The sequence below is a fragment of the Scatophagus argus genome, chromosome 6, assembly GCF_020382885.2.
Source record: "Scatophagus argus isolate fScaArg1 chromosome 6, fScaArg1.pri, whole genome shotgun sequence".
In the NCBI taxonomy this organism is placed as follows: domain Eukaryota; kingdom Metazoa; phylum Chordata; class Actinopteri; family Scatophagidae; genus Scatophagus; species Scatophagus argus.
This window is the reverse complement of record NC_058498.1, coordinates 2645299-2716426: the sequence shown is the minus strand read 5'-3', so window position 1 is coordinate 2716426 and position 71128 is coordinate 2645299. Positions and strand designations below refer to the sequence as shown.

Here is a 71128-nt window from a genome sequence, read left to right as displayed (position 1 = left end):
GTAACCCTTTGATATTTCTATCTAAATCCAAGCATAGCAAAGACCATCTGCGATACTACTTTTACTCTGTAAGACATATGACTTACAGTGAAAGATTGTTTCGCCTTTTGTGAGTTTTGTGGCAATATGGGGAAAAGAAGAAAATATTTTGATTGTTTTTTTTACCAATTTTAAAATAAATCCCAAATTTTCTCAACCATTTACACCATTTGCTGGGGACTGAAGGCAAAACTGAACACAAATATTTTAGCCTCTTTTTGCTCTTGTTTTAGTTTCATGTTGAGTCTTGCCCAACCTGTGGTCTGGGCCCCCTTTCAAGGTGCACCAAAGATCCTCAGATGTACAAGGCTTTGTGTGCTTTGAGGCTGTCGAATTTTCACATGTTCACTAAAATCATAAAACCACACAATAACAATTTAAAATTGGCTATGTATTTGTATTTTCTCCAAGGAAAAACAGGTTGGGAGTCTCTGTGTTAGATGACAGCAAAGATGTCCTCAATCATTCATTTATATTACAACTGCTAACTGCTCTCAGACCATGTGGCTGTTTGTTTACAGTCTGGCTAATTTTAGCAAAACAGATTTCAGTTGCTACTCACATAAAAGAGGTCACATGCAGGGAAAGCAAATACATCATTTGTTAAATTTGAAGGTGTTGTTCCATTAAGGATAATTTACTACAGTTTCATGTTTAACTGCTGAGGTTTTAAATAGACAGAAAATTCTACCATCACGACAGTTCACGTTGGAAACGAACTGAGCCAAAGCCAAAGTCTCGCTGTGAGCAGTTTTCACTTCAGCTACTTCCCACTGCAGATGTAGTCCTGATGGGGCTGTTTGGGGTAAAACAGACCACTGGGGCTCTGCCAGTTTCAGCGAGTCCAGCCCAGTCTCAAACAGCCTATTTAATATTGAAATGTAATTTAAACACTTGCTGTGCAAGATGTAAATTGATATTCTCTAAAAAGTCAGATACTGTGGAAAGTGCCCGCAGTTATATCCACATGTTGTTACTGCCAAACGGAGTGCAAAGAACAATAATGCAATGGTACCATTTTTAGTGGCATTCATGCCCAGAAATAGCAGCTTGTGCTCCGAGCCAACACTCAGCTGACCTGTGCTCCAGTGGGTAAAACGCTCCAGAAGACAAATATTATCCCAAGACACAAAACTGATCTAAATACAGATTTCCACCATTAGTCACAGAAATAAGGTTATAAAAAAAGATGTTTTACAAGTTTGTTTTGTTTGTTTGTTATAAGGCCCTCAGGCTCAACACAAGGATGTTTTCATATTTGTCACTAAAATCAGATGTTATTGACACACACATTATTTCTCAATAACAGTAACATTTATTACATGGCATAAAAGCATCATTACTGCGTTTTGGTTGTGAAGTAGCAAAGAGTTCAGACTTCTGATTGTATGTTTTGTCAGTGTGTGGTATAATCATGAAGTTACACTGACACCTAGTGGAGTCATTTGTAAAAACTGCATTTGAACCCCTTGTCATCTTGACATCTTTTTAACCTTTAACTGGGATTATGACAGAGACAAAAAAGAGAAATTTAAAACGTATTCTTTTGCTATTATAAAATTCACTAATACTTGGGATTTACTTTTGTACAATAATGTTATATAACAGTTTACTGAATTACATTGCTCCTTTGTTTTACCTTTCCTTGTATTCATTGTATTTAATGGTAGAGATGAGGGAGGTAGACAACCCTAAATGAGCCACAGACTTTGTCCAACACTGAGCAAACTGTTGTTTTTAATTCTTTTTGTATTTTCTAATGTACTTCGGTGGGCAGCAGGGACTTTTGCTCAGCTCTCATCAAAATCAAATCATCAGCATCAAAATCATCATTTTCATGACACCTTACAAAAAAAGCTTTGTATCACATGGATTGCGCTTTGTAATATGCTTGACAGTAGTGCAGAGGCACAGTGACATGGGTGGTACTGAACTGAATGCCTGACTGTGAGTTTGTTCCTCAGCACTGGGGGGCAGCAAAAGCCTGTGGAAAAGCCTGTACATCCAGTGCATCGATTGTCCTCTCTGAACTCTGCTTTGAGGACTAACAGGACCCATGAATGATGAAGAGTCAGGAGGGGACGGCAAGAAAATAAAGGTGGCTGCTAAAGTGGAAGATGTTCTTTTCCATTTAGTTTCTATTATGCCTTATAAGGACTAAACATCTTCAGCATAGATATATGATAAATACATTTATAATACAGCTTTAACTGGTCAAGATGGCTGTGAATGACTTAACTTTGGGGAAATGTTCATGAATCGAATGTATCAGAAGAAGAAATGTACATAAATACAGAGGACATGTACTCCATGTCCTAAATGTCAGTTTGACAGAGTCAGTGTACTCGTGAGAGGACGCATTTTGAGTTCATCCAAAGTAAGACTGAGCCATAATCATCTTCATCACATATGGCTGTTCTGAACCCTGCGACCCTGCGACCCTGCGAGTTTAAAATAGGTGCCGAGAACACACATTGTTCTGTATGTTTCCTTAAGGATGAGGCGCGACCCCCTTGGTGGCCATTAATACGAGGGCAGATCTGGAGTAGATGACCCAATGTGCACATTCCTCACCATCTCCCCCAGGACTGGACATGGACCATGCATCACCCTGACACAGACGCACCTCAGCCTCAGACACATACTGCACAAAAACAAAGTTTCTTTTATGTTGTGGCAAGAGAGAAGAGATCAACCAGCAGCATGTGAAAGAAGCGCAGTGAGAGAGCAGATAGAAAGAAGCAGAGGATTCATAAACAGACGAGCTGGCAAGAACAGAGAAAGAGGAGGAATCACAGCGGCAGCAGCACATTACACTCCAAGCGTGGGAAATCTCCTGGTGTGAGTCCCTTGTGAAAAAGGAAAACTGTGCTATCTAGTGACTCTCAGCTCCTCAGGGTTCACATCCTCTGTCCATCCTCTCAGGATCAGGCCTGGAAAAAATGAGAAGGCTTCACAAGCTGGAAATCTGCTGCATCTTTCATTTTCCATTTTGATGTATCATCGCACTTTGCTGTGTGTATTTCAGTGAGGAGTAGCAGTTTTACTTTCTGTATGATTGAATATTCTTGCAGCGAAGGCTCTGGAAAGTGTCAAGACTGTGTGCAGGGTCAGGAATCCCACTTAAACGAATGTTTTATTTCAAATGTTTCCAACTCCCCTTGACTGAGGCCTTAAGCCTGACTTACAGTTTAAACATTGATAGAATGTAGCTGTTAAGTATATTTATTCATGTTCTGTGATTGTACAGCTGAGGTTCTTTATTTAAATGTTTGCATTTTATGCTACTTTAATACTTCTACTGTGTTCCAGTTGAGAACAAAAAGTTGCACTTTTTATTTGCAATAAATGTTTAGAATACGATGCACTGTGAAAGATTAAACCAGTCACTTGAGATCCAACAACTATCCAACATTCAATTGGAGAAAAACCTCCAAAAAGTGTGCAGCAGAACTTAATTTTTCCTCATCTCACAACTCCTTAATTCATCTAAAGAACCTTTGGTGGAGACGCAACCCCTGGAGCTGAATATTTTTGCCTTGTTAGATTACTGCATTTGCTTTTTAAGCGAGGGATCTGAGTGCGTCATCCACCATGTCTACCAGCACAAACACAAGTAGAATAAGTCTTTTCAAGCTTGTAATGAGGCAATGAGCACTTTATGTAGAGTGAAGTAATTTAAAATCTACACAAATAGATAAGTGATCATTAGACAAAGAATAAATCAGCACATAAGTAACAGTAAAGATAATGGAGGGACAAGTGATTAAAGAGGGAAACAGATGAACGTCTCTGCTACAGTCCTGCTAAAACGTTCTGTCACACACTCTTGTTTAAAAAATGTCATGTGGCCGCCCACTGTATCAACATGAGGTAATTGAGCTTATTTTGGATGGAACTGCAGCAGAGTGTTGCAGCATATAAATCCTCTGTGAGCACATACAGGTTGTTTTCATATTTTTCGCCCGGGCCGACCTGTACACTTTGTCAAAGTTCTTCCCAGAGCACACGCTCGGAGCTGTGGAGGCTCCACACTTATTTCAGAGGGGAGTGAATTCACATCTTTTTTCTTGTGATCCCAGTCTCGATCGCATGTGTTTTACCAGAATGCCAATGTTGACATATTTCTGTTGTAGACGCTTCAGTAATTAAGGCCAGATGTTTGCACAATAACAAAGCAGGCCTTCCAATACACCTCTCCATTCAGAGAGGCTTCAAGTAGAACAAAAAGCTCATTCATTCCCTGACTCATGCTGGACTGTGAACTGATCATATTTTGAGAATTTACTGCTCCGAGCTTCATTTCTTCATTCTCTCTGGATCGGAAGCCAACTATTGAAATTAAAAGTTGATTCAGGTCGGCTGGTCACCGCTTTAAAATGGAAATTTTCAAAGCGGGATTAAGCAGCTCTTATTCTGACAGAGTTTATGTGAGGCTAAAACCATAATTGCAACAAATTTATCATTTGTTAGTCTCAAAAAATGCATGATTATGTAATGTGTTAAAGATCAGCAGGCTGGAAGGACAGCAGCTTATACAACATCAGTGAGGACAGAGTGGTTGAAGCTCATTGATGAAGACAGAACAGCAGATGGCTGTTACATGTCTGAACTACAGCTTAAAGCCAGTTGCTTTGGGATTTATGCTTTTATGTGCATCTTCGTCATGTTTTTTGTGTATACGTTGCATTCTGCTATAAATACATTAATGTTGTCTGGATTTTGTCTCTATGTTAATTTTTCAATTTTTTACTTTTGACATCCACCTTCCTATTAAATAAAATCTGGCCTCTGGCTATGTCTAATAATCAAATTAACTATATTCATACCCTTTAATTGAGCAGCGATCAGGTTTGGCAGGTTATAGCTTGCTAATGCCATCTAATTTAAACACTTCTGTATACAATAATACTTTTGTTTCCATATTTTCCAGTCTTCGACAATAGTGTGCTTTCAGCTCAGCCCAGTATAACTAGAAATGCAAGTGCACGCAGTAGTAGGAAGAGTGTGAAGGTTCATTTTGTGTGTGGGCACGTCTCCGTTTCATGCAGAAAATGTTTTGCAGAATCATCTTCTAACTAAGCCCTGCGATTGACTGGCGACCAGTCCAGGTTGAACCCTGCCTCTCGCCCGTAGTCAGCTGGGATAGGCTCCAGCTCCCCCGCGACCCTGACGGATAAGCGGTATAGAAAATGGATGGATGGATGGATCTTCTAACTGTGTTCTTGTCTAGAAATCCAGAAATCCAGCCCTTTAAGGAAGCTCTTCCCAGTTTGGTGTGGGTGAACCTGCACAAACCCATCCAATACCTTTGAAACTGAGACACCATCTGCAAGTCTGGCGCTGCTGCTGCTTCAGTGTTGGACCTCACTGATAGTCTTGTGGCTGAACTGGAACAAACACCTGTAGGCAAGTCCCAAAATCTGAAAGCCATCCCAGAGGAGTGAAGGCTGCTATCAGCTATTTGAATGTAATGTTCAGGTGTTCACACTGGTCATGTGTTCCTTATTCAAATTGGAGACTTCAGGACATTTAGATCCATGACACCAATGGACTCTGATGAGTTTCCCCTCCCCACTGGTTAAGAAACAAACATACTGTAGATGCTGCAGTAATGCACATCATGCAACACAGAGAGCTGAAACAGTCACCAGTTCAAACTTCCTCTTGAAGCGCTCCTCAGTTCATTAACCCTTCTTCAGTGTGAACAAGACAAACAAAATGTACGTGAGCTCCATAGGCAACAGGCCATTAAGGCTTTCCACCATGTGACCAAACACTCACTGGCTGCACGCAGAGCAACACCAGCCAAGCAATCACCTCAAACTGTTGCTATTTTCTATGTCTTGGCTTTGCTTCACTGTCATGTTTGGTTTGGCCTTTTGCTATATTGCCAATTTAAGGCTATTTGGTCTGATTTGTGTCCAGATCTCTGAAAACCAAACACACTTAGTGATTATCACAAGCCGTTTAATTCAGGCATGTAGTCTGTTGTTCTAAAGCTGAAGTTTATCTGATCTGATGTGGAAGTTTCTTAGCTGTCAAAATACACAGAAACGACATCACTGGACACAGCGTTTCTCATGCATTTCTGTTCCAACTCACGTATATTCATGTGTTTCATGTAGCTGTAGTTCTCAAACAAAACCTCTGTTGCCACGGCAACAGCCAGAATGAACTCTAAACTGTAAATTTATGAAAGCACATGTAAGGAGTATTGGGTGTGTATGTCTAAATTATGTTTTCTCTTCGTTTAGCTGGCGTGATCTGTGTTACATAAAAAGCAGCCCAGCAAGCAAAATCCATGGTTAGCATTTAGCGCTGACCTGCCCAATGGAAATTCTATTTTATCATTTTCATTTATTTCTCTAAGGCAGGAATGATAAGCAATACATCATTATTTATCCTCTGAATTTCTTCCCCCCCTCAGTGTTCAGGCCACGATTCCGTAACAGACAAATCCATGATAATTCAAGAGAAAACAGCCTTTGTAGCTCTTCCCTGCCCCCCGTAAGCTTCAGATTCTCAGGAAAAGCCTTTGCAAATAAACAACTTAGCGAAAACAATTAATGGTGCTGTGGGAAAAGCAGTTTAATTTCCTCTCGCGGGCCTGTGGACAGAGCGCTGAGAAACTGGACACCTCCTTAGTCGCCCTGCCACATGCCTGAGGTGCGGTACGGCCGCCTCAGCAAAAGAGCGATAACATGGCTGTGTAGTGGATCTGAAATTTTATTACTAATAAAATAGAAAGTACAAGACGATGATGTTGAAAATCTCCTCTCCTGTCATGCCCTTGATGCATTCTGTCAGTGATGACTTTGGTGAGCTCCTTCCTTGTCATCACACAGGCATGTCTGCTGTATAAAACCCTGAGCACAGACGAGTACCGCAGTTATCTCAGGGTGTGGAACAGTTATGTCATATCCTGTGCACTGAGAGATTAACTGAAACACTCAAGTGTTCTTTGTTTCCATAGGCTCCCCAACATCTGTTTTGGGGTGATTCTTGTTTTTCTCTTTCCAACAGAAATTCTGAAACCAGAATTATTCACAGGATGGACACGATACCAACAGACACTTTGTCATTTCTGGGCCAGTGTTTGTTGTGCTGTTGTATTTGAATACATCAGATTTCACAGTGTTATGTTATTGTGGCGGGCGGCACGGTGGTGCAGTGGTTAGCACTGTCGCCTCATAGCAAGAGGGTTCCAGGTTCAAATCCCGGTCTGGGCCCTTCTATGTGGAGTTTGCATGTTCTCCCTGTGCCTGCGCGGGTTTTCTCCGGGTACTCCGGCTTCCTCCCACAATACCAAAAACATGCACATTAGGTTAATTGGCTACTCTAAATTGCCCCTAGGTGTGAGTGTGAGAGTGTGTGGTTGTCTGTCTTTGAGTGTTGGCCCTGCGATTGACTGGCGACCAGTCCAGGGTGAACCCCGCCTCTCACCCGTAGTCAGCTGGGATAGGCTCCAGCTCCCCCGCGACCCTGACGGATAAGCGGTATAGAAAATGGATGGATGGATGTCATTGTGGCCACTTTACCCACTATGCTCCTACCTACTCACCAGGGTTACAAAGTGCAGAAATGAGTGACAGACGGGTCGAGACAGGGACAGGGACAGAGACAGAGACACCCCAAGTCCAACCATCAGAGGGTAAAATAGTTACACAATGTTGTTTTAAAATGAGAATTAAATAAATTTCTATACATCAAGGCTTTTAGGACAGCTTCTTGAAGCCTGCAGAGGAAGCAGATTGCACAACACTGACTGCAGCTTATTACTGGCAAGATTTCGTACACTAAATGTGTTTTGCCGACAGGAGCTTATAAGGAAAAGATTATGTCCAAGATGTGTGGGCCAAACCTCCCACCCTGGAGCATCAGGCATTCCGAGGATTCTGAGGACTGATCCGGGTTCGGGAAAGGAAATGGCAACAATAAGAACCGCGTCTGTGTTTACCACACAACCCCCTGCTGACATCACTGAAGCTCTTTTTCCTTTGATTCACACACAGAGATGCACACACACACACACACACACACACACACACACACACCCTTACTTTACCCTGTTTGTCTCAGAGCTCCCAATGTTGACCTTTAACCAGTAGGAAGTGAATGAAATGTCAGCAGAACTGTCTGCAATCTCTATAATCAGAGCCAAGAAGTCAAAACAATACTCAGAGATTAGTCCAGAACTGGCACTCGCTGGTATTTCTGGAATAATGTCAGGCCGAGATTACACTCGCCTTCCTGTTTGGCCAAAAAACATCTGGCAGCCATGAAGCCTTATTTTCCTCCCTGGAAGACAGCAATTATGGCAAATACCACACTCAGATGAAGAAAAATGACGACAGCATAATAGAATCATAATGGCTGTGATGCAATAATGTTAAAATGGAGCGATAAGTACTCGCTCATCTGAGTTCAAAGGGCAAACTGATGGGCAATGCTGGTGAAGAAACACCAGGTGTTTGTGTGAACAACAAAAGACATCCCACATGATCAGACCCAACAACCAGTTCCAAATAGGTGTATTCAGTCGACTCTGGCTGCATGACATCTGTTATGGCTCTGGATATTAAAGCAGTTTTCGTGAGCATTTATATTCAGCAACAAAAGCTCTTATATGCTCTTTTATCAAGTCCCTTAATTACAGTGTTCAGGTTCAGTGGCTGAGAAACTGAATCCAGTAGGAAAAAAACTTGCAGACAAGTCCAGCACAGCTACTAAAAATACTGCATAATTGATACTTAGTGCATATCAGATAATTGTCACATTGTTAATAGGAGTCACCTGCCTTTCCACACAGTCAGTGGCCATGACCTTGGAAAAACAGTGTCATATGTGTTGTCTTGTCTGACCTTTTCAGAGGGCCATTACATCTATAAACTGAGCATGAAGCGTCTGTCAGCGTGGTAAACAAAGCGCCTGGATGCCAACTGGTGCCAGTTTATTTGAACAGCAGTGCAGCTACTGCTGTTGGCCTGAGTACACATCCACTCAAACGAGTGTCCCTCCCTGAACTTTGGCTTCCAGGAAATTCTGTAATGAAAGCAAACCTCGTGTGCAGCCTTGTCTGCTCACCTCGTCCGTGCAGGCGATAATGGAGCTGTATTGTCATGAATACACAAAAATACAGCGTTGTTTAAGGCCTCCAGGTGATCTGTTTAACACCACATTCAAGAAGAGAGAGAAGAGAGTCAGCTTTATTGACAGTGTATATATTTTTACATACACACACTGAATTCGTCTTCTGCATTTGACCCATTCTTAGTTGAACACACACATGCAACACCCTGCAAATTACATGCAGTGAAACACACACAGGAGCAGTGGGCAGCATCAAGCACCCGGGGAGCATATTGGGGGTTAAGTGCCTTGCTCAAGGGCACATCAGCCAGCTAATGGGGAGCATTTTTCGCATTAATCACTCCACCACACCCCAATTTCTCCTGCCCGTCCGGTGGGGGAATCGAACCGGTGACCCTCCGATCTCCAACCTCTAGGCCACGGCTGAGCCTCAGTCAGTTAATTGTGCGTTGTGCTTTTGGCTTGAAATCTGAAAGGCGATATAAAGACAACATCTGCTGTTGCTGCACTGTGACTCAGAGCTCCAGTTCTAATGAGGTTAAGAAATCTTTCGGATCATCTTTTGTTATGATGTTTATTCATAATTATTTGATCGTTTTTTTCTCCCACATCTTTCTTAGTCACTGACTATGACTTGTCCATGACGTCAAACAGAGCCGAGGGAGAATGCAGTTTCTAAGTGTTCAAGGTTTCTGGGTTAAATAAAAACGAAGAAGAAAGAGAGCAAACACACCTGTACCAGGTTCTGTTATGGGTCCTGGAATAAAAACCCTGACAGAGACAGCCTGGTGTTTCAGTCAATTTCAATAAGTGCTGCTCTTATGTAACTAGCAGGCCTCCATTGTCTGGCTGCAAAGAGGGCGTTAATAACACCAGTTGGAGACTGGTTTGAGATCAGTGTTTTCTGAATGCATCGCTGTGCCAACAAACCGATCCCTTTTAATAGCCAGGTCTCCCTCCTCAGCTGTCTGAGCGTTCTTTGGAAGGAGGACTGTTTATTTATTTGTTAGTAGTAGTGCTAAACTGTGTGAAATCAGAATTTTCCAGGGCTGATCTGGTTCATGCGTCTGGATCTTCAGACAGACACTGAGGAGTGTTTACTTTCAATGTTCTATACTCTTTGCATCAGTCAGTTACCCAAATGAAAGACGTCCACTAAAATTACTCAGTGAATTATGTGCAAAATAATATCAGTATAGTTATGCTGCGTTAAACTGAAATCACTAAAGTTGTTAAAGGTTTACTTAATACATTCTTAAATACAATGAAAACTATGCTTTCCTTTAGGTGTCCAAATTATAGTCCAGGTGCAGGCTGTCATATGTGTATCATATTTACATTAACATGTAAATATACAACAATATTAACATATTGTGCTTTTGCGTATTCCAGAATCTTAATTAAAAATAGTTTCTTTGTTAAAGGGAATTGTTTTTATTAAAATAAAGTCTAATTTTGCTCTTTCTTATGGCATTTGTCTAACGCTCATCAGATTTTGGAGGGATGGCAGCTGCTGTGTGGTTGTTCCAGTTTTAGTACCAGAGTTAAATCACGAGGATGTAGTGGATATACGAACGTCTGCATCCTGATTCCTGCACGTGGTTTGCTTTGCAACAAAAGATGTGACGAAGGTCGGGGAGATTCAACAGACAACAGTAACAGTAACACACAGCACTTCAGCACACAGAGCCGTGAACACAACACAAGGATGCAGCACTGCAGGTCACAACCGCCTTTTGACGCATGAACATATGTTTTAGTGAACAAGGAATATACCTCCAACACACTGTCCCGCAACAACGTGGTACAAAGCTATAGAAAACATACCGGACTGATTAAAGAAATGCCAGTTGATGTACTTACCCAAGCTGGTTGTCTGGCAGTGGGCGAAGGACACGAGTAAGATGGAATAAGCAGGCGAAGTACATCAGCTCTCACAGAGTAATTAGACACGGGTGACAGGGGTGAAGAATCCGAACGCGCTACAATGACTTCAAAAGTCTCAGGAGTCGGCATGTGATGAAGACGTGGGACAGCAGGACGGACGACAGTCGACATCACAAATCACAAAGCAGCATATCAAACTGAAATTCTTAAACCCTGTGGGGAAAAGAAGTTGTGGCATTTCTTTTCTGTGGAAATATTTAGCTAATTGCATCAGCTAAGTCTGAACTTTGTCCTACATGACGTGAAGTGGACAAACGCTGACAACTCAGAGTCTCCTGGGTTCAAAAAAATATGAAAGTATTGAGCAGCCCACAGAATTTTTATTAAATACATACACACTTAAGAAGAATCGCCGTCCAGTAATTTCTGCCACAGATTAGAGTTTTGATCACCACAGAAAATGAAAGGAAATTTCTCACTTTTATCTTCGTTAAGACAACAATAGACTCAGCTTAAAAACTGAGCGGCGAAAAGCAACACCTGCTTTTCTTGTTTTATGTGATTAGCCGTCACATGACCTGAGTCAGCATTACATCAAGCCCATGTTTCTGACGTTCACTGCAGATACGTCCGTGAATGTAAATGTTTTGGTGAGCTTGGCTGTGAGCCTCCTGCCTTGTGTGAGTATAAAGTGAAATAAATGAAAGAGCATTCAGCTCATCAGTCCTTGTCCTTCAGCTCTTTTCTAACACTTCGGGTGTTTCAGCAGAATCATCTACGAGAGAAGTCTGTCGCCACGTTTCCTCCTCTCAGCGTCGGTGGGGAGGGTTAGGGTTAGGGTTAGTTATTCAGTGAATTTCCAACTGAATGAAAAACACATGATGTGTTTGGAGGCTGGCTTTCAATATTTTTAAATAAGAAATAAATGAATCAGTTGTCATCACAATGTGATCCTAAGACCTTGGACGGCTTGCTAAAGCTAAATGATGAGAGTTGTCACTCTGAAATGCTGACACATGGATTTATTTGAAATGAATGAGAATGCGTTCACGTGGTTCTTCCAAACAGACAATGAACACATCAAAGTTAAAAACACCATATCAACTGCGTGCTTTGACAAGGCTGTTAAAAATTTAATAGCAGGTTGATATTTGTTTGAGTATCGACAAGCAAACTTTTCATTTCTTCTAAAACTAAACACCAAGAGTCCGTCCTCAGCCGTGGAACAGCAGCCGTGGTTCATGTTTGACTCCAGCAGTCCTGTGGATAATAACTGAGTCCTCTCAAAGGCAAATGTCACATGATGTTGTTAAAAACCACTCAGAGGCAGGAGATCAGAAGCAACGTGCGACCATGGACAGACACTGTACAGATTAAATCAGATTTAAGCCTGAACCCCCCCCCCCACCCACCCTTGTTTCTGGTCAATAATGTGCTGACAAAACAAATAAACCTGTCAAAACACCTGGTAGAAACAGTAAAGATGTTGTATTGATATTACTGAATATCACAAGTTGTGACTCCTGTCTGCACAGGTGGTTTTGTTTCTGTGTGACAGAAACAAAACCACACTTTGCTGAGTACACCATGTGTCTGTACTGAGTTCATGAAACGTACCACACTAATAAAACTGTACAATGGCTGCTCGGCTTGACTCAGGAACCACAAACAGCCTTTGGAGTCGGTTTCTTTTGACCCTGAGGGTGATCCTTTGGTGGTGGGACAGCATATGACGTACTGAGCTTTTTGGGTAACAACCAAAAAACAAGCAGTGAATATGAGAAGCTGTCGAGCTGGGATCAAACCTCCGCTCACATTTGTAGTTTTATTTCCCTGATGTACCAGTTCCAGACTCAAGCCTGCAGTGGGAAACGTTTGTCTCCCCCTACAGGCAGTGAGTCATGAACAAGACAAACACTGCTGATGGTGCTTATGTCTACAGGTGAGTTGATCCAGGTGTGATCCCAGGTGTGCTCTCCTAACATCACAAAAATTCCCTTTTATGTGAAATGTAAGAAACTTTTCTTGGATGCCTCTTTTGTCCACCGTAAACGTACTACTTTACCGTAGTTTATTCCACCACTACAGCTACAGCTACATCACTACAGCCAGCCTTCAGCTTTGACCAGCCGGTCTTTGCTGGTTGACATCTCCCCTCTCCATATCACCAGACACTTTAAAAAGGAGAGATTTATCTGACCACAGTAGGCTTAATGAGTAAGGTGGGAACTCATTTAGCAACAGTTTGAATGTGAAAGATGTTCAACAAAATGTCTTGGGTGGGTGTTTGTGTTTTGCACTTGAGAAGAAGTTTTGCTTCTTTTTGTTGAAAGAAGTGAGCAGTTCATGCAGAAAAGGAGCAGGTTTATGTTTCTCAAAGTAAGACAGCTAACATCAAATATTTATAAAACGCACTCAAGATCTAAAAAACAAAAATGGTCCCAACTCCTGTACACTGGTCCAGGATCTGTTGTTTAACTGAAACCTCAAAGCAAACAGCCATTCATATGTGAAAACCCGCCCTTCCGCGGCCACGCTGCCCGTGCTGCACACATTCCAGTCTGATTGGCTTAGCTGTTGGCCCAAAGCCCAAAGGATGTCTGTATAAAACTCCCCGTGAGCTGAAAGCCAGACTCAGAAAGCCAAAGGGACTGTGAGGCTTACAGTGGACTAACAGGAAGATTGACTCAAGCACCGCAACTGAAAGCGTTGGAAAATGTGTAAAGGATTAGCTGCCTTACCCCAAACCTGCCTCGAAAGGTGAGACCAGCATCATCGCATGTGCTTCATCTCATGTGTCTTAGATCCCAAAACAGTTTGGCTGCCTTTCACCTGAAAGAGCTTAAGCTTTTTTGTTTTGTTTTGTTCCTGAAATGAATTTCTGTTTCCTGGAAGTCATTTTTTAATGGATTATTTGACCTGAGGAACAGTTTTATCTGTGTTGTTCCTGTTATTTTTGGTGTATGCAGATTATACAAGACAGTTTACACAGATCAAAATATTACTACAGTAAATACTACATTTTCACTATTTGAAAATGTGATGCTTTTCGTAATGTCGTAATGTCCAGAACAACTTCATAACTGAGTAAATTATGTTAAAAACTAAAATAACAAAATGCTGTAATTTCGTCAAAAAAAGCTGGAAATGTTACGACGGTTTTTCCATTTAGTTTTGTTTTGTAGCTTTAACTTTTTGTCTTGTGTTACCTACTAAACAACATGAAGCCTCTTTTGTAAAAAAACAAACTCAAACTGGTTTTTGTAGCAAACTCAGTTTTAAATCACCTGATGTGTTCATAAATTTAATGTGGCTTACAGACACAATATGTCAGAGTCACGTTGGAAAGATGACCATAAACAACATTAAAAGCTGAGCTACTTTAGTGTCTGAAAGTGAAAAACAACGACTTTGTGACACAGAACGTCTTCCCCTTCTGCTTTCTGTCACTCAGGGCGAAGGAGATCAAGACAAAATTGGGAGTTTTGCTGCAGAAGCCAGAAAATGCCATCGACCTCATCATCCCGTACCCGGAGAAGACTGAGAAGAAGCCGGAGAAGCTGCAGAAGTGAGTGTGGTGGGGAACGTTTGGCAGATAAATGTTGGCAAAGTGGCAGAGCAGAGCAGCGAACTGCTACGACATCTGGAGACTAAAGCATGTGAAGAATCTCCAGACTCCTGCTGGGCTCAGATGTCAGTGATCCACTTTATTAGGTGTTAACCTGAAAACTGTGGTGCAGACATGAATTATGTTTTAAATGCTGAACTACTTCTCTTTTTCTTTATTCCACACAATTGGAAGTGTGTAATTCTGCCCAACTTTGTTTTTTCCTTTTAACATAATAGCAATTGTGTTGTAAAACTTTTGGTGGAAGTCCTTGAATCAGACTTCATATTATTTTAAAACACTGAATATTTTAAAAATGTCCCCAGAGGAGGACTTGACATTAACAACTCAAATGGGAAGATTGTGATAACATTTAGTGTTTGTTTGACTGTTTGTTCTACACTTTAAACCCAAGATGTTAAACTGGAACATGCGATAGCTTTGCAAAGCCACCCAGAGCTCACTAAGCTCGTGCCTGAGTTCTTATTTAAGTCTGCAGGACATGCAGTTTCAGAATCTGAACTCCTTTCAGTCACTTTCTGTCCAGTGTCTAAATGCTCGCCGTGATTGGTGCGACACTCACACCAGACGCGATCTGTTCTCATTGGACGTTTTCCAGAGTTGAATCTTGCAGCAGAATCAAAGGATGCAGTCTGGCTTTGTGAGACGAGAAACATGCATCAAATGTGTGCTGGAATATTTATAGCTTTGTTTTTAGATTTTCACTGACATCCAGCTTTTCCTCAGATTCGAACATTTGTTAACAGCTGGGGGGGAAAAATCAATATGACAATGGCAATGACGAAGACTCGGTTATGGTTGAAATGATAAAAGACTGTTTGGCGTTCTGGGAGAAAATGTGTCAGTGACCAACAAAGAGGTCCTCACAAGTACTGAAAATCATTTCAAATCAATATGTTAAACGTTTTTGTCTTTTCACATCAGTTAGATGTGGAACTCGTCAAATAACTGCAAACTTTCTGCAGTTCACACAAGCTAGTTTTACATCACATCCTGTACAAACACCAACTGCAGAAACTCCCAGAGCTCCACACTGAGGAAGAACACACACTTTGCTTTAACTTGTATTTGCAGTGATGTTTTGTAAGCAGTTTTGCTGAAGCTTCCTGACTAAACTGAAGTGTTGTGTGTGCAGGCCGACTCCTGACGAGGCTGCTCAGTGGCGTGAAAGTCTGGACAAAGTCCTGAACAACAGCTGTAGGTGTACTCTCTCTTTTAGTCTCTCTCTCACACACACAAACACACACACACACACACGCACGCACAGCACTTATTGGTGTCACACACTGTAGGTACGACTGCATTAGCTTACATTGATTCCCAGGAGACTCTCCCTAACTTACATTATTACCTAACTGACCAGCTTTAACTCTTTAGCTAACATTTAGTGATGTACCAAATGGTGTAGCAGCTTTTTGTCTCAGTATGGCTTCTGACCTGAGCAGATTCTGCTTCCTGCCACCATCAGGCTTAATGAACTGTGAGACTGAGGAGTTGTGGGGCTTCAGACTGAACGTGTTTTCTCTTTCCTTTTCACAAAATTAAACAGCTTTCTTGACGCGAGTCATGTTCCTCTAGCACCTTTTAAATCTACTCCTCGGTTAATACAATAACATGTCTTCAAATGATTTCCTCAGAGAAATAACATGTCGCTGGTTCACGTGCCGTTTGCAGTTTAATAAAGATGCCATTTCTGCACACCAACGTTTTCCTCGTAGCTGCTGGATGTTCAATTATTTCCTTGCTACAAAAAAAAAAAACCTCCTGGTTGAAATTCAGAGATAGAACACATTTTACATGTCCAGCCTAACTTAAAAGTCTGCCTCCTCTTCCTCACAACACTGAGAGCATCATTATTTCACACTATTCAAAGCTGTGTCCTTCATTATGTAACTGAAAGAAGACAACTCGCCATCCCTGAGGTCTGCTGTCTGTTCAGCAGGCTGTTAAAACAGGTGAAGCACGAGCATCCATAATGCAGCTTGTGTGGCCGTTGTTTTCATATTTATATTGAGTTAGACATCAATGTCGTCAGTTAAGTTTAAAGCTAAAGATAATGGTAATGAGAACTCCAAATGAACCCCACAAGCAGGACAAGCATTTTAAAATCAAATGGAAAAGTCAAAAAAATAACCAAGTCAGACATGACTTACAAAATCTGATACGTTTTAAATAAAGTCCTCTCAAAAACTTACTGAATATCAAGGGGCCTCCTGTCAAACCAGGCAAACTTATCTGGTTTAGTGGTTTAAGTTGCATTTTTCCGTCAGTACTCAGCTTGGCCATTGCAGATAGCTGCATTGTGAATTTTGCAATGGTCTTCGGATGAAGAAAGTATGTTGCTAATGTAAAACTTACATGGTCATAATTTGCTTTAAAAATAATCTCTAGGTGCAGACTAAGAAAAATGTAAGCATGGCTCATGGGGGGAAAAACACATTTACAATCCCGATCCAGACCAGAAACCAACCTCTGGCTCCACTGTTTACTCCACAAAGTGCACAGAAAGCATGAGAGCCAGCGAAGACTGATGATTAACTCTAATGGCTAACGGTATTTAGCGGTACGTGTAAACTCTCCTGCTAATCAGTCCCTTAAGTTGCCCCTGTGCATCAAAACAGATCTGGGTTCAGATGTTACTGACTGTACTGGAAAACATCTCTCTGCAGAGCTCAGTAGGTGGTAAAAGACCTTTCTAAGTGGCTCCTTCAGCAAAGACCAGGGCACAGAGATTAATGTTTCTCCTGTGTTTGCATGCCTGCATGAATGTGTGTATGTATCCGTGTGTGTATCGGTCCATGGAGGGTATGTGTGTTATGGTAACATCTCCAGGGAGAAGTCTAAATGATTCCACCAGTGTTGATTTATTGCCACAAACTGCTGCGCTGCCATTATTCACCTACATGAGATTCTACATTCACATTGTTCTTTACGGCTTGCTGATTCCCATGGGATTCTCAGTGAGTCATTACCTCTCAGATGTAGGAATACCCCCCCACTACCACCACCACCACCCTCCTTCACCCCCCAACCACCTCCACTCTCCTTCACCCCCCAACCACCCCCACCCTTTGACTAGAAGCTACAAATCGCATAACACAACGTACATCATGCAAGAAGATAATCAATAATGTCCGATTATTCTCAGATAAAAAGTTTGCACCTGCATGTTGATGGCTGTGCAGTTTTTAATTATTTTTCATTATCTGAAAGATCACACAACTCGTCCAACCAATGAGGGTCAGTGAGGTAAATTAAAACTTCATGGTAATAGAAGTGGAGTTCTGCTGCCATGTAAGTAAATTATTATAAACCCATTAAGGTGTGGAAAACAAACATTTTCTGCTGGGTGAAACACAAACAGACTGTCGTCAGTCCCTGTGCGTGTGTGCTTCTCTTGTTGTGTGTCCTTGTACTCAAAGTCTTTCAGCTGCAGCTTGATTGAGACGCGGGACTATTTTGAACCAAAGCAGCCATCTAGATGGCAGATAAAGCCTGAGGCCAGAACAGAACGCTTATCATCTGCAGCACATGCTCGTTCAGACAATGGGACCTTTTCAGGCATTATGTTAAACTATAATTGTCGTTTTATCGAGCCTGATTTCGGATCCTTGTTTTAGGATAACCGCTGCGCTTACTGTTCATTGTTCCGATTTTTTTTAACGTTTTTTTTTAAATTACTTTCACTAAATTTTCTGTTTTTATTCTATCGTTGCATGTGCCGTTTTAGAAAAAGAAAGAAAGAGAACCTCTTTTTTGGGTCCATGCAGAACGTTTTTGGAGAACTAATACTAAAAATGCAACAGTATGGATTAAGAATACCAAACATCTGGAGTATATGCCACCATTTTAATTATATTTAATTTCCACTACTTCACTTGGGAACATCTATCTGGTAAAATGATGGCGTTTTGCAGCCAAGGTGCCTGATGTTTAAATGTTGCGTAATGGCTTAAAGGTGTCAGCATGTTTGTGGAAGGAGCCATGATGCTATGTGACATCTGGCATGTGGTAATGGAGAGCCACTGGTGTCACTGCTGGAAAACAGGTGTGACTTGGAAAACAACGATATCAAAGAAGAAGAACTCAGTTCTGTCACAGGCTGCATCACTGATGGATTTCTGACTGGCTCGTTCTCTGAAGAGGAGTCTTAACAGTTTAACTAAGTTATTACATTAGACTAGTTCTGGTGCCTGTTTTGTGGTCCAAGCGGGACCGTTTGCTCTCATGCTGTATGTGAAGCATTTCGCTAAATAATCCCAGCAGTTGGCTGAGTTGATTGAGGATGTTAATTCTGGGAGCGAGACAGATGGTCTGATGATTGTTGTGGTTTTTCTGAGGGTCATTTTCCTTTTTATCTCTCAGCATGATGGGGACAAATGAATCAAAACACATTTTAATGGACCATTTCGGAAACTTAAGAACTGACGCATCCACGGTATTTTCGGATTTCTGACACGGTTTTATTCCTGTGCCATTTGTTTTTCTGTTTGACCTTGTGCTCCTCAAGGTTTTCTGCAGCAGTGTCACATCCTACAGTTGAGCTGAATTTGAAGTTATTGTGCCTTTCATAGAAAAGAGACTTGCAGGCTTGTTCACAGTTGGCAGCATATTTTAATTTAAAATGTCTGCATGAAATGAGGGCTTAAATAATTAATTGACTTATTATATGTTCTGTCAATATGACTCTCTCTCTCTCTCTCTGACCCTCCCCCCCCTGTCCTCCCTCCATCAGTTGGACTGGCTGCTTTCCGCAGCTTCCTGCAGTCAGAGTTCAGTGATGAGAATGTTGAGTTTTGGATTTCCTGCGAGGACTTCAAGAAGACCAAGAACCCAGTGAAGATGGCCGCCAAGGCCAAGAAGATCTACGAAGACTTCATCCAGTCCGAGGGACCCAGAGAGGTGAGGAACTCCTGTGACTTTCTTTCCTCTTATGAGCTCACATGAAATGGAAAGCTATCATGAATTTAATCACATAGAGCCAGCTTTTACATGACGGGTACCAGCGTTTCACTCTCACTTTAATATGAAATGAAGTCACAGAAACTCGTCCATTAGCTGGCAACAGTGTCCTACTTACAGCGTAACATAGCGCTCAGATGAATTCAGCTCACATTTTAAAAATACAACTTCTGTGCCAGTTCTGCGGGTAACCACAGTAACAAATCAGGTCCTCGTATTCAGAGGCAGAGCTTCGCATCACAGTTTCAGTTTAGAGTCAAACTGGCTGTTTCTAAATGTGCAGAGCTCTGCATGCTAAACCCACATTCCTTGGAAGATGCCCCAAGTACGCTGGCAATGCATGAAAGCAGGGACTTTGTCAACAGGGTAGACTGAGTAATGTGGACAGAATTTTGCGTAACGTTTCAAAACATTTCAAAATAAGAGAATGAATTGTTAGGGACAAAGATGCCTATGACGATTCACGTCGAAGGAGCGAGAGTTTTAGTTTTTATTTAATCAGTGTGGAGGAGAAATACAGGCGTGCTTGAGTGTAAACAGATGAGGTTAGACACAGAGAATGTACTGACACTCTGCGGTGAACAAGACGAGAAACACGCACACACACACACACACACACACACACTCGCAGGTAATAAACACACGCATGCTTCACACGTTTTCATAATTCCATCTTCCATCTTCACAACATTTCAGAGGGAAATATTGCTCTTTTACTGAGCTAAACATATCTAGTGGCGCAACATACCTCAGTTTAACAAATTAAAGGAACAGTTCAACATTTTCAGAGCCTCTCTAATGTTTGTACAGTAAATATGAAACAAGCACCTGCAGTCAGTTAGCCCAGCTTATCAAAAAAAGACTGAAAACAGCAGCGAAGAGAAACTCATCCAAAACTCAGTCATGAACACAATATAACTAATCTGATTAATCTATGCAAAAAGTGCAGATTAAACCTGGGGAGCTGCCCGGGAAGACAAATCCAGCAGATGTGCTTCCTTTGTGCTGTTAATCTGCATTTTTCGGGATCGATCCTGCCTGGGGTTAGACAGTGCAGCACCGTGAAAGCAAGGCTGATAGGGAATCAATATAAATGTAGATGGGTCACTTTACTGTAGCATGACACTGTGCAATCAATATTTATTTGATAATGATCGAGTTTAGGTCTATTTTCGCTCCTAACAAAGTCTTGGATGTCTATGAACATGCATTTATTAAGCTAAAGAGTTTGAGAAAGAAGAGAAGCTTAGTGGGTTTTGTTTTTGTTTTGTTTTCTCCCTGATCACAAATCCATCAACTAATAAGAAAGCGTGAAAGGATCCAAAATCAGAATTACATGGTTTCAGTCTGCCAACAGTGATGTGAGGCATAGCAAGTTCAACTTAAGTACAGTATAGTGAACAACCTTAAACATGAATGAGGGCCATCTTTTGGGGTCCAGTTCTGGTGGCAGGGAGTTAAGATCAACTAGCATTCTGCCGTCCCCCATCTGTCTCCCCTCATGTGTGTCATCTCTCCTCAGACCACTTGGTAATAAAGTCAGAAAAGTCAATATATGTACATTTTACTGCTAGTACTTGTTTTCTTTCACTTAGGAAAAGCTTAGGAAAAGCCAGACGACTATCTTTCCCTCCATGTAGTCCTTAGTAGCTTTAGCAAGCCTAAAACTATTACAGAGCAGAAATTACTTTCCATTTAAAGTCTCTCTCGGACTGTTTTAAAGCCATTGTTGTAAACATTAAGTCTCAAGTGAGTCTTTTCTTCAGAAGAATCACACAGAGCTTGATGTAGTTTATGTTTATATTTCATTCGGAATAAACAGAAGTGGCTCGTTAAAACAGGCAGCAAATGAATAGACAGTAACGATATTATCTTACCAAAAATGGTATTACGATGTGGAATCGTCATCTGCCTTCGTTTGCCCGAGTCCTCTCCTGCAGACGCACAATCACATTTCTCGACTGTCTCTGACAACGTGGCCTGTCGTCCTCCCACCGCAGGTGAACATTGACCACTTCACCAAGGATGTGACCCTCAGGAACCTGGTGGATCTCTCCCCTTCCACCTTTGACCTGGCCCAGAAGAGGATCTACGCCCTGATGGAGAAAGACTCCTTCGGTCGCTTCCTCCGATCTGAGCAGTACCTGGAGCTCCTGGTCAACTAAGCCTGAGTGGGAGTTTGAGGAGTTGGGCTGGGGGTGGGGAGGGCGTGGAGGTTTCAAACAGCAGTTAGTTGACATGGAAATAATAAGAAACTACTTTTTTAATTAAATATTTCTAATAAACTACCATTGTGTAAGACGGCTTGAGAACCAAAGACTTTTATTTTACAAAATACCTAAAACATGAAGGGAGAGAAAATTCTTTTTCCAGATTAGATTTTGAATATAACTGAAGGGAAATGCTGCCTTTTGAAATAGCCCTACCTCCCCACCCAACACACACACACACACACACACACACACACTCACACACACACACTCACACACACGCACCCACACAGATGAACACACGTATTTCACATCAAGACAGATACGGTTTCTATGAAAACATAAAACCCAATCTTGTCAATTAGGCCACAAACTCACTTCTTCAACTTTTTGATGCTGGGGGTCACATTGCAAACTAAATCAAAATTAACTTTCAAAAATTAAAATTAAAAACTAAATATGACCATTCTCTGGTTTTACCTTAAGAAAAGGTTGAACCCTAAAATGTATGGAAATGTTCTTTTAAAACACTACAGAACAAAGTGTTGCCCCCCCCCCCCCCCGAAACCACAAACATAACAGTCTCAAAAAGAAAAACGTCACAGCAACATTTAATTCCTTTGTGGTTTTCCCAAGAACACTCAAAGATATTAGTGCCATTTTGAGTGCCTGGAAATGCTATGACCCAAAACGTTTTCTGTCTGAGAGAAAACCATTGGGAAAACTCTAAATAGCATGACAGCTGGCTGTTTTAAATCAATGGATTTATTCAATCATTTCCAGCAAAGACCAAATATTTTGTTTTTCAAAGAAGGTAACCTGTAATGGAGTGCACCCTCCTCTCGATGCATGACTCACGATTATTACATAAATCAAATCAAATTTTCGTCTCTTCCGCTCTCTCACACTCTCTCACATATACAGTAAGTTTGGATTGTCACCAAAGCCCCTTTTGGTTGCGATGTATCCTGTGAGAGCCGCCCTTGAGAACAGTGCCGGCTGGTTGGCCCAGTGGTCGAGCTCCTTGGCTACCACTAAACTGCAAGTTGCTAAGATGGGAAAATCAAGTAGGAGGGAATCTCAGAAAAAAGAAGCGAACAGAGCCGTGATTTTAACAGAGAAGAGTCTGTTTCCCGTGTGACGATACCAAAGTTGTACTAAAAAGGTCCGAGATCTGGTTTTAGTGCTAACACACCAGCAAAGATAAAACACAGGAGACGGAGCTTGCAGGATTGCGGCACCAGATATTGCCAGTAGTGGTTATTTAGAATCATTTTGTTGTGATAATCACCAGCATTGGAGCACATCACTTTTAGTCTAAAATAAAACTTTAAAATCATGAAGGAAATTTAAGGAAATAGCGGCGTTGCTGTCACACACATAAGCCTAAAAATAGCCACAGTTGTTAAATGCAATATTTCACTTTTGTTTGCTTGTTAACACTTTCAACCATATATTTCAGTACTACACACTGTAACAAAATACTGGTATTCATCTTACACTAAGCTGAAATGTGCACGGATGTGATGGTGGATTTGGTGACGGTGTGCAATGTTTAAGTGTCCTAAATATATATATTTAGTCGACTGTAGCAACCATAAAGTGTGATCATATTTAATCTTTTATATTAAATAAACGTATATATGTGTCGTAACCAACACCAGAATATTGTTATCCAAATATTCAGCATTTTACAAGTCCTTATTGTTCCCTAAAATCCACTTGCTTCACACCAATCTGAAATACTATCAGGAGTGGCATGTTTTCCAACATTTCAGCTCACTGAAGTTCTGAATGTATAACTGTATTCCAAGAGCACAGGAATGACTCACAAATCAGAAAGAAAATCTGGGAAATTTATTTCTGTTTTAAACAAAATAGACAAGGATTCATTATGGCACAGATCGGCCAGTCTGGCGTCATAGTCTCGAGTGGCATACAAGCCAACAATCATGTCGCAGAAAAATCAATAAGGGCTTTAACAGTGCTGAGTATGCGTATTATTTCATGTAGCCTTGCATGTACGTTTTGACCACATAAAAATATATATGCATACAATTCCTGAAGATGTATTTATTTTACGTGTAAATAACGACTATTTACGAGAATTTGTGTCTAACTTATTCTTCCATACGACGATGGAACCCATGATTCTTGGAATGGACATCTGGCAAGGACTCTTCTCAGTCTTTTCACTGTTATAAAAGAAGAAGCACCTGACTTTCAATTGTCACTTTGTTTTTCTTCATTAGAAACCCACTTTAATATGTGTTTACATGAGAAGCACCATTCTGAGTCATTAAGACTGCAGCGGAGAAGCAGAATGTTCTCAGAAAACGGCCAGCAATGCGCACGCTACGAAATCGTCAAAATTAGTTATTTTAATACTGGAAAATCTTAAGGGGGCCCTGTGGAGCCTTCCTGTAAACAAACAAACGTCATGTTTATATTCAGTGTTAGTCATTGTTCTGAGAAAAGTGATGAGTGCATTTCCTCATAAAACATTTACAGATTTGTTGATTTTTTTTAAAAAAATCCTGCGTTGTTTACATCCGCGCTGACATGCTCATAACGCCGGATTGCAGCCCATCTTGGCGTGTTGCCACCACCTGTGGATGAGTCGAGCAGTGTGACACAGTTCATATGACTGTGTATAAAGTCAGCTGCATAGTGCGACCACAGGGAACCTTTTTAATTCATTTTAATTTGACAAATTCCCAGCTGAACTTTGTGCTTTGTACTAATTGGCAAGTACAGCTGACCTTTAGCTGGTGTTTTACCAGCTGACGTTTAGCTGGTGTTTTACCAGCTAAAGGTCAGCCTCGTATTGTCGTATGAACATGGTAGCATGTTGATTAGCCTCACAGATCTACCAGGGGGCCTGTAGACTCTTAGTTTTGTTAACATGTAAACCAAAAAAACAAATGAGGACATTTTTATCTCCAGATTTTCTCCCACGTTAGATCAGCCAGTTGTAGCAGTCCTTGACTTCACTGAGTGAAACACAAAATGAAATGGAGGGGAAAATACATTTGCAAAACGTTTGTTGATGCGTGGCTTCACATTTGATGAAATGTCAAAGACTTCTGTTGAGCTTTGTAACAAGCAGAGACCAACAGGACTGTAAACAGAAGGGAGAGATGTGTCAAAGTGTCAAAGGAAAACAGCTTTAAGAAAAAGACAGATTATCTTGTTGTAATCCCTCCTCAGAGTAAATTAATGGTTTCAAAGAACAAAGCAGCATGTGGAGGGAACGTCGGCCATGACTGAAACACACAGCGGAAACAGATGCAACCGAGGAAGGAGCTGCCAACACAAACACTGTCAGGGGCGCGTCTGGACGCATCCATTACGAGCGCAGTTCCTAGACTTATATGCAAAAGGCCACATGCAAAGGAGGTTGCTGCCAAACGTTTTGTTGAGTTTAACTGAACAGCTTTTACACGTACGATGCACTGTCACATTCACAGAGGCCTCGTAGTGGCTTCTGATAAAACTGAGCCTAAGTGAGCACCAATAACGAGGCAGAGCTTTAAAATGATCTCATGCCTTCAGGTTTGAATGCGTCTCCTTCTTTTATGTGAACAAGTTTACTGCTTTTGAAACCATTTACTGCTGTAACAAATTTTAAGCAGATTTTAAAAAATCCAATAAATAGCACTACTATGAGTTTGATTGCAACCCAAGAATCTCACCGGATACTTGACCTGATTTTCCTCCAAATGTGCCCAAAGAAGAAGAATTTCACTCAGGATTACATGATTTCATCAAAAGATTACTTTGGTCTGCTCTGCCAGCACTGATGATTAGCCCTCTGAACACAAGCAGACCTGCGGACGTTTTCAAATCTGTCTCCTGGAGCAAAGACGGTAACCAGACTCCACAGGAAAGCACACATTCTGCCTGAATATACACTATACAGACAAAAGTATCCAGACACACTTCTTTATGGGGCTGTTTTTCAGGTGTTGGGCTCGGCCCCTGACTTCCAATGAAGACATGTTGTCATACAGACTCCCCAGACTTTAAAATAGTTTGCACCTCACAGCAGCAAAGTTCTGGGATTGAATGTGTGGGCTTTGCATCTTCTCTGTGGGTCTGCGTGGGTTCCCTCTGTGTGCTCCAGCTTCCCCTTTATGTCAGCCCTGTGATGAGCTGCCCACCTGTCCAGGGCGTACCCCGCCTCCTACACAACAGATGCAGAGGTCATAGATGATGGATGGATGGATGGATGGATATTAGATTAAGACCAGAAGAATTTACTGTGCTGTTGTATGTAGTAGTCATTAAAGTTCAGAGGATGTGGATGCTGCAGAATCAGTTAGGACACAAGTTGACTGCTCACTTAGCTCCTCAGCCCCTCAGTTCTTACGACTTCAGGGCTTGCAAAATAATAATAATAATAATCGTGGTCTGTTTTCATATGTGAGAAAATAAAACATTGTGCAAGTTTCCCAGTGATACTGACAGTGAGATTCACTGTTGACAAAGCTAAACCCACGGGGTTTATTATTCAAGGTCTGTGCAGCCTGAGCTGTCAGCAGAAATGGCAACACATGAACTGCTTACTTCAGGGTGAAGGCAACATCACCGGCCGGCGTGGAAGCTGCCAACTCTTTCCACATCGGGCTCATTCTGCCCCGCAGCGATGATGTCCTGATGTGAGGAGTACGCGTTATGTTTGGCATTCAGTTTTGAGTTGTGAGAACACTGTGGTTAGATAACTGCCAATGAGAGAGGACTTTGACTTGTTCCCTTTGCAAAGTTTCAAAACACACACACACACACACACACACTATTTCAAAAATGAGACAGTGTGTTTGTGTGTGTGTGTTTGAGTGTGTTGGTATTTAGGAATGAGAAAGGAGCAAACAGGGGGGTTGTTAGGGGGTCAGGCCCACTCCTCTGTCAGCCTCTGGACCTGCATACCTGCAAACACCAGGATTCCACACATATTCAGATGTAAAAATGTGAAAAAACAAAACAAACAAACAAGCAAAAAAGGTTGTGTTGGTGCATTTTAGGAGGCTGAAATTCATATGAAGCCTTGTGTGCAAAGAAACAATACAGTTTTATCTGTGGATTCTTAAACTACAGTTTAATACGGAGTAACCATTTCTGAAGAGTGAAGTCCTTCCTCAGATCAATCATCTCCCTCCTGCCCACCAGCTGCCCTCAGTTTGGCTCTGTGGCCTTCACACCTGCTCCTTATCAGCTCGTCAGCCTGCTGAGCTGCTGCCTGCCTGTTCAGTAGCACCTCAACTCCTAATCAACTCCTGTTTACACGACGCTCCCTCAAAAGAGCTGCTTTTGTTACCAGGTCTGTTTGAAAGGCATCATTTGACCCACAGTTTTTTGAGTGCCAGAAATGCACTCATCTTGAAAGGGTGACACGTTTGTAGTTTTCTGCATTATAGAAAGTGCTGGGAATTTAATCTCAATTGAACATTTCATGATTATTTGAACAAATAGCAGTTGCAGAGGTAGCACAGATTATGTCAGCTTCTGGTAGTTCTTCAGCAGCTCTTTGAGATGCTGCCATATCAAGAAGGTGTCAAACCCCTGCATGGTCCTGGTTCTTCATCTTGGTTTAGTTTAGTCGGGGAATGTGTTAAAAAAACACATTAATGTACAGTCTATCTCCTGAGGATAACACACTAAAGCAGTGGTTGTTAAGCTAAACAAGCTTCTGTTTGACCTCAGAGAAGAACAAAAGCGATTTTAAAACAGCTTTTGCCATTTTAGTGGCCTTCAGATATTTAGAAAACAATAAAGTGATGATGACTGATGTGCACGTTCACTGAGATGCGATTAAACGATTCCAGGGTTTTTTCAGAGCAGCATAGAGAAGACTGCTAAAAAATTTTGCCAACAAGACCAGAATTTAAATCTGAAAACCAATTCAGTGTCCCTGAAAAGCTCAATAAAGGTACTTGCACACAATCAAGTGTCAACCCTGTCACAAGTCTGTGACCTAAGCCTTGCATAGATGTTAGCACCTTCACAAACATATGACACATCAACCAACAAGCAGACACAACAGTGAGGTGAATCACTTCAGCCCTGCAGTGTTTATTTTACAGACCTCTCAACACAATCAACCAGAGGTCCAGACATGCAGCCCCAGGGACGTATGGACTGAGTATATGCGCGTGTTCGCCGCTTTGCACGTGCGTGTGTCAGTGTGTACGTGCTTCCCTGCATGCATGATCAAATCAGAGTGCCAGATCATCCTGTGAGGTTTAAATTAGCAGGCCTCACAGCTGCTTGGTGTTAAGAAGGCAGGAGAAACATCCAGCAATAAGCAGGTTAGCGTTGAACGAAGCTCCGATCAGGCCTGAACAGACTCCGGTTAGCATTACAGCTGCAGGCCAGGAGGAGCACACAAACACAAGCCCTGTACAACATGACCCCCGCATGAGACGCTGCCAATGTTTCTCTTTTCCAAAATTAAAATGTAAGGTCCTCTAGTGTCCTGCCTGGTCAGTGTGGTGAAAATCCCAGGAGCTGCTGAAATAAAATTTTTATTTATGTAATCTTTATTTAATCAGGCAGTCTCGGTGAGATTGGGATCTCTATTTCAAGAGAGGCCTGTGAACAAAGAAAATAACAACATTCACAAGAACACAATCAGCAAACGCAATACAACAAGGAGTTAATTAAAACATGTACAAGAATCCTTAAAAAACATTGAATAGCTTTAAACAGATAGATTTAAAACAACCAAGGGGAATGCAAGGCTGTAGTTTGAGTGAGTGAACCCAGATCTGCCAAAGGGATATCAAAAGTGAAGTAACTGCAGGGTTGTTTTAAAAGAGAGAAGAGATGTGAGGTAGTCTTGAAGTTGTAAAGCATTTTGTAGCTTGTTTTTGAAAAGTGTTGCAGAAATAAAGTCTCTTATCTTCCTGAAAACATCTTATGAGGTGACTCCTTAAGGCTAATTAAGGGATAATGCTGTGATGTTTCATCTTCTCATACAAGTTTCCAGTCTTTAACCTGAGGAGGACCTTCTGCGTTTAAAATGATCAGTCATGCACACATGAAGTAAAAGCAGCCTTGTTTGTTTTTCTCTTCATCAGCTTTCACCAAAGAGCTTGATTATTTACATTAAAACAGACAGGAAGAGGAGGAGTATTGAAGCATGATACACTTTGTGTATATATTATAAAACTCATTAGCATTAGCACAACAGACTCACTTACTGCTGTCTGTCAGTTCAGTGTCAGCACAGGACTCGATGTGGATGTGGGGGTGACTTCACTGTTTTGTCTGATGTGTCAGTGCACGGTAAGCTGATCAATGCAACCGTGTTCTGTCACCGGGATGAGCTGAACACCATGCAAATGTCCAAGAAATGGGACAATTTACAGAGGAAATAGACTATATAAACAACTGGTGGCAGAGACATTTACATAGATATGGACTATATGGTGTTGGGGCAGTTGGGCTCTGGCTCTGTATAGTGTATGAGGTGAGATTTTTGTCTTTATTATGAGGCTCACTTCCATATGAGGTTGTGATGTTTGTTGTTTTACATCAGTGGCTCTGCATCTCACTGACAAATCAGTTGTATGATATCTTCCAGAGCTCAAAAATCGACAGATGGGTGGGTGGAGGTGGGGTGGGGGCTTCAGGGGTGGAGGACATGGCAGTAAGTTGACTGTGGTTTTCCCTGATGCATGAGAAGCCATGTGCCTGTAGCTCACGTGGCTCAAGTGGTCTGCAGTGGTAGTGGCTCATCATCTCCAGGAGCTGGAGCTCCTACTTGTGGAGAAGGATGTGAGGAGGAAGAGGATTCTGCACCACCACACAGGGAGACGAAAACTTCTTGTCCAAATACCTCATGCAGTCCTCCAGCTGCAGGTAGTCTGATGACCTCCTGGCAAAGGGCTGAGATGTTCTCCACTCCAGTTTGTGGACTCGGCCCGGGACAGTACCACATGGGGACTCAGGTGTGCATATATTGTGGTGCACTGTCTTCATAATCAAAGAAACAGTTTTATTTCCCACACTTTTCTTTGTGGAATTACCACATTTGTCTTCACTATCAGCCCCACATCCTGAGGCTGTGACTTACGCTTTCTTCTGTCTACCTGGCCGATAAAATTCCACCAGGCTTGTGGGTGCACCGTAGCAACGTTTGGCAAAATGCCCTGAAGTCTGGTTAGTCAGCCTACGGTTATCAATGTGTTTGCTCCATTTGTGATGTGTTAGTGTAAATACTATTAAAGCGTTAGATTTGCGTGATTATCACTTTGAATAAACACACTGCAGTTGTGCTCTCATGCATCTCGAATGCTCCTCTTCTTGCTGGAAGACATTGTGATCCTTGTAGAGAATAAAACTGGGTCATGCATTACCTGGCCCTCACAGGGGCCTGGTATCCTTAATTAACTTAATGAACTGACAGGACTCAGCTGGCATGAACACACATAATGAGATTCAGGAACTGAACTGCTGAATGACAGAATGATTAAACTCAATGAATTTCCTCAACAGCTTTTTTTTTCTGAGCAGGTGCTCTCAGTTTTGCCAATGATGACAAATGCCTCCTTAACGATGAAATCAAGTGAACGTGAAGGCGGGTGGAGGTTAGTGTTTGCGTTTTGCACGAGATCCAGCTGTGCTTGAAATCAACAGAAACGGACGTCATTTCTCAAGACGCTTCCATGGAGAGGACGTCTCATTACTCATATTTCATGTTTCCTCTCTCTTGCATCTCCACATGCAACCCAGTGGGAGAGATTAGAGACCCGAGTGAGGGAAACGTGGACGTAATTTAAGAGACCCACAGAGAGAGACAGACAGGAGCACAGGAGACAGATGGAAGGGAGGGGGACAGGAGGAAACACAATGGAAAACACTTCACCACGTTAGCCACAGTGACCATCGAGTTCAGGTCATGTGACTCGAGTCCCACAGTTGTGCTTAAACCAATGTTTTTTTATTCAGCTTTAGCTTAGGCTAAACGCTGATTCAAGTCTACGTCCCCCACTCATTTAGTTCAACTTCTGCTGCAACCAAAATGTTCACAGACAAAGTTCATCAGTGTGTATATGTTCGACAGAAATGTGTGGGCTGGATGTTTAGTTCAGGAACAGATGGATGGGGTATCTGTGGGCTCAAGTGTTGTGTTGACAGGCCCTTTTTATATATGTCTGTGAGCCACTCAAGTGGGTGCTTGAGACTTTGTTTGCAAAAATAATTACACTAATTATGACTGTCTGTGCATTTCTCACAGTCAACATGAGGCCCAGTTTCAATAGAAATTAGTATTTTCAGTATGCCTGTGTACACGGCCAACAAAGCTTGATCAGATTCTAATAAGGAGCCTGTGACTCAATCTTTCTGGCAGTCTGTCATGGTGACAGCAGCAGCTACGTTGAAAGTCAGTTCTGTAGGAGCTACTGTAGCATGCTCTGCGAGGTTTCGGCGTTAAACATCACATACACTTTTGGGTGTGTAGTCTTTTCAAATTAATTTTTACTTTTATACTTCAACGGTTTTATGACTTTAATGTAAAAGGAAGAACTTGACTGGCCCACACAGAGCCCTGACCTCAACCCCATCCAACACCTTTGGGATGAACTGGAACGGAGATCGTGAGCCAGGCCTTTTGGTCCAACATCAGTGTCGGGGGAGGGGGTCTAACTCCATATTAATGCCTACTTATTTAGAATGCAATGTCGTTAAACTTGGTGTAATGGTCAGGTGTCCCAATACTTTTGTCCAAAGAGTGTACAAGAACAATTTAATTATTCGTTGTTTTAGTTGACACTTTGTATCATTTTTTAAATTTCATTCCCTTTATGCTTCCTCAGAGGATTTACATACCGATCGGAACAAATCCGAAATTAAACACGAATCCATCTCGTCTTTGGAATTTCCATCCCAACGGTCAAATATTAGCACTAAATATCATTACAGAAATATTTGCCATTTGTAGCTCTGGTCCAAAATGTGAAAGACTTGCTTCAACTTCAAGCTGCTGGCTCTCTAACTGCTCCCACACTCTATTCATTTCAGATGGCAGAAAAGAATCCACACAGGCACGCTGGTCCCGGTGCGTTTATCACTTTCCTGTAGTTTTCTGTGTTTCGGCTGCAGGATCCAAGCACACTGAGGCTGACATTAGCACAGCAGTATATCAGGTAGAAATGAGTGTGTGTGAGAGTACATTCAATCTTCTTATGTATGCATGACTCTCCCTCAAAAGGAATTTAGCTAAAAATGGCACAACTGCAGTCGTCTTCTCAAAGGTTAAATTAATCAGCATCAGCTCAGCTTGGGCAGGATGCTATCAAAGACCAACCCATTTTAGGCCTGAATGGAAAAACTCCTGGAGTATTAATCCACTTTGAAAGGCCTGTTTAGAGGGTGTTGTTGATTTATTAACTCAAGCACCTTTACAGATTTTGCCTCTAAAAAATACATTTTGAATTTTTTCTATTCTATTTTTGTGCCTTGCTAAGCACCAAAGTAGGCAGGCAGAATTAACGTAAAGTAAATATTTGGCCAAGTTTGCTCACTCCCTGTCTTTTAGATGTGCAGAAGATTGAATTCAAGCAAGCTTATTTACTGTGTCGTTCGTCACAGTCCCAAATATGTTGCCCTTAAATAGACATGGAGTCGGGCTGGGAGTGTGAATACAGCTGCAGTAAACAGCCTCAACTTCATGGAGGTCAAATGACATAAATATGCCCACAAGGTGAGCCAGTATGAGACAAAAGGAGGCCTAAACTATGAGACAAAGCAGTCATGAAAATAAAAGCAGGATTTGAAGGTTAAGTTCTGAAGACGAGCTGTGGCAGGTTTTGAAAGTTTTAGTTTTTTGAAGGTTTTTTGAAAGTTTTAAAACTAAGATGTAAATGTTTCTCACTCATTGGAATAGTTAAATTAGAAGGGTTACGACGCTCCTCGATATCTTCTTTCAGTTTTGCGTGCCAGGATGTCTGACGATGATTTTAAGAGGGATCTGAACATGGGAAGCTGCTCAAAACACTGAGAACCTCTGGGTGGGAACTAACCGCTTTCAGCAACCAGTCAGCTGACAGGTTCGCTGCTTCACGTGTGGTTTATTGGTCAGATGTCAAGCCAATTTAACAACTAGTTCTTGTCAGTTAAAAAGTACAGCAAGAGAAAGTGTTAATTATGTCTTGCTGTCGGGTTTGGGTCCCAACTGTCTTCTGGTGGATTAGATTAGATAATATCGTTAGATTCTGTGGATATAACATAGAACTTCTCCGTGTCGACATCACGACAAACGAAATGAGCTTGACCTCAACAGGAGACTGAAGATAACTCCTCATCTGCACAGCAGCATGACACACCATTTCATCAGTCAGAAAAAATCCTTTTTACAACACTGACAACACTGATTGCTGGTTCACTTCGAACATCTCACAGTGAACGACCTTCCCTGATGTGTGTGAACCTGCTGAATGAATTTGTCTTCATCTAAATCACGCCGGCTCACAGTCTGAAAGCAAAGCTGTCAGCAGTCCACGAGGAACCGAATGTGTACCTCAGTTAGTCATGCAGTCATGCTTCAGGGGAGGAAACATCAGTCGGTCATTAGTCCACCACTGACAAATCTCAGCAAGTGCTGGATGGAAAATTTTAAACAGATATTGAAGTTTGCCAGAGAAAAACAATCCTAATGACACTAACGATCCTTTTTTGTTTCCTCTTTTGGCACTATGAGGTTGACATTTTTGTTTTGGTGCAGGTAGCCATGGTCCCATCCTGTATATTTTATCTTGTATCTACCTACATATCACAATTGAGTGATGAAGATCCCCTGACTTTTCATCAAGCAGCGTTATCAGGTCAAAATTTCATTTTGTCAAAAACAAAAGAGAGGAAAAAAATATCCAGCGGAAAACAAAATGGACAACACACAGAACTACATGCTTATTCATTGCTGGAAACTTTAGAGGTGAAGAGAGGGTGAGGTTGATGTCAGCTGCGGTGTGATAAGACTGCTGTCATCCACTGGTCCAATACAGAGCCAGCAATCCCTTCAGACCAATCACAGGGCCCCTCATGTTTCATCACCTTTATCCACACACACACACACACACACTGTGAGCGGAGGAGAAGTATCCACCACATCTGAACAAATATGACCAAAGGTCATAATATCTCCTCAGCCAAAACCAAACATTTCTCCCTGGAATAAATGTTTGACTCAGTAAGATCTGGAAAGAGAATCAGTCACAACATTTTCTATTTCATCTTTCTTAGACCTGACATTAAAATCCTGAAGCAACCAGCACATGAGACATTGATTGCTGTTCTGCATCTGAGTCTGGAACGCAGTGGGCTTGTGGTCAGAGAAAATGATGGTTGGCACAGGACTTGACCCCATGTGCACTTCAGAGTTTTGTAACAGTGGCAGGCTAAGGCTTCTTTTTCAACCGTGCTGCGGTGGTGATGGTGTTTTTGGACCTTTTTAGAAAAGTAGCAGGAGCACAGCACCACAGCGAGTGCATGTGTCCACCTCCACCTTAAATGCACAGAAGAGCTTGTACAGCCTGAAAGGAAGGATGATGCTTTTCTGACCCCTGGAAGGAGGATTTTAGGCTTGCTAGACTTATCAAAGGGGCTACTACAGAAAAGTCTTTGCAAAGTACGTAATCAGCCATCCCTCAGAACAGTTCACAGCATGTTTGTGGATCTGGGAAGTCTAAGATTGCTTGTACTCTGGCAGCAACTGGGAAGACATGTCCTACTTGTTTATCTAGAGAGGTAAAAAAAAAGTCGTATTTGGCCAGACTGAGTGAGAGGGAAAAGGTACACAAGAGGTCAGAAATCACACTGAGGGATCTCACGTATTCGGTCCAGGTTGATGAAAGTTTGCTATTCATTTGGATGATAACCGAATGAAACGCAACTCATCCCAAGCTAAAACGTCTGAGCCAAAGGGGAAATGACTCCACCCCAAAAAGGTGTGTTCACAACAAATGAGAATCTTTTTGTTCCAATGTGTGTGCTGTGATAAAATACACAGTCAGTGCAAAAATGCCTCTAGCCGCCGGATGACCAGTAAGAGGGAATCGGGTGCAGAGCTGGACATTGTGGAGGTATAAACACAAGAAGTGCAGGTCAGCACACTCACGTTTAGAAGAACAGGTGAGCTTACCTTTTCAAGTGCAGCCTCATAAAGCTGCTGGATTGAATGTAGTCAGACTTCTGAAAAGCAGTGAAACTAGCAGATGAATCACACAAAAGTTCTGATTATCTGACATGTTTTATTTGGGAATATTCATAGATATGATATAAATAGGACACTTACATCATTTAATAAATACCTACATACAGTATCAAGTTTTCTATCACAGTATACATTTTTAGTATGCAAGGCCACCAGAATACGTTCAATTAAAGTGAACTACAATATTAATTACCCTGCACAAATGACAGTACTAAACATCTGAACAGAACAGCTTGACTCACAAGTTAACTCCTCAAAAACAACCGAATTAGTCACAATTTTTTCTTCTACTGTTTGGTAACAACATGACTGCAACAAAAAAATCAATACTGCAATATTAAAGCCTGGTTAAGTCCTCACTAGAGGAGGCAAAGCCAACATTATGCCGTGAGGTTGAGATGCAGCACACCAGCTTTGTTAAGCGCTGAGATATACAGCAGGATCCTTATGGAAGAGATGAGAACAAAGACATCTGAGTCCGAATCCGCTGTGTGATCGTTAGCGTCAGCAAATCTCAATCTAATGGGTCAATATGAGGCACAATAACCACACTGGATCCAGCTGCAGGTGACCTAAACTCAATGCACTGCAGGTAAATAAGTGATGAACAAAAGAAATCCAACCTCAAATACCTTTAATTTTATCGCTAAATGTTTCATTTCAGTGTCTGCGTTCTCATCAGTTACACTTCAGCCGGGAAATTTGTAAAAAGTACTGCTGCTCGATTTTAAAACTGATAAATGATGTGTGTGTGTGTGTGTGTGTGTGTGTGCAGGTGGCTTCATATTGTTTTCCGTTGTGAATGTCCATATTACCTGGCCATGACTTGGAGTGCAGGTCAAGTTTTGTAGTGAAACCAGAAGTAAAAGCTGAGCTTCGTAATGAGAACGTTTAAACAGTTTCTGGACATAACAAATATTTAATTAGTTTCTGCCTTGTGTGATTTTGAGAAACCTATGGCATCTGATGGGGAAATGGGAAATGTTACCATCTTTTTTCTGGTGCATGCAACAAGTGGCCCTTCATCAGCCACTTAAAACGTTTAACCAACGACCAAAGACTCCAAAGTATCAAAAAAAATTTGAATTCAATCTATTCATATAGCGCCAAATGACAGCAAAGGTTGTCCCATGACGTTTTTCAAATAGAGCAGGTCTTGACCAAACTCTTTCATTTGTTTTTTTCCGAACAGAGAGACCCAACAAAACCCTCACAAGCAAGCACCTGGCGACAGAGCAGACCCCAGCTCAATGTGGGCGGCCATCTGCCTCGACCGGCTGGGTTGTGAGAGATGCTGAGTGGGGGGGTCACACACAGAGATGCACAGCAACACAATAATAAAAGAGTATTGGAACAATAAAAAACAATATTAGGAAAAACGAAATATTGATCACATGTCACATTAACCTTTTTAAGTCACATTCTAAACCACTGGTTCTATTTTAGAAACACTGCACTCAAACACGAGACGATCTTCACCAGAGTCGACCTTCTTCAAACATGTTCAGTCTTTGGCACCTTCTTCTAGCCTTCTCTACTCGCTCGCCTTTTAGGCACCGCCGGGTAGCGCCTGCCTGCTCTCGGCGCGGTCGCAGCTCTTCTCGTCCTCCTTCCTCTCCTGAGCAGCGGTGCTGTGGGTCTGACTCAGATTCTGGAGCAGTTTGGAGCTGAGAAAGCGCCTGTAGGAGTCTTTCTCCATCAGAGTGTAGATCATCTTCTGAGCTTCCGTGAAACAAGACGGGCAGGCGTTCTCGACGTTCTGCCTCGTTTCCTCTCTGGTCGCTGCGTCCAAGTTTACCTTAAATTACACAGAGGTTAAGAGATTATAAAACAAACTCAACTCATATTCACTTTTATTGCTCCTCTAATGTGTAAAAAGCCTAAATGAGTGGAGTTTGAGAAATGATTCTTGATATCTGATCACGAGAACCATAAGAAAAACTAATAAAAATCCAATTTCAAGAAAAAAGTATCGAAAAACAGTTCGGGTCAAAGTATGAAGGAAAAGCTCTGGTTTAAAAAGTGGAACAAATTACAGATTCATATCCTCAGTTTATTTTACTGCCCATGTTCATTCAGAGTAAACCCAAAGGACTAAACTGAGCAGCACGCCAAGTTTCTTTCAGCCACGCTCAACATCGGACGTCCCAGGATGATGATGAAGCTGCTGAGTTTTAGCCTTTAATCAGGAGGATGACTGGTCATTATAAGAGCGCTGTTACTGATGTGCATTATTCATAGCTTATCACTGCAGACACAATCAGCTTCAAGTGTTCACTTCATGTGAAGAGAATGTGTGGTTTCGTTAGTAAGACTTACAGCAGGTTTTCAGACTTTTTCATTTCTGGCTTGTTTTTCCTTGCACTTTGTACCATTTGTCGATAAACGCTCTCCAAGTAAGCTTAATTTACATTTTTGTGTGTTCATGCTGATCAGACTCACTGATGTGCTCTCATGTGTTTCAGATTAAAGTCATTACCTCATTAGGCGCATCTGCTTCAACATACTGCTGGTAGATCTGCTTGGCTCTGGACGCCAGTTTGGAAGCTGCCATCTTCTTGTAGTCTTCACAGGCGAGCCAGAAGTCCATGTTCTCCTGGCTGAACTCTGACCTCAGGAAGCTGGCGAAGACCCTGCGACCCACTGAAAAGAAAAAAAAAGATTTCTTTTTAACATCCAGCTTTTCTAGACCTATGAGTGCAGGTGTGCGTCATTAATATCTTTATTTTTATTCACAAGTAAAATGATAGCAAGACAACATAAAAATTGGTGCACTGAGCCACATCTGATGCTGTGGTCCTGGACCAGATGGTGTAAGTAGTTTTTAAGCCTAAACCTATCCAAAGCGTAACTGTAGGCCACGTGAGTTAGACAGAAGTCCTTTCCTGCATGTCTAAAACTCATAAAACACGGATGGCGTTAAATGACACGTGAAAAGTTTAAAATGCGTGAAATGACACGTGAAATGGCCTTAAAAGTGGGCAAGCTTGATCGTTTTACAGCACAGAAACTGAGATGGGGACCTGGGGAGTTTCTGGCAATAACAGAAATTATTAAAAGAGTGACCAATAAAAGGTGAAAAATGTCACTTGAAATTTGTTTCTGTTCCTAAGAGAAGATGAGCTCTCAACAAGCCAGGAAGTATGAGAGCAATGTAATTACACTGAGTTATTACATCTGCCAGTAAATAAATAAAACCCAGCAGCAATAATTGATTCCTGTCTTTTAGATACAAAAGACAAATGTTTTCCAAAACCAAACCAGATAATGGCAGAGCACAGTACAAACAGATCTGAGCTGTCGTACAAACCAGCTCTTCATCAAACTGATAACTTCTGCAGCACGACTCCAAAATCACACACGACAGAGTGAGGCCGGCGCTGAGGCCGCGATAAGACAAACAAAAGACGACGGGGACCAATGAGAGCTGACAGATGAGGTCGGGAAGGAGGAAGGAAGACATGACGATGCTGGAGGTCAGTGGATGAGGTCATGGAACGGAGCAGGTCAGAACTCAGCTGGTTCCCTCTAGGCCATTGCTCCCCTTTAGTGTCCACACACTCACACAGTGTAATTCTCAGAGGGCTCACACACACACACACACACACACACACACACTCGGCACTGGTCAGCGTGGCCTGAGGGGGCCGTTGAGTAGTGCCTCGAGACACGTAGCAGAAGACTGGAGCATGAGAACGCATTTCATTTAACATCGTGAACACAGCGCGTCGACACATGAGAGGATCAGAGCAAAGCAATGGCACTTAATTAGCTACCTGTTGAAACATCTCCCACACCAAAGTCATTTTATCTCTCAATTTGTGTTTTACAAAGAGTGAAGACAGGCATCATTTTTGAGATTCCCAAAACCTTACTGGCAACCATTAGCGAGAAATGCGAAGGTCAAGGCCTTGTCTGACGATATTCCCATGATCGCAGCCCCGCTTGAGAATGGCCATGTTTAGTTTGAGGCTCCTTTTCATAAACCCGGAGAGAAACTCGGCTGAAAAACGAATGAGTCAAGCATCTGCCTGGCTGTCAGCATCAGTATTATTAGCATCAGAGAGAGTCCTCTGGCATTGCTTTGGATATTAACAGCAGCTCGTTAGCCTGGTGCTCGTTCAGGATGCAACCTCTTCAGGTGTGAAACAGTAACACTTACTTTCACTGCTCATCATGTGGCTGAAAGACTCCTTCCATTTCTCCACCTCGGCTGCAGTAGGCACCCTGAAACACAAAGACAGCTCAGCTTAGATGTGGCTACGCAGACTGCAGTATGCATGAAACCGATTCTGTGTGACCTCAGGTCCACAAAAAATATAATTAAATATAATATTATAATAATAATAATTAAACCCCACTACCGAGAAAAAAGACTGTACTTGAAACGTCTCAGGACGTATTTCCATCACAATAAGACTTCTTTGCAGGGAGGTTTTCCTTTTGTCCTACACAAAAGGAAAACCTCCTGTTACTGATCAGTAGTGATCACTGCTCAATAACGGCAGCACATCTAATTACAGCAGCATGCAGCATCTGCCATTTCCACAGCAGCAGTCCAACAATGCCTCCTTAAAGATTTCACCACTTCAGATGCAACTTGAGAATGATTAATAGCTACACGCATTAAAAGGGGGTGATGTATATTCATACACAGCAGCTGAATGAGGCCTGTCACAGAGGCTGTGCAGCATCTCAATGAGATCCTCCTGTTCAACAACATCTTATGCGGGACAAAAGAATGAATACCTGTGACTGGGTGGTGCATTGCTGAAAAGAAAAGGTCAGCTTTAGTGTAGTCGTTGCTAACCTGGTCATAAAGATCCCTAATGGGTTTTCTGAGAGAAAACAGCCTGAAGGTGCGTCAGGATAAGCCCAGAACAAGACATGATGTCCCCTTCAGCAAATCCAATTTGAAGAGGTAGCAGAAAGGGTAATTATGTCACAGTAACAGCGATCATGAAGGCTTTGGAAATGTCCTACATGGCAACACCTGCAGTAGCAATTACACGTGTGAACGGAGACGCAGGCTGCTCGCAAATCAAGACAACAGCACCAAGAAATTCACTTACAAAACAGCAAATTCACATCAACAAGGTGTGGCAGTGCAAGTTCTCTTTCCGAGTCACTCCATTCATTCATCAAACAAGACGAGATAATGAGTTAAGGATTTAATCAAAGACTCCGCCCACAGTCATTAAAGAATGTCAACTGGAACATATTTATCGTAAAGCAGACTTCATCATTTCAGAACTGAAATGAATCCTAACACAACCACCTTCATCACATCTCCTGAAGTCTGTTCCCGTATCCGGATGGGATTGCAATGAAGGAATTCCTTTCACTTTTCCCAAGATACATGAATGGAGTGGCGTGTTCACGGTGTTTGTGAATGGAGTTAAAATGTGTTTTGGAGCTGCTGGGTGACAGGGATGAACCCAAACACCGAGTGAACCCACAGAGATTCGTTCCTCTGACCTCTTAGCAGCAGCGGCGGCTGCAGTCTTCTCTTTCGTCTGCTTCTGATCTGCTGCTTGGTGTTCAGGCTTCTGCAGCAAGAAGCTTATTTTGTGCTTGATGTCTTTGGCACTGCAGAGAGGCAGGAGAGAAGGCGGTGAGGGAAGATTTCAGTTTGTTTGCAGTAATAATATCTGCACAAAGCCTCAAGATCTACTTTATGTAAACAGGTGGTTAGCAACTGGCTCCTCTTTCTCTAAGTATGACTGTTGTTTTAAGACAGTTACTTGTTCAGCATAGCAAGTCTTAAAATAATGATAATAATAATGATAATAATACTCCTATAATAATAACAAATAATGAAAGACAAAGCTCATAAAAATGAGTATTTACACAGTTTCAGATATGTAGATTTTAGTGCTGTTATTCTAAGGCTTTTGTCCACCTGTCTTACCTTTTCAAGCATGTTGCAGGAAGTGCTGCAAGTCCTTTACACATGATGGAATATTAAAGATCCAGAGTCTGTCCTGTCGCTGGAAATGACGGCAGAGGGAGAGGTTTTATAGCTGTGTTCTCGGTGTTAGACAGCAGGCTGCGGGTGTCTCCACCCCCAGCAGTGGTTTTATAGCTCAGAGTGCACAATGACAGAAAACTGACCAATCACACCAGACAAGGAGGGAGAGAGAGAGAAAACAGAGAGAGAGAGAGGGAGAGAGAGGGAGAGAGAGAGAGGGAGACGGAGGAAAACTGTGGGGAAATTTACAGCAGATGGAAATGTATGTAACCAAAACAAAAGTGTGGTGTTTTCCACTGAGCGTCGAAGGAATGACTGAAGTCATTCCTCTGTGGAAAAAACTGAGAGCTTCTTCAAACTGAGTGAAAACAAGGCTCAGCCATGGATGCTGTCATCTGTATGTGATTCACCTGTGCGTTCACAAGCACGTATTTGGACGAAAGTGTTGTACTTTGTTTTTTTTTCTGGTGGATTCACTTTCTCTCAACATGCGGCGCTAATACGTTACAGTTTTCATTTTAAAGACGTGCAGTGAAGGACTGAGTAAAGTTTAGTTTCAGAAAGAAGCACCATAAACTTCAGCATTGTATGTTTCAGCAAACCACGGATGGCGTTCAAAGACAGAACATCGTCCACGACATGTTGACACTTCCCACGTCTCTACATTTCACTTTTCGATTTTAAGTCGTGACAACGCTGTGCTTTGAGCTCTGATTAGCTTCAGGCACAAACACCACAAACACAGCCAGAAAATGTCTCAACGGTCCCTACAACAAGCTTCTGGTTGGTTGGTTGGTTGAAGCAGTTGCAGCCTTTGCACCTAAAGGTGCTGCATCACAGCTGAAAGTCAGCTCACATACATGTGGTGGAAATGTTGATGTGATTCATATGAACCATCCAAAAGTAACACCGTCGTGCTCTGTAGAGAAGTACTCTGCTAGTATTTTGTACTTCTTTTTGTCTCTACCTAAGAAAACAACAAAAATAAAATAAACAACAACAAAAAGTTTATTATCAGCATTAACTATCTTCCAGATTGTTGGGGTTTTTTTGGTATCAGCCAAGAATTTTGCAATCGGCACAACTTTTCTGCAATTTGTACTCTGGTGTGCATGAATTAAAACTGCAACTTTTGAATAACACGCTGCCACATATGCAGTATATACTAATAGTCAGTTAAGCTACTGAGCCTTACCATTTTACACTAACAGGAAATGATCCAATTGTCCAGCAGATCAAACTGTCAGTCTGCAGAAAGTCACTGCCAGTTAAACTTCATAAACACTAAATGAAATGTTTTTATTGCAGATCTAATTTGTGCTCGTTTTCTGACCTGCCTCCCCAACATACTGTGCTCCGTACTTCAGCGTTTTGAACTAACCACAAGTGACGAGAAGCGTGCAATCAGAGGAATATTAGCAAAACAAATTGTTGCTTAGTTCTCCTGAGGCTGCCTCATCATCATCTGGAACACAGCAGAGAAGAGAAGGACTCTATTGTCATTTTACATTGAGATTTACTGTGTGGCCTCGAAAACATTCATTTAACTTTCCACAGCAACACACACACACACACACACACACACACACACACTTGTCCTTGCAGATAAATAACAACTGCACCTCATAAAGACATTATTGCATGTTATGAACACATATTAACAGATGTTACTGGACATTTGTTTGTCGTATGGAAATACTGTTTCCAGTGTTGGTCCTGTGGTGTGATGAGGCTGGAGTGACGGTGGTAGGGAGAGTGTTTTGTGGAGTTCAGCCCAGTGATGGCTGTCAGGTTAAAAACAGCTTTTAGAGCCCTGCAGTGCCTTCCAAACAGCAGCACAGGAGGACAGGACGATCAGGATGAGTTGCATCCCAGACATCCTTTCCAGAAGTGAGCTCATCCATTTTTGCGAGGCATTACGTCACAGTGTTGTCTCCCAGCAGCACACACATCCAGCAGTTAGTCTGCACACTTTAGAACTTCATTTTCAACTCACAATCTGCACAGGATTAGTTTGTAGTGTGGAAATGGGACGCCGCTCATATGTTGCACTGACACGTGTTCAAGCTGATGGACGTGTTTGGTATTTCTGTATTTTCCATAGCTGATCATGCATGACAGGCATCATCAGACTAAAATATCCTCCCTTAAATTTGTTAGGGAAATTATCTTTCCATTTCCAACTGAGTAATCACAATAATTGGCCAAACAAAGATAAATATAGCAATAAAACTGGATAGAAAGTGGTGCAGCAGCTTTGCTAGAGCTGGTCTTTTTAGGCTGCTGCTGAGCAACAGTTAGAGACAATTCAAACATCCACCACCACAGAGCTGCAAAGTTTCGGCGTCTGGAAGTCTGAAGGGTCCTCTGGCAGAATCTCCTCCCACTCCAACTCTGAACATCACAGCGTGATCAAGACCTGCTCTGACCTCAGCAGCTTGAAACAGGATTGCCATTGGCCCACGAATACAGAAACCAGCACCATGACACAGCAGGGTCTCCTCTGATGTTTCCCAAAGTGGGTTTTGAAGATGCCTGTTAGGGTAATCATTAGATTTAGACATTGACAGCATCCTTATCCTAAACAACTGGACGACAAAGAGTTCTGCATTTAGCAATCAGACTTTCACTGACTGAAATTGGTTTTCAGAAAAAAAGGAGTGAAATTAGTCGAGATGCACGGCATATCAGTCGGGGGTAAAACCATTAGACCTGAGTGTGGGCTGTAACTCACAAACATCGAGTGCATTTCCTTCAAAAAATCAAAATATTTGCAAAACTCAAGTGTTTTTTTAATCCCAGTTTGTTTGTATCCATGTTTACTAGCCTGCACTCCTCTTCTGCACTTCCTTTGCTGGACCTTTGCAGGAAATCTCAACACAATCTCGTGGCAGTTTGAGAAATGTTTACAAACTTTTCTGAATTGTGTACATGCACATGAATTCTCATGTGTGTGTGTATATTTTAATACAACTTTAACAGAACTGCCATGAGACTGGGTTGTATATCTTGGCATGTTACTGCCACTTGTAGATGACAGAAATAGCATGACATTATTGCTAAGACTGTGTACTGCATGCACGTACGTCCTGCTGCCCACGCATGATCAGCAATATTTATGAAGATGGCCGACGCGTCTCCACTTCCTCCTGTTGTACAAAAGTGAAAGCAAAACATCCCTGATACGAGTGCTGCCATCTTGTTCCGGTGATGTCATTTGGAGCCAGTGTCTGTGCAATAGAGATTGGTTGATGCAGCCGCGGTATCGAGTTCCAATCCGACAACCCGTCTGAGCCAATCAGGAGCAGCGCTCAGCTGTCAGTCATGACAAACTGATCAGAAAAATAAACAGCTGAACATCCATCAACGTGACAAGAACGATCTAAAATGACAGAAATCATCTTTGGGAAAAAAAATCAAAAAACTATTTGACATGTACTTTTGAGTTTTTATTTGGCTCATGTCCCACCTGCTAACATGGAGGGGGAGGAGTTTATGAGTTGTACAGCGGCTAGCCACCAGGGGGCATCCAGATGTTTTGACATCACTTCTGGGGAGCTCTCATATCGTTCATCTTTAAATCAGTGCCACGACAAAACATCTACTAGAGGTTTAAAACTCCAGAGGGAACTTTTAAGGTTCTGACTGCTTCAGGCTGCAGCTACAGTCTACATCGCAGACAAACACGATGACAACCATTTCCCTAACTATAAGGTTGCCACATGAGAAAACATGAATTACTGCACGAAGGAAGTACCATAAAACAACATAAAGCAGTTTCCCAGCTTACACGCCTTTTATCACCTCTACGCTCAGCAACACGGGCAGGAGAGTCAATAACCTGCAGAGAAACAAAAGCCAAAAGCCAACCCTGATTTTGAAATTCTGGTTTTGTGTGCTTGTTTGTTTTCAATATGGATTAAATGGATCAAACTCACTAAGCAAACTGCAGCTCAAGTACACCTCACTGTTGCTGCGTCCTCCAATCAGCATCCCTCATCGCCTCCTCGTAAATAAGAAGTAAGCGCTGAGGGACTGCGAAGCCTCTCAGAGACGATGAGCTGTACAGGTTTCTCTGATCAGCTCATTCAGCTGAAGAGGACAAACTGACTCAACATGTGCAGCCTCACTCCCAGCTAGTAAACAAGTCAGGAGGATAACAGATGCATGTATGGAAATAATCATCACCTCCCTCTTTCCTTCTCTCTGTCTCCATGTTATACATATGACCTCATAGCTAAATCTTTAGCCCTGAACAGCTTTACCTTTCATCTGATGCCTAAAAGCAGCTCCAATTCTTTTCTCTGTGATTTAAAAGCAGCTGAAGCTGAAATGTACCTTTCTGATTTGTAGTCAACATGTGTAGGCATTTAAAGCACGAAAGGCTGCCAAACGTTCTGTTTAAGCGACGAATGAATTCAAGAAGTGCGGCCAATTTTTTTTTTAAATTGACTACAACCAGAGGAGGTCATAAATGGTTGTTTGGGAATGTGACAAATGGTCTTCTAAGTGATAAATATGCTGCCTCCCTATAATCTGCTAACACCAAAAAATAACAACTTCACATGTGAGACGGAACAAAGACCACCTGCATTTCCGACAAATTACAGTCCGGAAATGTTATGCATTAGCAAAAGTACACTAAGCTTCTTTGGATGGCATTCGTCTGTGTTCACATGGATTGTATCCTCAAATGTTCACAGCCAACATTTAAACAGCACTGTTCTGCATGTGTCGAAATTAAAATGGTTCACATATGGTTAATATCAGGCAATTAAAATAATGAACAGTACACAAAGAAAACATCAATTCAGTCACAAAGACAAAACAAATCCAACTCAGGGGCACCTACAAGGTTTTCCTAAGCTTTCAAACATCTCACATGGTCTTCACCAGTGCATTTAGTCAGCTCAGTCACTTTTAGGACTCATCTTCCACATGGGCTTAGAAGTTAACCATTCTTGTCTTTGGAAAACAATAAACAACACAATCCCAATTCAACATCTGCTGCTGAAGGCCCTGTGATACGGCTGAAAGCTCCATTAACGACCAAAAAAAAGGAAAAAAATATTTCTAAAGTTAAGAATTTCCAAAACATGCTGTTAATTTCATGATTTATCTGTATACAAATAACTGAGCTGTCTACCGCACAGTATGTTGTTACACTGCATGTACATTTATGTGCTATTTTCATGTGCTGCAGCAAATGAGCAGACGGCAAAGTGATGCTAGCAGGTCACTGATCTCTATTTAGGTTTGTTTAAAGGCTCTTTCAATGAGCCGAGGCGCAGGACAAGATGTTTGTTCGATAAGACGAACACTTTGACAGGATGCAGGTTGTAAATGTGGGTTGTTGTTCAGAGTCTCTGGCTGTGTGTAGCGGGCCAGCTGAGTGTGACCATCTGCTTCACGCAAGACTTGACTGGCTGTATTGAAATGAGATGTCCGTACGATGGCAGATGTCTAACACTACTCAATCAAATTTATGCAAAACTGTGGTCAATCATGAAACCAAAAGAAAAAAAATTCTCCAAAAACACAGAGCGCATACTGTATGTATGCTGCATATCAGATGAAAACGTGGACTTTGGAGTAATTGTTCGGTGTGCTCGCTGTCAGTGAGGGGTTGATGATGAATTTTGACTGGCAGTCTCCTGTTGCTAACCGCCGCTCATCCTGACAGCAGGAGATGATGAAAGCAGGAGGGGCCAGGCTTACACAGCAGCAGACACACACATCGCACCTGAAAGGCCAGCCCCATCACACACACACACACACACACACACACACATCGTGCCCGAGAGGCCAGCCCCATCACACACACACACACCCACCCACACACACACATCGCACCTGAGAGGTCAGCCCCATCACACACCCACACACACACACACATCGTGCCCGAGAGGCCAGCCCCATCACACACACATCGCACCTGAGAGGCCAGCCCCATCACACACACACACATCGCACCTGAGAGGCCAGCCCCATCACACACACACACACACCCACCCACACACACACATCGCACCTGAGAGGCCAGCCCCATCACACACACACACACACATCGCACCTGAGAGGTCAGCCTCCTCTCTCAACAGGCCTTTGTAAGCCCAACAGCATCCCATCAGGTTCTGCAGCAGCTCGACGCACACGTCCAGATGTTGATGGACAGCAACAAAGACACAGAGAGGAGCACAAACTGGACAGAGGAGCGATTCTAGTCTAAATTAGAGAGATGAAACTTGGAGAGAAAATCTAATGAAAATATAGAGTGAACAGACAGCAAGTAAAGCAGGATATTTCACTCATAATTACAGTATGTCTGAGGGGTTAAGGTATCATGTCTTCATTGTAAACCTCATAAGGGGTTTAAAAGGTTTCTTAAACAATATGATATAAAACTCAATCCATAAATTTCAAGTTCATTTCATGTCACAATATTAAATTACTGGACAAAACAGACAACATACTAACTGTCAGCAGCTCTTCTCAGAGGATGACAGGTTCAGAATGATTGAAAACTTCATGTGGCTTAAAAACAAACCAAAAGTTCGCACTTTCTCAAACCAGCAACAGGGTGGCCGTTCTCAGCAAAATGGACTTTCACAGTGTGACACGATGTGGGGAAAAACACACACTGTTCCAACAAGTCCTCAACCTGAAAAGACCAAATCAGTCACTTAAGTCACCTAAAGTACTGCTCCAGAACTGATTTCATGGGAGTGTTTCTTATGATGGTCTGCAGGAGACTAACTTCACCTTCCATGTTTTACACACATATCTGTTTTTTTTTCCAAACCGCCACTCAGATAATACCTCCTAATTTATTTTTACTGTATGGAGCTTAGGTTGCCACAGGCTTGTTTGTATGTCATGGGGATGAGCCTCTGGTGTTGATGGTGTTTATATATAGCTACAGAAGAAGAAATCCTTGTTTTCTGCTTTGTGTTGTGATGTCTTTCCAAAGCAAAATACCACAGCCTTCCTCTGAGTTTTGTTTTGACCAAAACAAGAGAGCTGAATGAGCTCAGGAGCCCTGCAAGTTATTCCAGGTAACAGGTCAGTCAGGCTTGTTTCCTGAAAATGATGTTTTATATACAGCTATCCTGCAACAGCGAATATGTCTGAGGGAAACGCAGACTAAATTGTGTTTTCAGTGAAAATGATGAGGAAATATTTTTAAGAAACATACTGTTGCTGGGCATCTCTGTAAAATGTATCGCATTTATTTACACCATATTAGGCAGTCTCGCAGTACAGCCTCCACCCAAAGTGCCTGCAGTGTTAAGAATGTGGGTAATATCAAGAGAAACACGTGCAGTGAGAAACATGAATGAGTGCAACACTTTTTATGGTTTTTTATTAGACTCAAATGTCTGAACGTTGAACCTCCTCCAAAGGCAGGTCAGGTTTGTGACGCATGTTACCATGGAGATCTCGCTAGATTGAAAGATACGCTTTGAAAGCTCGGGCTTTAAGCTCCCTAACCCACAAACCTCACTTCCTAGTACAGGGCAGTGGATATTGACCCTAATAAACCACAACGGGTGACGGCGAATGTCTTTGGTAAAGTCAAGTGGTCTCACTCAGTTATGCTCCTAATTATTCTCTCCTCATCCTCACTGATCCCACAGCACCTCAGAGGAAGGACAGCAGAGCCATTCATAACCTTCACCCCATGGTGAGACTGAGTTACATGACAAGGCAGTTAGCGAAGGATGATTGCCGAGCTCGTGTGGTTAAAGGCTGCATCTGTCATCATGAGACACACACTGTGTGATGGTGGATCTGTCAGGCAGGATGTGGGAAATAAGGAGGGCAACTCGCACACCCAGACTGGGCTTTATTTACTGTGCTCCACTTAGAATAAGTCAAACAGTTTAACAGTTTCCATAGCCGCACCCAGAATATTCTGATCATTACTGAAATCATGAAAATTGGCATATGACATGCTATGTGAACAGGGTTTGGAGGAGACGTGACCTCGATCTGACTAGCAGGTAGCAACAGGACGGTGAGATCATTCTCGTTGGCCGTGCTGCCTTTCATGACTCACCAGCAGCAGAGCAGGTTGACACCTTTTATGGCATGACGGTCAGTACGTCTTCCCCTTCCACAGCGTTTGACCTCTTTCAGATGAGAAACTGAAGTGTGAGGGAGAGGAAGAGGCCGTAATGGCTGGAGGAAGCAGGTGAAGGGGACCAATATGTACACATGCTTACACAATCAGCTGAGTCTACTCCTCTCTGTTACAGTGTCAATAAAAACTGAAAATTCTGAGCTTCACATTCATTGCAGAGGTGGACTGAGCTTATTCAGTATAATCTCAGTCATGTGTAATGAATAATAATAACACCTAGACTCCCACGCACACCGTCAGCTCTGCGAGGCTCTGCTTGAGGCTAACGTTAGCAAGCTAACAGGCTCACAGTGACAGTGTTGGCAGATTTTACAAACATTCTTTACAAAATTGCCTCCTCATCTAAATTAAGACATTTCAGTGGATAAGCAAAACCTTTGATTCGGGATGCATCTACTTCAGAAGTCCCACTGCTAGCATGGCTAAAAATGTAGTTTGTTGTAAACATTTAATCAGAAAAGCAAACACACCCACGTTGTCGAGTCCCACCTTTGGCCCATGTGGACAGCTAGAATAAAACGTGACTTTGAAGCAAAATGAAGTTCTCCACCAGTCGTTCTTCCTGTCACCAGGAAGTTCAGTGTAGGCATTAAAACAGACAGGCTGTGCAGGTGTTTTAATATTGATCTCTTGGACTGGTAATATTGGGAATACACACCAATCAGCCAGAACATTAGGACTCTCTGCTTAATATTTTGTAGGTCCCCCTTGTGCTGCCAAAACAGCTCTGACCTGTCAGGGGACGGGACACAGGACTTCTGGGGGGATTCTGGGGTCACAGGCCCTGGGATGCTTGGATCTTTTGGGTCCTGTGCATTGAGGGTGGATTTGACTTACTTTGGTGCATCCCACAGATTCTTGATCAGGCTGGGCTCTGGGGAGTCTGCAGGCCCTTGCTGTGGCCCTTGAGACATTGCTGAACTGTTTGTCCAGCAGGGGGGAGGCTGCTGCTGCCGTCCACACGACTGCCAGAACCAGACGTTTCCTCGCATAACATTGCAGATTAATGTTATTCACATCACCTGTCAGTGGCTGTGGCCAATCAGCTTTAACTGCTACTCACTTTTCCCAACATTTTTATTCTTTATTTTCTTATTGGGTTAAATGTGCTGACCCTGCTAATTTGTACAGCAAAACGCACACGTCCTCTCTTGTTTGGTCACTGCTTCTACACTTTGTTCCTACAGATTACCTCTGGTTAGTTACTGTACTGTTTTCAAGTACTGCAGCACAGCATCAGGACTGATGACGTTTGACTGTCTTTATGTAACACTGCAAGCTAAAAGAAAAAAAAAAGTAAGTTTATGTACTTTTTCTGATCCATCTCTTTTCTTATGAAAATTCTTGCTGCAAGTGAAGGCAGAGTTTTCCAAGCCAGCACAAATTCCCTCTCACATCACGCAGGCTGCTCCACGGCAACAAAAACCAACAAAGACAGGACGACAACAGTTGCTTCATGAAAAAGTCACAGTAACTTTGAGAAGGCTCGCCTGGCATGACACTTTAAACACTGGCTGCCTCCAATAATGAATAGTTGTTCAGGAATTACTGTAAAGACAGCTTTCATCATGTGCCCTCAGCCATGATAATTAGCATACCGAACCCAAACAAAGAGGAAGACTTTGGCTAAATGACACGTAGCGGGGAGGAGAGAAAGTCACTGCTGGGATTGTTTATAGGACTCATCAACAAGTCAGTCATGGTGAGCTGTGATGGGGCTACGTGTGGAACAGCATGCAGGTTAAGATACCCATCTGAGCCGGCCGCCGCCATTGAGTGGCGGTATTCATAGCTTTGATCTAACACAAGGACAGCACGATGATGGATGAGTGGCTGAGTTGTGTGTGTTTGTGTTCACGCTGGAGTCTGTGTGTTGGTTTCTGTGCTTGTGTGTGACTTTGCTGTGAGATTACCTGCACATGGTGCGTAAGACCATTTTCGTGTATTTTTCTGGCGGTGGAGATTAAGTGCTCTGCTCGTGTTGTTTTGTCCCCCTGTCTAGAAGTGACTAACACCTGGCTTAATGCTTGCCACTGTGACCGTGTGACAAACGATGTGACACTGACAGATATACAAACACAACACTTTCCCTTTCTGGCTTCCTCCTTAAATTAACATTTCAACATCAGCCAAAGTCCCCACGGCAGTCAGTGATTTCTGCCACCTTCACAAATGAATGATTTCAGAAAAAGAAGTTTACTTCAGTTCCCTACTTCAAGATGTTTTCCATGTAAAGTTAACCTTGTTTGCAAATAGACAAATTAAATTATGAATTTCAACACCTTCTCTGCATTTGACCAAAACATCCATCTTTTTTAGTGAAGGACTGTTGACCTGTGATTAACCCGTATACTCTCTTTTCGCTGCAGCACTTCAGCTCAGAATTGGCTGCTGAGGGTTTGATGCCTCTCACATTTGTTGTCCTTGAAAAGTGTTTGCACTGCAGCTCTTTTCATTCATATTTGAAATGTCAAAACTACCACTTGAGGAAGTCAATTTAAAAGGAAATAAAAGCTCTCAAAACAACTGCTGATTCACATTATTACTATGAGGTACAAACATCCTTCAACAGAAATGATTTGTCTGTGATTTGAAACCTGCCATAATTCTGAAGTCGTGATTGTATGAGTGTTCAGCTACATTTACTGTACTGCTCAAACCGAACTCTGCTGGTGATGACCTCCAGTCAGCTGCCCCGTGACCTAACAGCTAAATTTTAAAGGTTAACGCAGTCGCTGCTGTATAATGTGGTATATGTAGAGACAAACATTTCCTTAAGAATCATAACATCCGTGGTTATGAGATATAAACACTGAGAATCAGAGACGGACTGACCACAGGCTCCTCTTGAGGCAAACTTTAAGGCTGTGAGTTTGCAGACGGCCTCTAAGTGTTTTCGGGAGCCGTAATGTCAGCCATGTCGTAGCCACAGGCCACAGCTGTTGTGCTGGAAGATGGTCTGTGTAATAACAACATCAACATCTCCCATGTGACAGGAAGAAAAAAGGGAACCTCTGCTCATTGTGATAATGTCAGAGTGCATATGGTTTATTATCCATCCAGTATGTTTTTAATATCAGCAGACAGCCTATCAGACCTTGTATTTCTGCTTTCTGGTGCAATATATCAGCAGTAAATATCACCAGGGTTCCTGAAAGAAAGTAAACACTGCGGCTGTGATGTTTATCTTCCCCCAAACCCTGTGATACATCGTTTACCTTTCGTATTTTGGGACTTACAAAGTCCTATATATCAGCAAATATTGAAAATTCAAACTTGAAACATCAGCTGTCAACAAAATAACTTCCACAGATGGTGTGCCAGACAGGAGTTTTAAGGCACTTAACGATTAACAAATAAAATCCAGAGATGGTGAAAAATATTTTGCCACTATGCTGTCAAAAAGTGTCATTTTAGTAAATGCTGGCACTCCATGTTTGTGCAAACCAGGGATTGTACTCAAGGATGAGAAATTCAGCTCATACACCTACAACGAGAGCGTGATATAGAGCGCACTGTAGAAATGTTGTTGTGTGTACGTATGAAACGTACATTTCTAATACTTAATTCTAAATCGATTAGTGCAGCGACTTAGCAATACAGACAAAGATGGAGTGGAAACACTGACTGCATATAAAGATGGACATGAGATCTTCCCAAAAAGAGAAGCCGAAACATCTGGATCTCCCCCTTCGCACCAGACTTTTAGAGTCAAACGTCAAGGGTTCAACGTTCAGCTTTACTGTCATTATACAACATACAGAACTGCACAATGAAACGCAGCGGAAGCCCCATCTACACAACACACACGTATACACACAGAAAATGTTGCAAAAGCAGATACTGACCGGCACTGCCACATTATTCACTTGGAAAATCAGTGAAATAATTATTGTTTATAGTCATCAGTTGTTAATGAAAGTAATGGAGTGTTTTGACAGCCATTGTTAATGGACTGACCCTCACAAAAAGATCCATTTCAACTGGCCTCTTAGTGCATCATGTATTTTTCAGGTCTCCAAAGTCACATCAGTCGGTCATCACTTTGGGATTCAAAAGCTGCCAAATGTGTTTTCAAATGTACAAATTTCCTGTGCGTGTGTGCGTGTGTGTGGTCTGTCATCACCATCAATAAAACGGTCACACTAAGTCCCCCATTAGCCAGTCACAAGGTGAGTAATTTGGGGCATTAGGGTGATGCTGTCTCTTGTTTGTCAGGGAAAAGGCCTGAAATGGCCTTTTCCCTCCAAACGTACGCACAAGGACAAGAGCATTTTAAATAACGGCGTAGACGTAATTTGAGACTTAACTTTGAGGCCTAAAAAGCATCTGAAAATGGTTCAAAACAGCTTTTTAACCACCATTTATTTGGACGATTATGTGGCATCTGAGAAATGCAGATGAGGCCCTTAATAAGGTTAGACTCTTTCTATATTCTGTATTCATTCAGTATTACCTTTAAGACCCTCATTCTGTGCTGCAAAAAAGTGTTTTTTGAACATCTGTTAGGTAATAACTCAATGTCAGCCTGAATTTACTCTTCATAGAAGTTACCTCCCTTCCAGACTCAAAGTGTATTTATAAAGATATAAGCACAGCTCTCTAGTGCAATCTAAGGAAGGAACAACGTTTAACTCTATTTTAAGTCAACAAGTAAATTTTGACATCCCTCATGAGTTTATCAGGCCCTGTGGTAGTCAGTAACAACATGTACTTTTTCTATCCCTTCAAGGTTCATTAAAATCACACCAGTGGTGTAGCAGTTACTTCCTTTGAAGGTAACTCAGTACAGGATCACATGAGGGAAACCTGCAGCTGGACTGCTTTTTATAGGTCCAAACTTCCAGTGGTGAAGAAGTAGAGCACCAGTTTATTCATTTAAAATGTACTTTGCTGAAAGTAAACAAGTACTTATACATAGATATATAGAATAGAATGGAGTTAAGTCACAAAATGTTGTTCCCTGCTGTTGTAACACTGCAATTTCCCCTTTGTGGGACAAATAAAGGTTTTCTTATCCTATCTTATCTTTAAGTATTCAATATAAGGAATTTGACTGTTTGCATATTAAAGGTGCATTAACCAGTATCTGCCCACTAGGGGGCAGAGAATCTCCACTACAAGCTGACAGACACACAGCTGCAGGTGTTCACTTCGTTAAGTTGCTGTGGCTGCGGTGCGAGGACCTGTTCATCGCTGCCTGTAGCTTTATTTTACCCACCAAAAAGTCTGATATTCATATATTATATATTATATATCATATATTCTTTAGCTCTGGTTTGGTCTCCTCCAGCTTCTGATGAAAATGTTTGATTTCAACAGCTGCAAGTTTTCTTGAAAAGTTAGCAATTTGAAGCCAACTGCAACTGTTTTCATGATGAGTGTACAGTTTTGTCAGCCCTCAAATAAATGTAGCGGGGGATGAAAACTCAAATTTTGCTTCTGAAAGTGTCCAGACATGGAAATTCTCAAGTGCCCGCACTTATGTGTTTTAGCACAGAACTTCTATATTTGGTGTTCCAACACATTCAAGTATGTGGCCTAACTCGCATTAGTACTGACACCGCAGGTAAAACTTAATGGAAAATAACAGCATGACAGCAGTGACTGATAAATTTACGTTGTCATAATAATTTATTAAAACAATCACAAGAGAACATCTTATGCAATACCCCTAAGAGATCTGTGTGTGTGTGTGTGTGTGTGTGTGTGTGTGTGTGTGGATATGCTATATAGAGCACTCAGTGAACTGTGCTGTATCTCCTTCAGGGAGATCTGGCCCACCAGCGCGGTGATCACTTGATCCCAGAGCATCAGCACAGAGATGGGAAACGACAGCGACTGGAGTCTAATGTACAGTTCAGTTCATTAATGTGACAGTGTACTTTGCAGCGTCCTTATATAGAAAGTGACGCACAAGGCTGTTCAACACCTCGACCTTTCGTTGAGTAAGAGAAGTTTTTGTCCTTTGCTTTCATTTATCATCTTCATTATTTGCTCAGGAAACATGTCTGATGATATGACATGTACAGTATCACTGGGGAAAAAGGTTTCATGTCTTACAGCTCAGATCTCGAAAAAGTTGGGACGCTGTGGACCTGAAAACAAAATGCAGTCATTTGCAATCACACAGTGTTTACTGACAGCAGTTTGCCTGAGCCCGTGTAGCAACATCATTTCACAGAACGCGTTTACCTGAATGAACATCAAGCTGGTGTTTTCTGAGCAGTAACTTTCCCTGTCTGTTGTTAGCCCCGTCCCAACTGGTTTGAATTAAGTGTACATCAGAAAAGGCTCATTGAACCATCATATTCAGTTTTATTTTTATAAATATGTTCAAATGTAGGATTATTAGGGTCAAGGAAATTCTTAGAGCGACTCCAAACACTTACTGTGCAAACCCAAAGTGAGGAGCAGAGGAAATGATGGTAGCAGGTCTGAAGCACACTGTGGTGGGTTTTAAAGTCCCCCACCCGCCTCACAGTGAGACCTGATACAAACCTGAGACAAGCAGTCTGTCAGTCATGACCCCCAGGCCAGAGCCACACATGTTCATCATCTTTTGTCCTGTGCTGCTTCCAGCCCTATCATGTGAATCGCTGGTAATCAGTCAGCTGAATGGTGACATCAGAGATCTGTTGTGCATGTTCTGAATGCCTGAGGTGGTGACTTTACATGTGGCCAATGATGCGAATGCAGCTGAATGACGTGTGTGTGTGCGTGTGTGTGTGTAACACAACACGTAAGTTGTATGTACTGTTAAGGTCAAGATTTAAAGCCCCTAAGGAAGTATGGAACATTTCCCTAAAACTTTGCCTAATGTTTGCATCATTTATTGAATTTTATATAGTAAACATTCATTGATGTAAAGGCCCCTATTTTCTACATTTTGGAATGTAAAATAAATCTTCAGGTTTGCTTTATACCAAATATAGTGAAAACTGAGGTGGTCAAAATGATCAGCCCCCACGTGATTTTTCTTGCTTTCAAATGACACTTAGCCAATCAATCAGCTTTCAAACCACACCTGGGCAATCAGTCAGCACTTAGGGGAGCTTAGTGTCACTTGAAAACTTGATTAACAGGGACTGCTCGTAAATTCTTGGTCAGAAGTCATTTCATGCCTAAAAGTAAAGAGTCTGACACACACAGAGGAGACAGTGGATGCTCACCTTCAAGGGGAAGGCTGCACTGCCATTTCCAAGTGTTTCAGTGTCTGGAACTGCTGTGCGTTGCTTCATTGCAGCACAATGAGACATTCTGTTACAGACAAACCTGGGTGAGGTCAAAAGTGCAAGATCTCAAAAACTTTGGGGAGGAAAATAGTTAGAGATGTCAACAAGACAAGAGGAATTGAAATGATTCATACTCGATGCACTAACTGTTAAGTCCGACTGGCACACTCATCGGAAGCAGCTCCATATGTGTGTTAAACCGAGCGTCAGTAGTTGGTCCTGCATTGCAAAATGCTGCAGCACCACCTTGTGTCTGACATGAGACACTTCTCAAGGATTTACTTAAACATGATCTTTACGTCTTTGTCATTATTAGGTTTGCATATTCGTAAACAGAATCTAAATGCACCAAGTCAAGACAGAATCAAAAGCCAAGCAATGTGTTTTGGTTTCAAAGAAACATTACTTCTTTCCTTATCAGGACAAGATAATGGAGATGTTACAGCAGCCTCCTCTGACATTTTGCTCTGAGTGCCAGAGTGCCCCTTGTCCTTTTAAAACCTGTATTTAAGCAGCCACATGTCTTTGGAAAGACGTTGCATCAGAGGAGCACCTGGTCTTCTCCAATGCCTGTCTGCTGTGGCTACTGGCCAACTGTTGATGGGTGAAAAAATGTGCAGACAGCAACTTTTCTGTTAACTTTTTAACGCTTCAGAGGAAAACCTAAGAGAGTCAGTTTATTATGCTGAGCTTATCAGTATTGTACAACAGTGCATCATATTTATGTGGTCATTTAATAACTGCCAGAATGTAACTGTCACATAAATGTAGTGATGTAAAAAAGTTTTGTGGTGTAGAAGTACAGGTAGCATAAATTGGAAATACCTGAGTAAAGTACAGATACCTGAGGATGTAAGGCCCTCCACCTGGACACCAGGTGTCCCTGTTTCTTTTTGGTTATGTTTTGCAAGTACTGAATGGAGGGTCATGAGCTACATGAGCTTCACCTGCACCCTGTGTACTCCTCTGTTGTTCTGTAGTCTGGTTCTCTCTGAGGAGAGGTCACCTCTCTTTTTTAACGCCTCAGGTCAGCACTGCTGCCTGACAGGAACATGGTTCCTGGGCTTTGGTTTCCCCTGCTGTCAAACACATGCGTTAGGTCAGATCCCTAACTGAGGCTGGCTTTTGAGCTGGAGCTGCTGCCCTAAGTGCCATACGGTGGCTGCCCACTGCTTAACAGGGAGGGGTTAAAGAGAACAAGTTTCACTACGCTGTGGTGAGTACAATTGAGTGTAAAGATCCCTCTTCACCTTTTCACCCTTGGCCCATAAGGAGTGTATACACAAACCAGTTCTGCCTGTGTGCTCTGTGTTTGCTTTATCACAGGCAACTCATCTCATCAAGTTTTTCTTTGCTAAGTTCCAGTAATGGTCTGTGTCTGCGCCCTACAAGACATAACTGCAACCACTTCACTTTGGTTTGTCTCAGTGACTTGGACTTTTTGCGAAAAGTCCAAGTCACGAGTCAGTCAGGTTGGTTTGGCAGACAGGACTTTTCCCCGGAAGACTGGTGTTTGAATTTCTTTTTAACTTGTAACATAGTCACAGTTTGAAGCTGAAGGCCATTGACCAAGCTGTCATATGTGACATGTTGCAGCAGTTTTCAGAAACATACAACATATAACTGGTTATCCTGTGCTGTTATGCTGTGCAATATTTGTTTTCGTTTGAAACACAACAGCATGTCGCAATGTAACCTCAAATAAAGATCGGTTCCTGTTAACATGTTGACTTATGACTTGGATGTATTTGTTTTATTTGCTTAACCTCAACTTTCATGCTATTCAAATTCATTTTAGTCATCTAATATTACTATTGGGTGACATAAATTATTTAATTTAAGTGTGGGATATTCTTCATTAATCCAGCTCATGAGGGACAAATATCACATTCATGGCATCATTTTTATTTTATATGTTAACCCTCAGCGATGCAGACAATTTCCACCCCTGGCAGTCCTGCTGGATCTGTGCTTTTACTCTTAATATTAAGCACTTAATTCAAATTGTATGAGCAGTTGTGTCCCAATAACTCTGTGTCTTATGTAAGTGTACCTGTCAGAGTTGCAACACAGCAGCTGCACAAGAAATGTTGATTTTTAACCTGGTGATTCCATGGATTGTTTGTTTTGTTGTGACAAAGGTCACATGCTTCATGACGACTAATTTGTAAAACAAACTGTTGAAACTCATCAAATCCTGTTTAACATCAGTTTTTCTTACGGTGTACGCACATGGCTTATAAAGTTAAGCAAATGGAAAGACTTGGCGAAGGACGGGAAGGGAAAGATTGCAGTCATTCAAAATTGGGTGGTTTGTGTGGCGATGTGTTCGGGTGCAGTAGTGTATGAAATACTCAGAAGCATCACTGTTGTCCTGCATCTATAATCCTACTTCAGTAAACATGCAAAACCTGGTCAGAAAATGTGTGTAGCATTTAGTGACATTTAGTCATGAGAATGCAGATTGCACCCAGTTGAATGCCCCTTACCTCACCTTCCCCTCTAAAAACATGAAAAACCTCTCTGGAGTCAATATTTGATTTGTCCATTTTGGGCTACTATAGAAACATGGTCTTGCAACACGGCAGACTTAAACCCACAGGAAGTGTGGCAGGCTTTGAAGCCAGTTTTCCAGTAAGTTTATACTGTCAAAGTATTATATTGTGGGTTAGCAATGGCAGTGAAGATTTTAAATCACAGAAATGCACCAGTCAGTGGAAGGTTTCAGGTCACCACAGCTGCTTTGCTTTGATGTGATATAATCAAGGCCTATTGGCTCCATGTGTGGTGACCTGATACTGCTTTGTGCAGCAGGTACACTGACTAGGTGGGAGAACGAGCAGAACATTGGACTTCTGTTTGATTCTTTTACATTATTCTTTAACTTTTTGGATTGAGACAAGAGTTAAGTGGATCAAATGAGTGTGACTGAAGGCTGATCATCTCTCAACTGATAAGTTCCATTGGGCAAATCTGTACAGTAGCTGATTGGCTGACAGATCAACTGATGCAGCATTCTTAGATATGACTGTGTGCTTCGAGAGGGGGTGGGGGTCAATGGTTATATTTACCTGAGATGACCAGGAGGGCAGTGATTGTGTGTGTGTGTGTGTGTGTGTGTGTGAGAGAGAGAGAGAGAGAGAGAGAGAGAGAGGGAGAGAGAGGGAGAGAAAGAGTGTGGGTGTGCTCGCAGTAAACAGCAGCAGGATATAAAAGGTCACCCTCATCTTCTCTGGGCATCTCCCTCACCAGCCTGTATGTGAGTGTGTGTGTGTGTACTTGATAGAGACAGACAGAGTCATCACTTTACCATGAAGCACCGTGTGCTGTTGTCGCTGCTGTTGGCGCTGTGCTGCGTTCACATCCACGCTGCGCCGGTGGAGCATGCTGGCATGGAGCAGGGGTCGTGTGAAGACGCATCTGCATTGTTCGCTGCAGGACTGGCTCTCACCAAGATCAACCAGAACCAGAAGGAGGGCTACGTCCTCCACCTGCACCACCTGTCCAACGTCCACATGACAAAACATGTGAGTCCTGCTACTGTGTGGATGCAGTTTTGTTTCCATGTCGAGTAAACGGAGGCCATGCAGAAGGGAATTTATTTCCTTTGCTTTCTGTCCCAGCACCAGAAGAACTGACGATTTAAGTTTATATTTATAGAATATCAGGCTAATTGTTTTTCTCAGTCTGGGGCATGATCATTATCTATCAAACCAGTTTAAGTGACTTTTCGGATATCTGAGACTTTGCACAGCATCACAGTGGATTTCATCTGATAAATCTGATAAATTTTATCAGTCATTCAGGAGAGAACTTGAATTTTTACACTTGATTGCACATTTACAATTAAGCTGACCCTAAAACTATCCAATTATCCAAATAAGATACAGGATGTTTTCTTGAAATGGTGAAATGCATTCCATGATGGGATCATAGGAACCAACACCAGTTCTTTAAGTGACCAATCACATGTTTAGCTGCAGTGGATCCATCACGTTTGTATCTAAGTAAGTAAAAGTGAGTGTTTTTGCAGCCCTAGAAAGGACTGCATAACCCCGAAATACACAAAAAGTAAAAAAAAACCAAAACTATTAATTAAAAAACTAATTGGCAAGACATTAACACCTCTGGCAAGGACAATTTATCAGAGATGATGAAAGGAAAGTGACTAATGGTGATGTTTAAGGTGAAAATTAAGAATTACAATTCAGTCTCCCGGAGCTCATCTTGCAGCTTTTGGGTTCAAAATTCCTGTTAAATATGAGCCAAGGATGTTATTAGTGAGGTGTCACGCATGTAGATGAAGACAGAACTGTTTTGATCGACACCAAGGATTCCTCTCGCTGAAACGTCAGAACACGACAGTTAGACTTTAGTTACCACCAGTCATTTGAACCATCGTGCAATGAAGTGAAAACATCATTTCCATTAGGATGTTACTGACTGTAATCATTGTGTGTGTGTGTGTGTGTGTGTGTGTTACAGGACGAGACTGGCGTGGTTTTCTACCTGACTATGGACGTCGTTGAGACAAACTGCAGCGTTCTCAGTAAGAAAGACTGGAAGACCTGTGAGCCTCGTCCCACTCATGACACACCGGTTAGAAAACGCACACACACTCGCTCAAACTTGCATGCAGACATACTCCCAAACAGGTTAATCAATAGTCCACATACTGCTGCAGCCTTTGTCCCAACAAAAAAAATCAAGTGTTCTTCAACTTGTCTGACTGTGTTATTATAGTGAGTATTAAACTGTTTTGTTCTGGGTGTTTTGCCCTTCCACACACAGTAGCTCTTTTGTTAACAGAGGACTGAAAGAAGAAAGAACTTGGAATAACGAGACATATTGGCTGACTGCAACACAACAGACAATAAATAACACAAGAGTCTTCGCACTAAAGTTTTGCGTGTGCCAATCGTTGTATTGGTTCTTGCAGGTGTACGGACAGTGCAAAGCTGCCATCTATATCAACAGGCCACACAGAGTGGTGCGTCTCTACAAATACAACTGTGTTATCAGGCCAGGTAAGAAAAAAATACCATGAAAAGCAAATACAAGAAGTTATCTGAAGGAGACATTTAGACCCACACTGTGTTCAGTTCTGGGCTGATTGTCTTTTGTTTTGGAAATAAATGAAAGAAAATCCGACTTCTAAGACTCAGACTTGGTGAAATGAGACTGAGATTTTGTGCAGTAGGCTGCAAAACATTCTTGTGATACGTGGACATTCAGCACCACCTTTCTTTTGTCTCTGCTCAGTTCCTGCAGCTAAGGTGGGCGAGCTGTGTCCCGACTGTCCGACTCACATCGACAAGGCCAACGCTGAGGTGCAGAAGACTGTGTCTGTCTCACTGGACAAGTTCAACAAGGAGAGTGGCTTGCCCAATCGTTTCGCTCTGCTGCACGTCAGCCGCTCTCATGCCGGGGTAAGCTTTCCACCTGTGCAAAAGACATCATGAAGACATCAGGTGACTTACTGGATGCTCCCAGTGCAAAACAATAGAATATAATAGCAGAAGGTGACGTTCAGCGGCAGAACGGATTCTGCCAAGGCTTCTGTTTTTTCCAAACGGCAAACCAAAATATCTTCATCATTAACACATTATGGATAAAGTTTCTTAGCAAACGAAATGCAGCAAACTGCCCTAAATTAAAGAGACAGTTTGCCAGGATTGGTTAGCAGTTATGTGATGGTGACAGGTGAAGACAGGAAATGGGTGGAGAGAGGAGCACAACAGTTTGGACCATGTAGCATGTGTTGTAACCCTTCAACACAGTATCCCAGCAGCTTGTCAAACAGTCACAAAACTTAGTCAATAGATTTTGGCCTAAGCTAACCAAAGGCTTCTGTTGCCTAATCCTAACCACAGAGGATTGAAGCCCTGAATTCTTGTGTGAGAGTCCTTTGTACTCCTTCTGTCCTCCCCAACCACATCCCTGCAACTCCAGCGTGGTTTGTTACGTGTCAGCCGATCCTGTAGATTATGTTTCATGACTATACGACAAACTGCTGTGATTGTTTTGAACTCTCCATCTCACTTCTGACCTCTTGACCAACTCCTGACCAACGATCTTGATGTAGATACGTTGTTATGCATATTCCCCAATTAAAAGTTTTCTTTCTGTCCGTGTGTGTGTTCAGATGGGCATGATGACTCATTACAACGTAGAGTACACCATCCAGGAGACCACCTGCCCCAGTAGCGATGACACCACTAAAGAGTGCCCCATCATGGACTGCGAGTTCGCTGTGAGTCGTGACAAACTGTTGATTTTTGAACATTTTGCATTAGACCAGTGACTGTCTATTTTAATTTAAAGGATTTGTTTACACTGAAAATAAACATAATGATCCTTCATGTTAATCGGTCCACTCATTACATCTATTACTCCTCAAGACCCCGTCTTAAGTCTCAGCTTGTACTCTCATGGACTCTTTTGACAGAAATAAAATCAAAGAGCAGGGATTGCTTTTTAATTGTTATTCTGGCTTTCCATTTTTAAATGTTTTAATCCAGGAGATTATGAGTTTGCACTCACTACAGACATAGAACCATTTGAATAATCTCATGTTTCCACTCATAGCTCTAGACAAGAACGTTTTAACATCAGGAAGCAGGTTTATTAAAGAATCACTCTCAGATTCAGATTGTTTGCAGATTGGACTCCTTGGGAATAACCGCTCCTCTTCCTTTCCTACTTGTTTTTTCTTGTCCTTCTGTCTTCAGCACAAGGGCTTCTGTAAGGCGTCACTGTTCTACTCTCCCACTGGGGATGCTGACACCAGCGTCAAGTGTGAGATCTACGAGCCCGAGGTGAGCCTCACTAAGTCACGATTAAACACTTAGCATGACACTCATGCACTTATTTTATTTTCTCGATATCTGCAGGATGTATTGTGTCCCTACTGCTTTTAGCTGTCGTGGTGCCAGCTGTGTAGACAGTATTTACACCATGTTTAAACATTTGAATTATTTAGAGTAAGATGTAGCCGAAAAGTCCGGAAGAATAAAGTCAATAATCCTTCTCGCCTCACACTAGTGTTTACAAGGTCAAGAATGAACACTGAAAAGTACCTGAACCGCCGGTGTGCCATTTCAGTGGTCACCACTGAGACATTCAACTTGCTTGTAATTTGGTCAAGACTTAATTCAATTCAATTCAATTTAGACTAAACTCAATTTTAGAGAGAGAGATTCAACAAAACTCAACAATTTAAGGAACAGTTTTTAGATTTATTACAACTTACCTTCGTAGTTCAGGCAATAATTTCATCATTTGTCTCAAAAGTAGCAGCTGAGATCTGGGAACGTTGCTGTGATGACGTCCGATGATCTCAGTAATTATTTTGGTGATAAAATGTTTCATCATAAGATCCCAGTTGTAATAAAGTGTGATAGAATTTCCCTTGGGATCAATAAAGTATCTATCTATCTATCTATCTAGAGACAATTTAAGTAATGTTTTTATGGTTCTTAGTTGTGGTGGATGCAGCAGAGGTCACCCAATATGACTAATTTTATCTTTGTGTGATCTGCAGGCTGCTGAGAGAGAGAAGAAACTCCACCTGAAGGCTGACGAGATTGACCACAGCCACAATGACACACACGCTGACCAGGACCACACACACAGTGCCGACCAGACACACGACCACGTGCACGACCACACCAAGGGCCACGCTCATCGCAAAAAAAACCCCCATCACGCTGACAACAGCAACCATCACGTGGGCAGCAGCCACAGGCACGCTCACAATCACTCCCGCGACCACGGGCACGGCCACGGTCACGGGCACGGCCACGGCCACGGCCACGGGCACGGCCACGATCACGGGCACGGCCACGATCATGTGCACGCTCATCACGACAAGGCACACAACCACAGCGGCGACACGCCCAACCACCACCACAACTACAAGCATGCCGATGGCGTGCACAGCCACGAGCATGACCACGAGCTCGCTCTGGACCATGACCACAAGCACGCTCACCTGCACGAGCACGAGCACCACCATCATCACCACAAGCACGAACACGAGGCCACCGCCCACGACGACCCAGAGGGCACGGTGACGGTGCTGCCCCCCGTGGACCAGCCAGTGACTCAGCCTTCCACCCCTGACTCTGCCACTGGTCCTGAGGTGGGAGTCGTCCTGCCCCTCAAGCCCGACCCCGAGGTCCCTGGACACATGGAACCCATCATCGAGGCCTTCCCCACCTCAGTCTCAGCCCAGTGCACCTCCCCAAAGGCAGGAGACAAACTGGTGGACAAAATGTTCACTGAGGACCCCTTGTTCAAGTCAGGTGCATAAGGTGGCTCGTGGAACTCGGTTTGAGACTGAATAGAGTTTCAAAAAGGCACAGACCAAAGTGTATTGAAGGCAGGGAAAACAGATTTACTTCAGACACACTGACGGACAATGAAATGCTGAAAAAACAAATTAACTCTTTGACCCTCAGAGACTCACCCACATTCACGTGGAGGAACCATATTCAACAACATAAATCTTCATCATTGTACAATCAGGCTGTCACACATGAATGTTTCATATGTCTGTATGTTTCATATGCTGCAGAAAACAATAAATGGTACCACAAATACTCATCTGGTGTTGTTTGATTGATCAAAACCATCCATTAAGTGCTGATTGGTTCCATTAAGTGCTGTGGTTCCTGTCACTGCTGTCAAACAAAACGGCATGAAAATAATCCGTGAAATCCTAATGGAAACGTGACAGGCAGGAGATGGATTCTCTGAACGAGACCACGTCATTAGGGAAGTGGCTGTTTTGTGGTGAACCTACACCACATAATGTAAATGCACCTAAAATGGTTAAAAGTAGTTAGTTTCTTTTTGAAACTATCAGTTTCAGAGCATTAAGTGACCATGTGTAAAAATGATATGGACATACGGTAGCACTGAAGCACACGTAAGAATACGAAAAACTAGAAAGTGAGTTTAAGACTGTGCAGACTCCCACTGGCCACTGGCTCTGTATGTATGTATGTATGTATACACACACATATATATATATATATATAAATTTACCACCTAGAGGTGAAATTCCATCACCTTTCAGAAGATAACTAAATTGGTTTAATATGATATGTCCAATAATTACGGCAGTTTACCTGTAACAGTCCAAGCCCAAAAGATTTTGGCACATCACTGAATGACAGTTGAGCAGAATATTAAAGGAGAATGTTTGTACAGTTTATAACTTTCACACAGCTGACACACAAACCGTATCAACCACAGTCACTGCACCACCAATAATGTACACTGTGTGCATATTGTCTATGTGGGCATTTATTATTTGCGCTCAGCAAACAGCTCTTATCTGTGTTCTTTAGCCCCGCCAACTGCAAACGCAATTCTGGTTAGTTGCAAAAGCGACCAAGAAGAGAAGAGTGCACTCAATCAAAGTGAGGCACATGCTGATCACCTGTGGCCTCTACTGGCCGATTAGGAGGAGTGAGGAGTCAGCAGTCAGTGGCTGTATGAAACACAGCAGTGTTTTATACTAGTAAGTTTTTATTAGAACAACTGGTCCTAGAAAACAAAATATATTAGGTTGATGAGTCTAGCAGGAAATGACATTATCTACTTTTAAACCTCACTTTCACTATAAAATTTTGTCTGTTATGAGGCACAAAATCTGCAGGCTGGCTGGCAATCCAGTTGCCAACAGAAATACCTGTGGAGAACACTAGAAGTTGTCTGTTTCCACTTTAAAAATGTGTATTAGGTGTATTGTATTCCGTAAGGTTTTCTGTGGTTGAACTCCTCCTGTTCCTTAATGCACTATGACCCCTCAGTCAGCCTGAGCCAGCCATTGGCCTACAGAGCAGCAGATAGCAGCTGTTTGCTCATCCTTTGGGAAAGAGGGGAAAGTCCAGCATCAGCCTCACATGTGTCTCACCAAACCCTGTCTGTGAAAACCAGGATTACAGCTCTGCAAACTAGGGCCTGTTAGTCTTAATATTAAATTATCTACCATTATCTAATTCAGCTGGGTAAATTTAGGGTTTTCATTTGGCCCAGTTGGTGCGCGCACGTGTGTGTGTGTGTGTGTGTGTGTGTGTGACAGGATGAGTGTGTACCTGCTAGTCCTGTGTCTGGCTTTGCTGCAGCAGGAGGGAAGAGCCAGGCCAGACCCTCCAGGATGCAGCAGCCCTGAGCTGGTGAGAGTGGCAGAGGAGGCCCTGGAGCAGATCAACCAGGACCTGACGAATGGATACATCCTGAGCCTCAACAGACTGTACGACTTGTCTCACACTCCTGCAGAGGTGAGGGCATAAACAGTAAACATAAACAGTTTTTGAAGAAAGACAGTGGAAATGATGGAGAGACCTGCAGCCTGGTTTGCAGGAGGTAGAAAAATAATAACTTTGTGCGTGTGTATGCATGCATGTGTGTGTGTGTGTTTCCGTCCAGGAGAAAGCTGCGTCACTGTACAAACTGACCATCGATGTCATGGAGACCAAATGCCACATCACCAGCAGGAAACCATGGAAACAATGTGAAGTCAGACATATTGAAGACGTTCCAGTAGGTACCACACGGTGGCGTATCTTCACTCTGCACTGAGTGCTTTTGTCTCAGGCCCAAACCCCACTTGTTGTTTATTAAGCAGGAATTCCATTCAGCGTGAAGCTGCTTTCCCCTGAGATTCGTCTGTTTGTCTCTTTGTTGATTTGGTTGATCTGACCTGCATCTGTGTGTTTGCGTCCTGCAGGCGTATGGAGAGTGTGAGGTGTCTGCCCACGTCGACTCTCAAGTCAGACTTCAGAGCTACTCCTGTGCACTCCGTGAAGGTAGCTCGATGGAGTCATTTGGACTGGTCTGGGATTTGTTAACACAAAAACACTTTTACAAAGTCTCAGAGACAGAAAATGTTGCAGGCCTATTTTGCTGGCACTTTGGCACTCTGCTTTGATTTGGTCAACGTTTTTGTCCAAGTCAGGGCTAACACATCTGACTAAAGCAAGCTGTGAGGGGAAAGAGGGCTGAAAGGTGTCCTCAAAAGGGTCTGGGTTAGATCCAGTGCGGCCCAGCTGTGTTCCATTAATCTCTGACCCTGTTGATTATTGTGTTTAGTTCCTGCCACTGCCGTCGTGGATGTGTGTCCCGACTGTCCCACAGCTGATAACTTGAATGAGCCCGTCGTCAAGGAGACAGTCAATCTCTCCCTGCAGAGGTTCAATGAAGAGAGCCACCTGGCCAACCACTTCACTCTGGAGAACATTACCAGAGCCAGTTCACAGGTTAAGAAAGAACTAAATCAAGTAACCACATGAAGGAAATCTGTTTTGAGGGGTAATGTGACATCAGGGGTAATGTTTATTACATTATGCAGATAATGTGTCTCTTATTGTAAAGATATATCTCTTGTTTTGGGTTTTTATCAAGTGCATCCTTCCCACTGTGAGTCCTCTTGAGGTTAAACCTCAGTGGTTCTGTGCTCTTCAGACGATTGGCCACTTAAATGCAGCAGAACCAGAACAGTCGCCAGAATAAAGTGTTGACTGAACCGCATCAGAAACTTTGCAACCTAATTTTTAAAATAAATAGTTCACACATGTGCAGGATGCTTACACGTGTGTGTGTGTGTGTGTGTGTGTGTGTATGCCTGTGTGTCCTGTCAGTGGGTTTTCGGTCCATCCTACTTTGTGGAGTTCACCATCGTGGAGACGGTGTGTTCAAAGAAAACAGACGCCAGTGAACTGAGCGACTGCCCAGCGATGAACTGTCAGTTTGCTGTGAGTCTCTCTCTCTCTCTCTCTCTCTCTCACGCACACACACACACACCCACATGTATGAAGAGTATTTTCATACATGATTTATGACAATATGAGTATACAGAAAAGAACAACCAAACGGCTGATATTTGGATTGTTCCAAGCTGCAAATCATATGAACGTAGTGAATCTGACAAACAGTTATCATTTCACCACTTGCAACTAAAAATTCACTGCGTAGTGATACTCTGGAGGGACATGGGGCCATAACTCAACGTAAACAACATATCTGTTAAATAAGTTAAATGGTGATGGTTACACAGCAGCTAGCGTTTGTATTCAACCACTTCCTGTCTGTAAAATCAGGTGAGATGATAATGATTTGTCAGACTCCCTGCATTAAGAAGACTTGCAGCCTGTAACACAGCAGCACAACACTCTCCCATTCAAACTTCCTACCCTGAGCGTGACATCAGAGGAAAATGGCCTCTGTGTAAACGTGGTCTGTTGACCAGCTAAGATGTCACCACAGGCTGTAAAGTCAGCTGCTCTTTGCACCTTTTCTCCCAGCACAGAGGCTTCTGTCTGGGCTCTCACACGACCCAGGAGGACCAGTTTGAAATCAGACTCCCTGTGGGAAAGAAGCACAGCTCATTTCAGAATCGAAAGCCTGTTGAAGTGAAGTGCGAGATCTTCGAACCTGAGGTACCTGCTTCGACTGCAAAGCCACGCTGTAGGCCTTCATATAGCTGATCTTTGAAAAAACAAATCCTTCTGATCCATTCACCATTCTATTGATTTCACCTCTGACATTCTGACATTTAGTTCTATGAAGGCTCTTTCAGAACGTTTCTTCAGAGCTCCACTTTCCTGTGATGAGCAGAAGTTGAAACAGTTCGTCTCTTTCTGCTTTCTCTTCCCCTGTAGGCTGCCGTCGTGGAGGAGTTGGCCCACGCAAAAGCAGGCGGCGGGCACACCGGGCATCAGCATGACAACCACACACACCTGCACCCCCACGAGCACACACACTCAGACACACCCAGCTCAAAGCTCACCGTCTCCACAACACGGGGCTCCCTCGGCACTGTGGTGTACCAGCCTGCTCCCATCAGACCTTCCCCTGCAGCCGGCTCCTGTCCAGGCCCGCACAGACACAACCTGGGCTTAGGGAAACTCAGGCTCTGATTGGCTGGACCAAGACAGCTGATGTTTGATCAGTTTCTCTGCTACTGTTTTTCTGCAAGTTGTAATTAGTGTAAATACAGAAAACTGTGGCCTAAAAATAAAATAAAGGAGGATGTTAAGTTATGCCATCAATGATCCCTGTAAATAATCACATCGTGCTGATCTGCTGATTGTTTGATTAAAGCATTTACACAAAAAGACGTTTTCTGTCATGATATGAAATTAACTGAACAGGAGTTCTGGGGAGACAATGTAAAAGCAACCAATTTTTCACCTTAAATTGCAAGTTAATGATAATTTAATGAACCATGAAGGGTTACTTCGATCACTTAACCAACAGTTAGATTCATCTAATAATATTTACTTTCATTTTGCATATTTAGTTTAATTTATAGTATTAAACGTTCCAACTCTGTTGATCATCCGGCACGCTGGCTGTCTGCCAAAGGCGATAAATCTAAATATTTAGTTTTTTAATTGTTTACACGCATGATTTGGCAAATACAACACATCATCTCTAAGTGGAAGCTTTGTTACATGAGTGGTCTGACTCTCACCTCAGGCTGCCTCCTCCTGTTCATTAGCTCAGCTACAGTCTTAATAAAAACAAAAGACTAAACAAAATAAGAACAGAGAGCTGAAGCACGACCTGCACGCTGAGGTCTGATGCTTAATGACTAATTATGTTATAATACAACGCGGTATGAGTCGCCTCATTATAGCTCAGAGAGAGGTTCCTCCTCTTTCACCACCGACAGGTGCGGATCACGTGGTCTACCCCGCGTCCCCGTCCAGCGGTTAGCTCGCCGTGATCGTATAGTGGTCAGTACTCTGCGTTGTGGCCGCAGCAACCCCGGTTCGAATCCGGGTCACGGCAGGCTTTTGAGTTCGCACTGCGACTCCTGGACAACGTCGTGAGAGAGATGAAGGTTGTCGGTTGGTATAAGAAGCAGTTACTGACAAATGATCACAACAGGTTAACAGATCAGGCTGCTGACACTCATTTAGTGGAAAGTGGATTTACTTCCTCTGGTTGTGTGCCCCAAATTCTGTGAAAATCGGCATTATTAATTCAGCTTAAGAGGCAATACACAATACATTATCATGAAAACTGATCAGTAACCACAGCTTTACTGTGGGTGCAGGACGATCATGACAGCAGTTGTCAGCGCAGTCCTGGAAGAACAAACTTTCATTTTCCCACAGAATTTAATCAACAATTCTGTGGCAGAAACTGCACAATGTGAGTGTTAGAAAGTTTATTCATTGCAGAACTCCCAGTCAGAAACCACTTGAGTCCAAAGTCAGCCCACGCAGGCTGCGGTCAATGTGGTGTGTGCGTCGTCCACTTGGGACTAGAGTGTAAAATCACATCCAACTTGACATTATGAGTAAATAAAGTGAAAACTGTTTTAAAAGACAAACAAATGAGTTGAGGGAGTGGAAGGCAGCAGGAAACTGAAATTAGCAGGACACTTGGAGGGATCAGTTCATATAATGTCCACTTCTCTGTCTGCCAACAGGACAGCAGGACCACGTTTCAGTGTCAAGCTGAACTGAGGGCTGGAGCTACTGTGTGTGTGTGTGTCATTATATCAGGCTGAAAATGAACCCCCTCCTCGCCCTCCACAGGTTTACAGCACACGGAGTCAGGAGGAGCACTGCTGTGATTTGTGGCGACAGTTTCATGGGCTCGTTAAGGCCGACGCGCACAATGTGCTTGGTAGACTGAGAGAATGTGAAACAGTTCAGGGAAAAGAACAAACTACTGGACTCCAGTCTCCAAGGGAAGCTGGCTGAATGCAAATTCATTTA

General features: G+C 42.4%; 4 protein-coding genes and 1 non-coding gene across 6 annotated transcripts; 4 read left to right on the top strand and 1 right to left on the bottom strand.

Annotated features, from left to right (window-relative positions):
- Positions 1-13627: 13627 nt before the first annotated feature.
- LOC124060842 (regulator of G-protein signaling 5-like) lies at positions 13628-23877 on the top strand. 2 transcript variants are annotated; one of them, XR_006843637.1, is made up of 6 exons: positions 13628-13779; positions 14474-14587; positions 15783-15844; positions 19383-19549; positions 21610-22325; positions 22363-23877. XR_006843637.1 is itself a non-coding variant. In XM_046392194.1 (5 exons), exons 1-5 carry the CDS (start codon positions 13736-13738, stop codon positions 21772-21774), a joined length of 552 nt encoding a protein of 183 aa, XP_046248150.1. In that variant the 5' UTR covers positions 13628-13735; the 3' UTR covers positions 21775-23877. The 2 variants fall into 2 exon arrangements, 1 of the variants encoding a protein (XP_046248150.1); XM_046392194.1 differs by having other exon boundaries at positions 21610-23877.
- An 11175-nt stretch (positions 23878-35052) lies between these two features.
- LOC124061038 (regulator of G-protein signaling 4-like) lies at positions 35053-41107 on the bottom strand. The gene is made up of 5 exons (XM_046392542.1): positions 40947-41107; positions 40514-40624; positions 39198-39262; positions 37515-37678; positions 35053-36833 (listed from the first exon to the last, which is right to left on the bottom strand). Exons 1-5 carry the CDS (start codon positions 40988-40990, stop codon positions 36585-36587), a joined length of 633 nt encoding a protein of 210 aa, XP_046248498.1. The 5' UTR covers positions 40991-41107; the 3' UTR covers positions 35053-36584.
- An 18076-nt stretch (positions 41108-59183) lies between these two features.
- LOC124061001 (histidine-rich glycoprotein-like) lies at positions 59184-64991 on the top strand. Its single transcript, XM_046392484.1, has 8 exons — positions 59184-59226; positions 59671-59911; positions 60870-60983; positions 61324-61411; positions 61647-61813; positions 62530-62637; positions 63116-63202; positions 63928-64991. Exons 2-8 carry the CDS (start codon positions 59696-59698, stop codon positions 64696-64698), a joined length of 1551 nt encoding a protein of 516 aa, XP_046248440.1. The 5' UTR covers positions 59184-59226; positions 59671-59695; the 3' UTR covers positions 64699-64991.
- Positions 64992-66267: 1276 nt separating this feature from the next.
- LOC124060654 (fetuin-B-like) lies at positions 66268-69313 on the top strand. Its single transcript, XM_046391866.1, has 7 exons — positions 66268-66676; positions 66825-66938; positions 67126-67204; positions 67488-67654; positions 68036-68149; positions 68699-68833; positions 69056-69313. Exons 1-7 carry the CDS (start codon positions 66479-66481, stop codon positions 69311-69313), a joined length of 1065 nt encoding a protein of 354 aa, XP_046247822.1. The 5' UTR covers positions 66268-66478.
- An 805-nt stretch (positions 69314-70118) lies between these two features.
- On the top strand, positions 70119-70190 carry trnah-gug. Its single transcript has one exon. It is a non-coding gene; the product is annotated as a tRNA-His (tRNA).
- Positions 70191-71128: the final 938 nt, after the last annotated feature.

What these genes read in the sequence shown, in the direction of transcription:
- LOC124060842 (XM_046392194.1), top strand. Translation starts at nt 13,736, where the DNA reads ATGTGTAAAGGATTAGCTGCCTTACCCCAAACCTGCCTCGAAAG. An exon ending in CCCCAAACCTGCCTCGAAAG is followed by an intron (nt 13,780 to 14,473) that starts GTGAGACCAGCA and finishes TCTGTCACTCAG; the next exon opens with GGCGAAGGAGATCAAGACAA. An exon ending in AAGCCGGAGAAGCTGCAGAA is followed by an intron (nt 14,588 to 15,782) that starts GTGAGTGTGGTG and finishes TTGTGTGTGCAG; the next exon opens with GCCGACTCCTGACGAGGCTG.
- LOC124061038 (XM_046392542.1), bottom strand. Translation starts at nt 40,990, where the DNA reads ATGTGTAAAGGACTTGCAGCACTTCCTGCAACATGCTTGAAAAG. An exon ending in CCTGCAACATGCTTGAAAAG is followed by an intron (nt 40,625 to 40,946) that starts GTAAGACAGGTG and finishes GCCTCTCTGCAG; the next exon opens with TGCCAAAGACATCAAGCACA. An exon ending in AAGCAGATGCGCCTAATGAG is followed by an intron (nt 36,834 to 37,514) that starts GTAATGACTTTA and finishes GTGTAATTTAAG; the next exon opens with GTAAACTTGGACGCAGCGAC.
- LOC124061001 (XM_046392484.1), top strand. Translation starts at nt 59,696, where the DNA reads ATGAAGCACCGTGTGCTGTTGTCGCTGCTGTTGGCGCTGTGCTGCGTT. An exon ending in GTCCCACTCATGACACACCG is followed by an intron (nt 60,984 to 61,323) that starts GTTAGAAAACGC and finishes TGGTTCTTGCAG; the next exon opens with GTGTACGGACAGTGCAAAGC. An exon ending in GTGAGATCTACGAGCCCGAG is followed by an intron (nt 63,203 to 63,927) that starts GTGAGCCTCACT and finishes TGTGATCTGCAG; the next exon opens with GCTGCTGAGAGAGAGAAGAA.
- LOC124060654 (XM_046391866.1), top strand. Translation starts at nt 66,479, where the DNA reads ATGAGTGTGTACCTGCTAGTCCTGTGTCTGGCTTTGCTGCAGCAGGAG. An exon ending in TGTCTCACACTCCTGCAGAG is followed by an intron (nt 66,677 to 66,824) that starts GTGAGGGCATAA and finishes GTTTCCGTCCAG; the next exon opens with GAGAAAGCTGCGTCACTGTA. An exon ending in CTCCTGTGCACTCCGTGAAG is followed by an intron (nt 67,205 to 67,487) that starts GTAGCTCGATGG and finishes TATTGTGTTTAG; the next exon opens with TTCCTGCCACTGCCGTCGTG.